This window comes from Giraffa tippelskirchi, chromosome 10 (assembly GCF_054371585.1).
Source record: "Giraffa tippelskirchi isolate mGirTip1 chromosome 10, T2T-mGirTip1v1.2.pri, whole genome shotgun sequence".
NCBI classification, from domain to species: Eukaryota; Metazoa; Chordata; class Mammalia; order Artiodactyla; family Giraffidae; genus Giraffa; species Giraffa tippelskirchi.
In genome coordinates this window covers 4573239-4643304 of record NC_137284.1, presented here as the reverse complement: position 1 = coordinate 4643304, position 70066 = coordinate 4573239, and the positions used below count along the sequence as shown (strand labels likewise).

General features: G+C 53.7%; 2 protein-coding genes across 3 annotated transcripts; both read right to left on the bottom strand.

Moving 5' to 3' along the window:
- Positions 1–24238: 24238 nt before the first annotated feature.
- Positions 24239–25177, bottom strand: MRGPRD (MAS related GPR family member D). The gene has a single exon (XM_081535389.1). The coding sequence runs from the start codon at positions 25175–25177 to the stop codon at positions 24239–24241; it is 939 nt and encodes a 312-aa protein (XP_081391515.1).
- A 14461-nt stretch (positions 25178–39638) lies between these two features.
- On the bottom strand, positions 39639–49260 carry MRGPRF (MAS related GPR family member F). Of its 2 annotated transcripts, none has more exons than XM_081532897.1 (3): positions 49011–49260; positions 45850–45962; positions 39639–41467 (listed from the first exon to the last, which is right to left on the bottom strand). In XM_081532897.1, the coding sequence occupies exons 2-3, from the start codon at positions 45895–45897 to the stop codon at positions 40484–40486; spliced, it is 1032 nt and encodes a 343-aa protein (XP_081389023.1). In that variant the 5' UTR covers positions 45898–45962; positions 49011–49260; the 3' UTR covers positions 39639–40483. The 2 variants fall into 2 exon arrangements, with proteins under 2 accessions (XP_081389023.1, XP_081389024.1); XM_081532898.1 differs by lacking the exon at positions 49011–49260 and adding an exon at positions 48426–48606.
- Positions 49261–70066: the final 20806 nt, after the last annotated feature.

Genomic DNA, 70066 nt, shown 5'->3' with positions numbered 1-70066 from the left:
TTATATGCTCCCAGCTCTGGGGCAGGCCAGGGTCCGTTTCTGTTGCTGGACATGAGGGTGGCCAAGCTCGGGGCAAGGCTTGGGGCACTGGCCATCCATGCCCAGTGCAGGCCTGGCCTCCACCCTGCTGTGGGCAGGTCCCTCGGAGCCTCTGAGTGGCCAGCTCCCGGCCCTGCAGCAGTCAGCGTGGGTGGGCAGAGTGGCTGTGCGTCACTGGCCTCTGTGATATGCCCCCTGGGAGAGGTGGTGGGCACTGCTCCTCCCTGGGATCAGGGCTCCCTGGGCCTGGCACCTTGCACCCCATCATGGTGGGGGGATCAAGGCGGACACACAGCACATTTGGTGAGCTCCCTGACCCCTGACCTTCCCAGGTGCCAGAGTGCGCCCTGGGGTCAGCACGGCCCCTCTGCAGTTACTGCGGGGCTCGCCTCCCGCCACACCCCAGAGCTCGTGGCAGTGAGCACCGTGCTGGGCCCGGGGAGGGCGCGGTCTGTACAACCACCTGGCATGTGACTGATGGCCCGGGGCGCCCCCACCCCGACGTTTGTCCACACTCTGATGGGCCTGCGTGTCCCTCCACCCAGGGCTGCCTTTTACCCCTTTTGTCCACTGCTTCCTGGTCTGACCCCCCTCGCCCTCCACCTGGGCACACGGGGCTCAGAGACCCGGGGTGGCAAAGCTCAGCGTCCACGGGGCCCAGCTGGGACCTGGGGTGGACTCCGCAGCCTGGGACTGGAAGCATCACATGCCCTTGCTCTCCCGGCCTGTGGTGCCCCCCGGGGTCAAGGTCCTCACACCCACTCACAGGGCTCAGCTGCATCCTCGGAGCCCAGATGTGGGGGCAGGGTCCCCTGGGAACCCGGCTCACACGTCAAGGCTCTGGGTGCAGAAGCTGGGAATCAGTCCCTGGAGATGCTGCTTGAGGCTGAAGGGGCTGCTGCGGGAGGGGGGCGGCAGCCGTGGCCCCAGGCCCTGTGGCCTTAATCTCTCCTTATAAGGGACCCTGAGTCCGTCACCTGATTGTCCTCCTGCAGATGTGTGCGGAGGACAGGGAGGACAGCGTGGGGTCTGACCACTGAGTGCCTCGGAGGGATCAGGAACTGCGGGATGCCGCATTCCACCGGGACAGCCCTCCTGCCCCTGCGCTGCCTCAGGGCCTCCTCTTGCCCCTCTGGGCCCCCACCTTTGGCTCAGACACCGGCACATATACCCCTGACTGTCCAGTGCCCGCTCCCCCGTCGTGACCCTCCTCCAGCCCCCTGGAGACCCCTCCCTGTCTGCTGAGAAGGCCACGCAGGTCCTCTGGGCCATGGTCATCGGGTGGGGCAGGGATATCAGGGGACGAGAGGGCCGGCCAGCCTCAGCCCCCCAACAGAGATTCTCGGCCTGGACACCCACCCCTGGACGGTAGAGCTGGGCACCTAGCGGACAGGGGTCTCCCATAGTCGACTGTCCAACGAGAGGAGGTGTCCAGGCCATGAGAGTCCCTCCCATCCCCGGCACGCTCAGTGAGGACTGTCTGTGTTCGCCTCGACCTGGGGGGACCTGCTGGGGGCCGGACAGACGACACCCAGGCACCCAGGGCGGGGCTGTTCCCATGCGGGGCTCACGGCGCCGCCAGCCCTGGGGGCCGGAGGAACTCACCGGACCTGCAGACCGCTCTCCCATGAAAGAGGAGACTTAGGACCGTCCAGGCCTTGGGTCCCCCTTACTCCGGCCCCAGAAGAAGCGGCCTTGCTCAGGGTGCGCTTGCCATGCGGGGGTAAGGTCTGACCTCGGGCTTGAAGCAGTGGCCTCTCACCTGGCCTGCCCGTGCCTTCCACTCCTGGAGGGGAACCCGGCTTTCAGAGGCCTGGGCGGCTCCCTGGGGCCCGACCCTTTGGCTTCTCTGGCCGCAGGTCCGGCTGCAGGCTCGCAGAATCCAACGGGCTGGTCCCCGGGATCCACCCCAGGCTCTGCCTCCTCTGAGGAGGAGAGACGCCCAATCCGTCTACGGGAAGCAGGGCCCTTGGGGGACCAGCTGCATTAGGCCTCTCCCTGCAGGAGCCCGAGGCTGCGGGCTAATGGGCTGCCCAGGAGGCCCCACAGGAAGGCGGGGGCACGGAGGAGCACCGGTAGCTAGCCCCTCACCCCGCCCGGCCTCCGCAGGGAAAGTTCAGGCCACTGGGCTTTGGGAGGGTCTCTGGCTAGGAGCTCTGGGGTCCACTGAGAGGCCGGTGCCTCCGGGAGCCAGGAGACCACGAGGCTCGCCTGCAAGGTCAGGGCTGGCAGAACACCTGCATGGAAACTTCTGGATCTCTGAAGCTCCTCCCTACAGGAGGCAGAAAGACAGACGCTGGATAGGGAACCCCCAAGAAAGTTTAAGGCCCGGTTCAACCCTGGCTGTCACGTGACTCTGGGTGACTTCTGTCCCCTTGGCCTGTTCCTCTGTGTAACAGGAAGTTTCGACAGAGGCTTCAAGGGATGGTGTGGCAGCGATGCGGGGCGAGGGGAGGTGGCGGGTTTGCTGGGGGGAGGGGGACAAGAGGATTTCTTTGGGGCAGACCTCTGATGGGCAGCGACCCCAGCCCTGGCCGGGGGCCCTGCCTCTCACCGGGGATGCACAGAGGCCCGCCCTGCTCCAGAAGGGGGTCCTGTGTGTTAGGATGGGGGTGCCTGTCAGCATGGCACATGGGAGCCCCAGACGCAGGCCCCTCCAGGGTGAGGCAGGCAGTCAGGAGCCAGCTCCACTCCCAGCTCGACATGCACCCTAGGGTGTACCTTGGCGAGTTACTCACCCTCCGTGACGAAGTTCCCTCATGGTGGCAAGTGTCCACCTCATAGAACAGTTGGCTGCATGTTGCTGCAAATGCAGTGTCTTCCGAGCAGATGGACCACTTGCCACAGTTCCCGGTTGTTGTTCAGTTGCTCAGTTTGTCTGACTCTGCGACCCCATGGACTGCAGCATGCCAGGCTCCCCTGTCCTTCACTGTCTCCCAGAGTTTGCTCAAATTCAAGTCCGTTGAGTCAGTGATGCATCTAACCCTCTCATCCTTTGCTGCCCCCTTCTCATTTTGCCTTCAATCTCTCCCAGCATCAGGGTCTTTTCCAATGAGTCAGTTCTTCGAATCAGGTGGCCAAAGTATTGGAGCTTCAGCTTCAGCATCAGTCCTTCCAATGAATATTCAGGACTGATTTCTTTTAGGATTGACTGGTTTGATCGCCTTGCAGTCTAAGGGACTCTTAAGAGTCTTTTCCAACATTACAGTTCAAAAGCATCGATTCTTCAGCACTCAGCCTTCTTTATGGTCCAACTCTCACATCCATACATGACTACTGGAGAAAACACAGCTTTGATGATATGGACCTTTGTCAGCAAAGTGATGCCTCTGCATTTTAATACACTGTCTAGGTTTGTCATAGCTTTCCTTCCAAGGAGTAAGCAGCAGCCTTTGAAGGACAGATGAGCGTTCTGCAGAGAAGGGGTCGGCTGAGAACCCTCATCGGGCCCAGAGAGGGTGAATCCATCCATGATGGTGCCCATCCAGCCAGAACTTTCCAGAAGCCCCTTCCTCCCACTGCTCTGAAGTGAGAATTACCACTAAGGAGGAGGTAGGAGGAAGAGAGGCCTGAGGGGTGATGCCCACAGTCCACAAGGTCTATGACAGCAAACTTGCCAGCTCGTTTCTGAAACGGGACTTTGTTGTTTGTCCAGGGAAGTTGGGGCCTGGCCAAGTTTTCCTCCAAAGCTGGGGAAGAACTGACCCCTCTAAGTAAACGTTGAAGAGTCAGAGGAGAAGCAAGAAGGTGGTTTTTCTGATCACGCCCCATGGATTCCGCTTGTCACCAATCAGATGGTGCCAAGATACCCCTGGGGACACCCTTAACCTTGACAACTGCATGGACAGGAGAGGAATTTGACCCCATTTTACTTACAATAACGGTGTTGAAAAATCTTCCTCTTAGGAAGTGGGAGTCTTGAATGGAACCAAGTCTTCTCTAGATGATGACGTATTCCTTGGGAATTGCCTGGCAGTCTAGTGGTTAGGACTCTGAGCTTTCACTGCCAAAGACCCAGGTTTGATCCCAGGTGGGGGAACTAAGATCCCACAAGCCTCATATTGTGCAAAAAAACCCACAACACAATCCCTTCAATGTGAATCGATATTCGACACTGACCATATCACATACTGAATATCAATATGTTCAATGTTCACTCATTTATTCATCAACATGCATTTATGAGGTGCCAGCTGGGCTCCAGGGACCGTGCCGGGTGCTGGGAATCCAGCCTCGAAGAAGCTTCAGGCAATAGATGAGCAAAGAAACAAGAAGATGCCGAGTGCCATAGGTGGTACAGCAGAGTTCAGGGTGCTACTGCTCTAGAGTGTACTGCGGGAAGCCCTCCCCTGCACGGGGGTCTGCGCTAAAATCTTAATGGTGCGATCGAGCCAATTATACCGAGCTCGGGGTGGGGGAAGTGAGTTCCATGCCAGGAAAACGGCAGATGAAAAGCTCTGGATCAGAAGCGCTTTGGGTGTGTTTGAGCAGCAGGATGATGCCAGGCGGGAGGGGAAGAGAGAGGTGTGATAAAGGCCTGGGATGGGTCAGGCAGCTCTCAGCGGGGCACGACCCGGGTAGCTTTCTGGGTAAGGGGGCGGGGCCTCGCTCCAGTGACACCCCCACCCCCACCCCCTAGCTGCAGGGTGGGCTTCCCGGGCACCTGTTCACATGGGCTTGTTTTTGTAAAAAATTGAGCTCTCATCCACATACCATAAAATTCACCCCTAAAATCATGACAGTTCAGTAGTTTTTAGTCAATTCACATAGTTGTGCAACCACATCATCTGCTTTCAGAATATTTCATCACCCCCCCCAAAAAAAACCCCTTACCCAATAACAACACCCCTGCCCCCCCGAGTCTGCTTTGTCTTAGGGGAGGTGCCTGTACTGGACCTTTCATACACACAGGATCATACGATATGTGGCCTTCTGTGTCTGCCCTTGTGCACTGAAAATGCTGTCTCCAAGGGCCGTCCACCTTGTAGCCTGTGTCAGAATGTCGTTCCCTTTTTCGGCGGGGGGGCTGTGCTGGGTCTTCACTGCTAGGTGGGCTTTGCTCTAGTTGCGGTGAGGAGGGACTCCTCTCTAGTTGTAGTGCTGGGGCTTCTCACTGCAGTGGCTTCTCTTGTTGTGGAGCGCGAGTTCCAGGGCCTTGGGCTCGACAGTTGTGGCCCCTGAGTTCTCGAGCGCAGGTTCAATAGTTGCGGCGCTCTGGCTTAGTTCTCTGTGGCATGAGGGATCTTCAGAGATCAGGGATCAAACCCATGTCTCCTGCATTGGCAGGTGCATTCTTTACCACTGAGCCACTAGGGAAGCCCCAGAGCGGCATTCCTTCTTCATGGCTGAGTAATATTCCACAGTGTGGATGGACCACAGTTTATCCATAATCTACTGATGGACATTGGTTACAATGAATATGTGTTATGGATTTATGAATTACACACATGTAGTGTGGCTCTTGGAGAAGGAAATGGCACCCCACTCCAGTATTCTTGCCTGGAGAATCCTGTGGATGGAGGAGCCCGGTGGGCTGCTGTTCATGGGGTCGCACAGAGTCGGACATGACTGAAGCGACTTAGCATGCATGCATGCATTGGAGAAGGAAATGGCAAATGAGTTTTTGTGTGGACATGTGTTTTCAGTTCTCTCTGGCGGGAGGTGAACCTTGAGCTGAACTTGACTAGTCCTCCTTCCCCTACTTTATCTCCCCTCTGCTGACCTTGGAATCCACTGAGAACCTTTGCTTGCCTCACTCTGAGGAGTGGGAAGGGCAGTTCCCTTATGAATAAGGGAATGGGGCCTGCTTCCCCCACTGGGACACCTCCCGGGCCGTGGGCTTCCTAACCCAGGGCTATTCAGTCTGCCTGCCACATCCCCCCAGGGCACCGTGATGGGGAGTGGGCAGACTGAGAGGCCAAGGGGAGTGGGCTGGGGGACAATGCCTGGCTTTACCCTGAAGCTCTCCCTGGAGACTCAAGTTCTCAATGCACAGGAGCCATCCTCCCTGCGAGCATCCAGAGGAGATGGCTGTGCCCCCCTCAGAAGGCACCCAGATGGGCTGTGGGTGCTGCCCAGCTCCTAGGTGGCTCTTGGGCTGGGGATGGCATCGCCCCTCGGCCACATGCTCCCATCTCTGCCTGTCCTCCCACGCTTCAGGCCTTGGATGCTCACTCTCATCCCTCCAGGCCACTCCCTGGACCGCCAAGGATTATTACGTTTCTTTTCTCACCTTATATTTTCATGGTGGAATTTTAAAGCCATGTGCTGTAGAGAGATGAGTGTAGCAAACCCTCAAGCTCCTGTCTCCCAGGTTCAACAGTTGTCACCGTTCTGCTGGTCTTGTTTAATCAGTCACAGCACCCCCCTTTTTGTCTTGTCTTCTGGAATGTTTTAAAGTAAATCCCAGGTATTGTATCATTTCATTCCTAAATACGAAGATGCTTTTACGCACCTCTCAGTGCAGGGTCACAGCCGACAGAACGAATGCCAATTCCTTCCCAGCATCCGACCCCCGATCTCTCTGCCTGGTCCCGCGGCCCTCGGGGATGGAGCTGGGACCCCAGCAAGGCCCACCCCTCCCCTTCGCCTGCCGGCTGCTCTTCTCCGAGTGGTTTCCACAGCCTCTGGGCACCGTTGCCTGGATCCATGGTTTCATTAGGAGCTGCAGATGGATGGTGTCTTAATCGGGTCACACTGAAGCTCCACTTCCCAGTAAACAAGAACTCCCTGCATCGCCTAAAATGTGGTCCTTGCACGCTGTTAGCAGAAAGTGAAGAGGAGCTAAAGAGCCTCTTGATGAGGGTGAAAGAGGAGACTGAAAAAGCTGGGTTGAAGCTCACCCTTCAGAACACTAAGATCATGGCATCCAGTCCCCTCACTTTCTGACAAATAGATGGGGAGAAAGTGGAAACAGTGACAGATTTTCTTTTCTTGGAAAGAAAATCCCTGTAGATGGAGACTGTAGCCATGAAATTTAAAAGATGCTTCCTCCTTGGAAGGAAAGCTATGACAAACCTAGTCCATCCTAAAGGAAATCAACTCTGAATATTCATTGGAAGGACTGAAGCTGAAGCTGAAGCTGAAGCTCCAATACTGTGGCCACCTGATGCGAAGAGCTGACTCATTGGAAAAGACCCTGATGTTGGGAAAGATTGAGGGCAGGACGAGAAGAGGGCGGCAGAGGATAAGACGGTTAGATGGCATGACCGACTCAATGGACACGAATCTGAGCAAACTCTGGTGGAAGACAGAGGAACCTGGTGTGCTGCAGTTCAAGAGTTGGACACAAGTTTAGCAACTGAACAACAACAACAGAAAAGCTGGTATAAATGCTCACTCTTTCCATTTCCTCATTAGTTTTCAGATAAATGAGTTGTCATACCAACCTCCAGATGTGACCAGGGAAGCATATGGCTGGGTTTTCATAAGAGACTCAGGAATTCACCCGTTTCTGATGTTCTTCATCTGATCCTTGGACTGGCCAGTGGGAACCTCCCCAGACATTCCTAACATCTCATGTATGGCATAAACTTTTTGGGCTGAATTATGGGGACCTACATTTTTTTAATCCAAAAGATCCCCGCCTTGTGAATTAAAAGCTTGGGTATCACATTTGCTTCAAGAGCTGACTTCAAAACAGAATTGTTGTCCTTGCTTTGGACCCCTCCCATGAGGACAGAGCTCCAGGCTGGGGCCCAAGGGGGACTGAGATGAGCAGGGGAGACGTTTCGAACCGTCGGGTGTCACGGGGGCTTGGCCATCTTCTTGGGCCTCATGGTGCCCCGTGACAGGTGATGAGCTGTCTGTGGGCCCCGGTGTCGGACCCGCCTGGAGCTGAGGTCCTGAGGCTGGTCCTGATGTTGGTCATCACAGGTGAGGGTGGGCCTGCGTGGAGCTGCAGAAGGACAGGATGGGCCAGCCTGGAAGGAGGGAGGAGCCCCACTGGGTGGGTGCCTGGAGCCCCCATGAACTGCCGTGTCACCTGGCTCTGAACTGAGAGAGGGCAGAGAATTACCTCAGGGATGTGGGCACCCAGCTTTGTTTCTTACCCCCATGGGAAGCCCACGAAGCCCCTCCCACCTAGTTTCCTCATCTGTAACACCGGCAGTACGACTTCTTACTCTGAGGGCCGAGGATTCGGCTGCTAACCAAGCTCAAGGTTGGAGCCCAGTCAGCCACAGCCCACGCGGCGTTGGCCGGCAGGGACAACGATCACCCGTTGGTGATATAGAAGAATCGGTAACTAGAGTCTTTGCAGATGTAACCAAGTGGAGATGAGATCATCAGGGTGGGCCCTAATCCAACATGCCTGGCGTCTCATCCTCACTCATGCCAGGGGACCAGAGTGACGGTGGCCTGGGTGGGACTCAGGCTGGGGAACTTAGCGTGCCAGAAGAAGGCTTCCGAAGGCTTTGGCCATCATCCTTGGGAGGCTCCCATGCCCAGATGTGGTCGTGGGAGAGGAGGTGGTCAGCGTGGGGTCACCTTGGTTCCATCCAGCCGGGCTGCTCGGCAGAGGGAGGCTGGAGGCAAGAGAGGGGTCTCGGACACAGCATCGTCCACTCAGGAAGGTCTTGGGGACACAGAGTCTGTGTTCCTTGGCCCCAGGCCTGTTGGGAAGGGAGAAGGGCCAGCCTTGGAGTTCAAAGTCTGAGTCTGGGCCGAGCCAGCCACGATGGGCTGCTGCGATAACCATCGCCAGGCCCAGGCAGCTTCAGGCTCCCCCAGGGTCCTGCTCCGTGTCACCACCGCCTCAGGGAGGCCCACTGGGTAGAAGGGGTTCTATGTCCCTTGTTTGTACTAGTGAAGTTTCCGTGTGTATGCTCAGTCAACTCTCTGCGATCCCACGGACTGTAGCCCGCCAGGCACCTCTGTCCATGGGATTCTCCAGGCAAGAATACTGGGGATCTTCCCGACCCAGGAATCGAACCCATGTCTCTTGTGTCTCCTGCATTGGCAGGTGGGTTCTTTACCACTAGAGCCACCTGGGAAAACTGTTAATTGCTCAGTTGTGTCTGACTCTTTTCGACTCCATGGACTGTATTCTGTCAGGTTCCTCTGTCCATGGGATTCTCCAGGCAAGAATACTGGAGTGGTCTGCCATTTCCTCCTCCAAGGAATCTTCCCGACCCGGGAATGGAAACCACGCCTCCCGCAGCTCCTACATCGCAGGTGAATTCTTTTACCGCTGAGCTACTGTAGCAAGGTCTAAAAGGAGAACAAAAATTGCCCCAAATCAGCCTTTATTTTCATTTTTCACAAATCAGTTTTTTATTCCACCTGCTTTTTTTCTATTAAAGTGGATGAAGGAAAAATGTACTTTTTTTACTTTGCATTTTTCCCTTTGAATAGAAGCTTATTGTATCCTCAGGATGGAAATGAACAGGTGGGGGAGAGATTCAGGCTGGCATATCCCACACATGGGTGCTCTGGATGGGACAGCTGGTCCTCGGGGATGTGGTGAGTGGCAGGTTGTCCCCATGCGCAGAAGAGATGCCGACAGAGGTCAGGGGAATGGGCTGGGCTCACCCAGGGAGAACGTGGCTGGTCCAGCCTTGGACCTGGGACTGTGGTGCCCCCTCCAAGTCCTCTTGCCTGCTGCTGGCTGCAGCATCCTGTCCTTTGGGGGAGGGGGCCCAACCCACCCATGAGCTGGAACCTGGGGCTCAGCTGCTGCCCTTGGCCTGGGACCCCCGGGCAGGGCCAGCCTAGGGGTGGTCTCCTGATGCTCCTGGAAGTCCCATTGTTGGGATCAGAATCCATGTCCTCCAAGAGGCAGGAAGAAGACCTCGAAGGTCCAATGTGCACAGCTGAGAGGCAGAGGGAGGCGAGCTGTCCTGGGCCACAGCCTCACCAGCTCCTGTCCAGGGAGGGCAGGATTTACGAGCAGGGGTCCCTGTGTCCAGGACAGCTGACCACTGAGCCCTCAAGAACATCCTAAGCTGAAGCCTGGGGCTTCTGGCTGGGCTGGCAGAGGCCATGGGCTCCTGATTGTGGATATTTCCAGTTCTCGAAATCCCTTCTAAGCTGGGTCCCAGAGTGCAGAGACCAGAACCTGGAGTTAGAGCCCTGGGACCCTGCACCAGTTCTGCCAGCGGTCTAACCTTGGCTGGCGACCTTTCCTCATCTTCCCCTGGGTCTGACCATCACTCCCTTGGTTCCATCACCTCCCATGAGAATCGGCATTTGAGGTCGTACTGTAAAGGGCACTGGGAGGCGAGACAGCGTCTGCTTAAGGTGCCTGGTCCTTCTCCTGCCTTAAATGCCGGCCAGTCCTTAGGGATGGAGCTGGAGGAGGCAGAATCATGGCCCCGAAGAGGTCCACGTCTGTTGTGGTATGAATTATGTCCTCCCAAAGAAGGCCTGGTGGAATCCTAACCCCAAGACCTCAGATTGTAACCTTATTTGGACTAGAGTCTTTGCAGATGTAACCAAGTGAAGATGAGATCATCAGAGTGGGCCCTCATCCAACACGACTGTGTCTCTATAAGAAGGGGAAGTTTGGACACACGTACACGGGAGGAAGACGACGTGGAGGCAGAGGATTCACCTGATAGGCCTGCACCCACAGAATACCAAAGTCTGCAGGGACCACTGCAGGCCGAGAGGACACGGTCCCAGCACCCGCAGAGTGAGCACGGCCTTGCCAACGCCTGATCTCGGGCTTCCGGCATCCAGAGCTGTGAGATGGTTCATGTCTCCTTTTTTTAAGCACCCCAGTTTGTGGTGCTTTGTTATGGCAGCCCGAGGAAATGAATACAGAGTCCTGATTCCCAGACCCGGGGATGTTACCTTACACGGTGAAAGGGACACTGCGGGTGTGTGGAGTCCTGTCCCCAGGCCACAGGCACGAGGCCTGACACCAAGGCCACAGAGGCAGAGCCTAGAGCCAAGGTCACCTCTGAAGTCGACGGAGCCCCTCTGTAACCATTGCCAAAAGCCCTCTGCCCCGATCATCCCTTGCAGCCATCCTGACCCCAAATTAGGCAAAAATGCCCACTCCAGTAGTCACCTTACAGCGCCCTAGAAAGTGAACGTTGAAAGTCTTAGTCACTCCATCATGTCCAGCTCTTTTGTGACCCCATGGAGTGTAGCCCACCAGGCTCCTCTGTCCATGGGATTTCCCAAGCAAGAATGGTGGAGTCAGTTGCCATTTCCTTCTCCAGGGGATCCTTCTGACTCAGGGATCAAACCTGGGTCTCCTGCATTGCAGGCAGATTCTTTACTGTCTAAGCCACCACTCTGATCCTTATAGCACTCTAACCAATCACTTAATGCCAACCTTTCAGCAAGAACTTTCTTTCTCTTGAGGCTATAAAAATTGGCTGCTAACCCATGAAAATTGTTGACTTTTCGTGGTCTGTCAGGAGGTCAGCGGGCTGCATTGTAAGTTCCTTCATTATCTCTGCTCCCTGCTCTTAGTAAACTTACTCCCTTCTGAAATACTCAGTGTCTAGGAATTACTTTCCAACCCAAGCTCTGTCACAACAGGTGTGATTAAATTAAGGGTTGTGAGAGACTTCCTTAGTGGTCCAGTGGCTAAGACTCTGAGTTCCCAATGCAGGGGGCCCGGGTTCAATTCCTGGCCAGGGAACTAGATCCAGCTAGCTGCAACTAGAGATCCTTCATGCCGAGACTAAGATCTGGTGCAACCAAATAAATAAATATTGAAAAAAATTAAGAGTCATGAGATGGAGATAGCAGGATGGGCCTCAAACGTGACCAGGGCTTCCCTGGTGGCTCAGATGGTAAAGAATCTGCCTGCAATGCAGTCAACCTGGATTCAATCTCTGGGTCAGGAAGATTCCCTTGGAGAAGGGAATGGCAACCCACGTCAGTGTTTTTGCCTGGAAAATCCCATGGACAGAGGAGCCTGGTGGGCTGCAGTCCACAGGGTCGCAAAGAGTTGGACACGATTGAGCAACTAACGCTTTCGCTTTCGAATGTAACCACGAGGGTCTTAAAAGAAGGAAGCCAGAGGGTCAGAGTCGGGGGACACATGATGCCAGAAGCAGAGGATGCTGGGATAGTGCAGGGCCACAAGCCACGCATCTAAAAGCTGGAATATGCAAGGCAGTGGATACCCCCCTGGGGCCTCCAGAGGGAACACAGATGTTGACTTAAGCCCTGAAGACCCCTTTCAGACATCTGACGTCCAGAATCATAAGATGATAAACGTGAGTTGTTTTAAGCCACGAAGTTTGTGGTTATTTGTTACAACAGCCACAGGAAACCGGAGTGTTCAATATCCTGGTGTCGCTGGCTGGTGGGTGACTGAGCATTCTGTGTGAGTTCTCCTGGTCGTGGTCCCTGGCTGGAGAAGTGGCAAGCCTGGGAGGGTGGAAGCACGCTGACACCAGATGGTGGTAAAGGTAAGGGTGCTGGGCATCGATGAGGAGCGCAGACAAGGAAGGGCTGGGACTTCTGAGGATGCGGTACCACTGATGGTACCTAAGGGGTACTTGGAGACTAAGGGGCTCCCATTAATCCCAGTCACTGTAGGGAAATCAGTTAATTTTTCCTGCTCAGGACTAATTCCTTCTTCCTCTGAGAAGACCACCTAGGTTTTCCCTTGCCTCTGTGTTTCAGGTGGGTTCATAAGTTGACATGTGTCCTCGGCCAGCCACAGCCCATGTACCTCCTGCCCAAGCCTGTGGTTTCAAGAGTGGGCATTGAATCAAGCTAGCCCAGGTCCACCATTTTCCTAGGGCATTGGGAAACTGTTTGGTCCTCAGGAGAAAGTAGATGGAGACTAAAAGTGCTGGTGGTGGGCTCACCCCCACACCTGGAGTCGGCCTAAAAAGAAGTCCATAAAAGAAGTCAAAGGTGAAGGACCGGGAGAAACAGACTGCCGATCATGCCTAGATCCAGCCACGCCTGAAGCAAGCTTGCTCTGCACATTTTGATTGGGAGTGCCCGCGAGCCTCTGGAAGGAGTGGGTTTGATCTAGTTTACATGGGTCCTACCACTGGGAACGGAAAGATTCCTAGGTGATGCAGAAACCACTCCCCAGCATCGGAATGCTCCATATGGCCAGCCTGACATATGGGGATGGTGGAGTCTGTGTGGACCATGGGCAAGGAGCATCTCCTAATGCCCAGTGGACAGCAGCAATCTTTGATACCAGGTGGCAAGGGGTTGTGAAAACTTTTTTTGTCTCACTCTATTTGTGTGTTTTGCTCACATTGTACATGGACTGGGGATGAAGCCTGTGTGGGTGGCTGTAACAACAGGAAATCATTGTCTCCCAGTCTTGGAGACCAGAAGCCTGAGATCAGGGTGCCAGTGGGGCTGGATCCCTCCTGAAGCCCCTCTCCTGGGCGTGTAGACGGTCATCTCCTCCTTGTGTCCTCACAGGGTCGTCCCTCTGTGTGTGTCTGTGTCCTGACCTCCTCTTCTTATAAGGACACCAATCCTATGGAGTTAGAGCCCCACTCCTAATGCGGTCGCTTCACCTTAATTTCCTCTTCAGTTCACTTCAGTCACTCAGTCGTGTCCGACTCTTTGCGACCCCATGAATCGCTGCACACCAGGCCTCCCTGTCCATCATCAACTCCCAGAGTCTACCCAAACTCATGTCCATTGAGTCGGTGATGCATGCCATCCAACCATCTCATCCTCTGTCATCCCCTTCTCCTCCTGCCCCCAATCCTTCCCAGCATTAGGGTCTTTTCCAATGAGTCAGTTCTTTGCATGAGGTGGCCAAAGTATTGGAGTTTCAGCTTCAACATCAGTCCTTCCCCAAATACAGTCCTGTTCGGGTCAGGACTTTGACACACGGATTGTGTGGGGCACACAGTTCAGCTCATCACAGAGCCTTGGAAGAATGGGTAGAAAAGGTCCGGATTTCTGAGGCTCCTGGGGCTCTGGAGTAAAGTGTCGTTCGAGTAAAACCAGGATCCTCGAAGCTGAATTATCTGAAAACGGGAATCATATAGCTGTGCAGAGAGGTCCTTTCTGCCAGGGGTTAGCATCAGGGCGACCGAGAGTCACGTGACCAGGGCCCGTAGGGAGCACTGACTCCTGTTCTAGGTCTGAGTGTGTTTGTGAGTGTGTGTGAGTGTGTGTGTGTGTGAGAGTGTGTGAATGTGTGTCTGTGAGTGTGTGTCTGTGTGGGTGTGAGTGTGTCTGTCTGAGTGTGTGTCTGTGTGTGTCTGAGTGTGTGCCTGAGTGTGTGAGTGTGTGTGTGTGCGCATGCACACACACACTCAGTCTCTCAGTCTTGTCCAATTCTTTGCAACCCCATGGACTGTAGCCCCCAGGTTCCTCTGTCCATGGGATTTCCCAGGCAAGAACCCTGGAGTGGGTTGCCTTTCTTTTCTCCAGGAGATCTCCCCGACCCAGGGATCAAACCCATGTCTCCCGCATCTCCTGCACTGGCAGGCGGAATCTTTACTACTGTGCCACCCGGAAAGCCCATTTCAGGCGCAGGTTCCAGCACAGGCCGGGGTCCTGCCAGTTGACTGGGGCAATCCCACCGGAGAAGCTGGATACTGTCTGGACCGTAAGAGTCATCTGTCCCATCAGCTTTAACCTGGGGGACGGGTCAGGTGGCCAGGTGAACCCTGTTGGGGAAACAGCTGTCAACGTCCCAAAGGAGCTTACCAATTCACAAATGCAGAATAGGTGCGTCTGGTTATTCAGCAACCACCACATCACCCAGACGGCTGGGAGGTGGCCCCGTGGCGTGGATTTCCAGCTCCATGTTCCCGGGGCGAATGCTCCAGCTGCTGCGCGTCATCTTACTGTGAGTGGACAGACGCACTTGTGTCTTAGTTCCAGTGAACTTACAGGATGGCCCCGATTTTCATGACTCTTTCTCCGTCCCTCCTGCGGTTGCCTGGGCAGCACATCCACGGTGGTTTGGACGGTTTATTGCATTCTTCGGCGCTCCCAGGAAGGTCAGGCTCAGTTCAGTCTCCCGCTGTGTCCCACCCCAGAATGTCCCACCGTGGGGCGGAATGTTGCACGGACGTGGCTAGGAAGCTGAGGGCTGGGGGTTGGAGGGAATCACTGCCTGTGGTGTCATCGGAAGGACCACAGTTTGGCTTTGATTGATTGGAACCATGGAGATGCTGGAAAGCACGTGCTGCAAGGGGCAACCATGCTTTTCAGGGAGTTGGCGGCCGGCCCAACCCCAAGCCAAGCCAACCAGCATCTGTGAGCTCTTGCTCCAAAAGACAAGCCCCGGGGGGTTTCAGGGGGAATTCCAACCTCACATCTGGCTCCCTGTGAGTGTAATATCCTTCAGATTCAGAGAGTCAGCGGATTCCATCTCCTTGGCAACATGATTAGTTTGGGGAAAGGTACATGAAAGACTAGAATCCAATTTATCCAACAGGAGTCCAGCCAGGAATTTTATGTGAAACACTGAAGAAAAGGCGTGCTCTCCCGGGGGTGATGAGCAGATGGGATGGAAATCTGAGAGGCTGGGGCCCATTGTGCCAGCATCAGGGAGACCCCACCCCAGGGTTAAGTTCACAGCAGGTATCAGAGCCAATTAGAGAAACAAGTTCTCAGCGACACCTGGATCCACCCACACCTGAAGTCATAACATTTTGGGGGAGATTTTAGTTATAAGAGCCAACAAATTCCTTTTCTCTTTTATCCAGCTTAACCTCAGTTTCATTCACTCGCTGCCTAAAGCATCTTCACTTATGCAGTTACCCGAATGACAATGATACACATTTGTTCAGATTGTTCGGTTAGGATGGTCATCATCAACCCTGTCTGACTTAAGGGGAAAAGAGAAAATAGAAAGACACTGATTAGAAGCAGGTTAGGGAGCCAAGGAATTGACTGGTGCCCAGAGATGGGGCTGGAAAGATACAGGAACCACTCCAGGGTCAGGAGTGGCTGAGCTGGGGACACCTCTCTGACTTGTATGCGGAATCTAGAAAAACTGAACTCATAGAAGCAGAGAGTAGGGGACTTCCCTGGTGGTCCAGTGGTTAAGACTCTGAGCTTCCAGGGCAGGGGGAGTGGGTTCGATCCCTGGTTGGGGGACTAAGATCCCACACGCCGTGGCCAAAAAAATAAATAAAAATTAAAAAAAGAAAGAAGAGTTAATGATATCTTGCATGAGAGTAGATATCACGTATTGCCACCACGCACACCATGCAATTAGGACGTGAGGGTGTAAGTTCATTGCAATAATCATTCCACAGCATGTGCCTGTGTTAAATAAATCACCACATTGTACACCTTAAATAAAAAATCACATTGTGCAACCTGAAGGAAAAATCAGCCCGGGAGGCCACTCCTACACAGGAGTCCTGATTCACTAGGAAGGGGACTGGGTGAAGGACCACCCCACAGAGAAAGCGCATCGGCACACACCCTTCTCCTGAGTCACCCTTTCCCTTCACGCCCAGCATCTTGGGATGTCTGGGCCCTGCCTTCTCCCTGGGTGTCTCACGTCCTTCTGGGTCCTCTCTGGGGCCGTGGCGGGGGTAGGGTGGAACTCCCACACCAGCTTTCCTCCTGCTTTCTGCGGTCTTCAGGTCCCTCCTTCTACATTAACCCGAGGACTCTGACATCCCAGCCCCCCGCCTGGGTGAGTTTCAGACTCAAATTAACGGTCCTCAGACTCCCGGGATGTGGTCCCGCCTCATGCGGTTTCTGTAAAGACACACTTATCGATCCGTTCCACTTGGGCTTAAGTAACTTTGCACCCTGGACCCTTATGCATGCCCCAAACCCATTCCCACAAAAGTCACCCAGACATTTTCTCATTTGGGGTATGGAATTTCTGCTTTTCTCTCCACCGGCCCTGGCTCAGGTGGGACCTGGTTCAAGGTAAGGAGGACTAGGGGGGTGAGGCAGGAGAGGGTTGAAAGGAGTTTCCTTAGCAGAGCTCCCTGGGGTCAGCAGCGGCTCCTCAAGGAAGGGTGGGGTGGCCTCAGACAGAAGGAGGGGGGACCTTCCAGCAAGAGAAGCTGTGGGTGGTTCTGGGGAGCTTGGCTCTTCAGGGTTGGGATATGCCCTGTGTCTTCTGGAACCTTCTCAGTATCTCTTTTTCCACAGCCAGATGTGTAGCCTCTTCGAAGCAACGCCTGGCTCACGGTAAATGATCGTAAACGTTTGTCGAACGGATAACAGACCTGTGAATTTGTGACTTCAACAGATGTTTTAATTCAGCAAATTACAGGAGCACATTGTGAATTCTGTTTGGTTTGTTTGTTTTCCAAATCTGTCTCAGCCTCCAAGCTACTAAAAAATTTTTTTTTATTTTTTAGCATTGGCATGGAAAGGACCTGAGTTTCAGTCCAGATTTCAAAACAAGGAATTAGGGATTTGAGTTGACTCAAGGTATCCAGTGCTGTTAGAAGCAGCCTCCCAGCACCCGTAGCTCCCAGAACCCTAGCGGCAGTCCTAGGGCCCCGCCCACTCTTCAAGAGTCTCCTCCCACTTCGTGGGGCCCCTCCCACTCTTCTCACGGAGCTCCTCCTACTCTTCTCACGGAGCTCCTCCTACTCTTCTCACGGAGCTCCTCCTACTCTCTGTGCTTATTCATGGCAATAGCTCTGTGGTCACCGCTCAGGCCATCCTATAGTTCTGTGGTCACCGCTCAGGCCATCCTACCTGGACCAGGGGTCCTGCTGACCATCCCAGAAACTAAATGGGAATTCCTCTGCCTTCTATCCAGGGGCAAATTTTGTGGGGCCCAGAGTTTATCGATAAAAAGGGGCACTCTTTAAGAAAAAACTACAAAGTTATAGCAGCAAAATTAGATTCAAGGAGCATTTGTTTAGGAGAAAAGAAATCACAGCAAATCACCGATTTTTAAAAGCTGACAAGTACCACACATAATACCAAACAGAGGAAAACATCTGCAATGTTTTTTTCCTATCTTTTTTGGCTGCACACTCTTTGATAGCCTTTTCATACGTCAACAGTTTTGATTATTTTCCATAGAGAGAGCGGAAAGATAATTCAATCTTTTTTTTTTTAGCATGGTTGATCAACATTTGTTTTGTAATATTAATAGTTTGAAAATGTTTCTTGGGGCTTCCCTGGTGACCCAGTGGTTAAGAATCCACTTTCAAATTCAGGGGATGTGGGTTTGATCCCTGGCCAGGGAGTTAAGATCCCACATGCCACAGGGGATACTGGGCCTGCATGCCTAAACTATGACCTGATGCACCCAAATAAATAAATATTTTTAAAATGTTTCTTAGCCTCGCAATTCATTATTGGTAATGTCCTATACACTTTCAGAATTGTTACCAAATCTGGGAAAATCGCTATCAAGTTTTTTTCCATACACGAGTGATAAGATTTCAAGGACATTTCAAGTTTTCCTGTATGGTGATTGGTCTGAAAGTCTTTGAATTGTTGATACTTGTGAACTATTTTGTTTGTCAGTGTCCTTGCTGTGATGGTGACTTATGAGTTCAGGGGGTCTTCAATGATGCCAAATCAGCATGCAAGTTAACTATTTCCCAATGCGTTCTTTTTTAAAAATTATTTTATTTTATTGGAGTATAGATGCTTGGCTTTCCTGGTAGCTCAGAAGGTAAAGAATCTGCCCTCAGTGCAGGAGACTTGGGTTCAATCCCTGGGTTGGGAAGATCCCCTGGGAAAGGGAGTGGCAACCCACTCCAATATTCTTGCCGGGAAAGTTCCATAGACAGAGGAGCCTGGTGGGCTACGGTCCATGGTGTTGCAAAGAGTCAGACACGACTGAGTGACTTTCACTTTCACTTCGTTGTTGCTTGGCAATGTTGTGAGTTTCTGCTGTACAGCAACGTGAATCAGCTGTATGTATACACACATCCCCTCTTTTTTTGGATTTCCTCCCCATTTAGGTCACCAGAGAGCATGGAGCAGAGTTCCGTGTGCTAGACAGCAGGTTCCCATTAGTTATCTGTTCTATACATAGTAGTGCATATTTACGTCAATCCCAGTCTCCCAGTTCATCCCACCCACACCTTCCCTCCCTAGGGTCCATGTGTTTGTTGGTCCACATCTGTGTTTCTATTTCTGCTCCCAATGTGTTTTCAAGACACAATCCTCTTCATCAACCAGGTTGATCAACCAGCTATTCATTTCTTCTATTCTAAAATGATTTCTTCCTCTTAGTGAATTACTTTTAGTTATAATTCAGCTATCAATTTCAAACTAACTTCTATCCGCTTCATTGTTTATCTTTATCCTTTGTTCCATAGTTCATTACTTTTGGGGCTTCCCTGGTGGCTCACAGTAAAGAATCTGCCTGCAACGCAGGAGACCTGTGTTTGATCCCTGGGCTGGGAAGATCCCCTGGAGAAGGGAATGACTACCCACTCCGGTATTCTTGCCTGGAGAATTCCATGGACAGAGGAGCCTGGGGGCTACACCCCTTGGGATGGTAAAGATTCAGACACAACTGAGCAACTAACACTTTCACTACTTTTCATTACTTTTAATATGAACTTAAAGAAGGTCACTTTCATATCTATTTAAACCATGAGTTTATAATTTTTCACTTTTTTTTTTTTTGCATGGGAGTGCAAATGTTCTAAATTTGAACAATCTATTTTTTTTTGGTCATTTACAATTTGTATTTTTCTTTTCTTCCTTGTCCAGTCTACAAAAATACATTTTGGAGTCTTGAAAATGTCACCATCCCGTGATGTCAGGCTTGAACAGCTTTGTGATGGGAGCTCATCTCGGTATGGTGGCCCTTTAAGAGGAAAAGCCAGGCTGGCTCTGTGTTGAAATATTCCATTTATAGGATGAACTCAGAAAGAACACCTATAACTGCTGGAAACACTGCAGAAGTCAGCAGCCGCGTGGGCAAGCTTTTCAACTCTGATGGGATCTAGGAGGCTTGATAGCTGTTTGCCACATTTCAGCATCCCTGAGAACAGATTCTTCCACTTAAAATGCTATGGATCTGATAATTGAAAGAGTCTCCCGTTGCCTGCCTCCTGGCTGTGCATTTTTCCTCCATCACCCAGACCGTTCGTGTCCTGACCCTGGTAAACCCATTAATCAGACTCGGGAACCATTGTTACATAGAAGTGACCGTGAACTAGGTAAATGTGCTTGCTTGCATGCTGAGTTGCTTCAGTCGTGTCCAACTCTTTGCGACCCCATGGACTGTTGCTCGCCATGCTTTTCTGTCCGTGGGGTTTCTCCAGGCAAGAATACTGGAATGGGTAGTGATTCCCTTCTCTAGGGGATCTTCCCGACCCAAGTATTGAACCCGGTTCTCCTGCATTGCAGGCAGATTCTTTACCATCTGAGCCACCTGTTTCCCTAAATGTCGATCAATGGCCACTCCAATGCCACTGCCATGAAGGGGAGAGAGACAAGGAAAGGTGGCAGCAGGGGCAACCAGACATGGTTAAAATACACCACCCTGTAAATTCCATGAACGTATGACCTCCTGGACACAGGGCGGGGCGCCTCCAGGGACTTAATGTGGGGCCCACGCATGGGGGAGCTTTGGGGCTCAGGCTTTATCAGCCTCACCCCCTCAGGCAGGTCTCGGTTCTCAGGGTCCTGCGTTACCCACCAGAGGATCTGCTGTCTCTCTGACAGAAGTTGTCGGGTAAGTTAGTGTTCCTTGGTGCAGGCAACAAAAACCTCTTGTGGCCAGGCAATAGAGGAAATTAACTGGAAGGAGATCAGAGAGCTCGCGCAATCAACACCCAGACTGGAGAACCAGCTTGAAAACAGGGCAGGCAGGGGTCAAGATCTAAGTTAAATGTCAGGTTGCTGCTGTGGAAATGGATGACTTGCAGATGCCTCTCCTGCCCCCGCTGCGATGCCGCGCCCTGGGACCGAGGGACCTGGCCAGCGTAGGTGCTGGAACCAGCCCTGAGAGGCTCTGGGATGGTGAGGACCTAAGAGGAGTAGACTCAGGGAACTCCTGCAGTCTCTGGAGCAGAGATCTCCTTGATTAACCAAGGTGTCCTGCCAGGAGGGACAGTAGGAAATTGCAGCGTCCTAGGAACCAGACTGGAGGCTGGGTGCACCCCTTCCTGATCGTCCAAAATATCCAGTGCATGAAAATAGTGACCACTTACTGAGTCCTCGCTGTGGGCCACATACAGCTGACAGTGGCACAGTCATCTCAATGAACCCTCATGAACCCGTGAGACAGGCACTAGTATTGTCTTCACTTCAAGGACGCCAACAGGGAGAATTAGAGTGACTTCATGATTTGACCAGGCTTCCCTGGTGGCTCAGACGGTGAAGAATCCGACTGCAGTACGGGAGACCTGGGTTCGATCCCTGGGTTGGGAAGATCCCCTGGAGGGGGAAATGGCAACCCACTTCAGTATTCTTGCCTTGGAGAATCCCCATGGACAGAGGAGCCTGGTGGGCTACAGTCCATGGGGTCGCAAAGAGTCGGACACAACTAAGCACATGATTCAACCAGCGTGCACAGCCTGTGTGTGATGGGGGCCGATTCATTCCCCCCCTGCCCATGTGACCCTGAGTTCTTGTTCTTGGACATTCTGTAACATTTTCTATAGGGAAAATAGAAACAGAACTTGGTTTTTCCTCACGATCAGATTTATTTTACAAGATCAACAGCTGGGATGCATACAACTTCACACAGACAGTTTGGCGGTGTGCAGACAGTTTGGCGGTGTGTAGATAGTTTGGCAGTGTGTACTTTCACTCCATAATTGTATCTATAAAGACAGGATATCTCAGAAATCCCCTTTTAGCATATCTCCTCCAGAGATAAATGTATAGCATATTTTACAATGATATGTGCTGCAATTTCAAGCAGATTTCTTGATGAGGGTTGTTCTGACCAGGCGTTCATGAGAACAGTACCTCCCCATAGACTAGCTTCTGGTTATGTGTATTTCAAACCTATTTCTTCGCCACCAGCCACTACCCACTCACTTCCGGTGACGTTCAGATGTCCTTACAACTCTGGGCCTGCATTTTTCTCCATGATACCAGTCAAGCTGGCACAGGGGGTAGTGGCAATACCCCTGAAAGGCATTCCTTTGCTGAGACAGCTTGCATTGACCCAACTATACGTAGAAGTGGGGACTGTGAACCTCATAAATTCCCATGAAGCCCACACTGCAGGTGCCACCAGCCCAACCTTCCCTTAGGCAGGTCCCCTGATACCTGTGGCCATGCCAGCATCACGTGGCCTGAAGTGGCAAGTGATGGAGGAAGAGTTGGCGTAGAGAGCGCCTGTGGACTTAACTGGTGTAGAATATAGTAAATTTTATCGAAATATACTGGTGTGAACAATTTCTAGGGCTCCTCTTCTTCCACATTCAGCTGAGGGGCCCTGTGGTGGCCACTTACCCCGAGAGGTGAGGTCCCCTTCATCACCAGCCATCTGCTTTCGATGGGCTACTTGGTCCCTGTCCATGTCAGAGGGAGGCGTGCATGGAGCTTGTGCTTTGGGTCAAAAGTTAAGTGTTGAATCATAGCCTTCCTTCCTTTCTTTTCTTTCTTTCTTTCTTTTTTTTTTTGGCTTCATGGTATGCGGGATCTTAGTTCCCTGACCAGGGACTGACCCAATGTCCCCTGAAGTGAAGTGTGGAGTCTTAACCACTGGACTGCCAGGGAAGTCCCAAATCATAGCCTTTCTATTCACTGGCTGTGTGACTCTGGATAAAACAGTGACCTCTTTGAGCCCCACTGCTATGCAGCACTACTCAGGCGTTGGTTATTCTTATGAGCCAAGTGAGAAAGCTTACTAAGTGCTTACGGCATGCAAGGCCAGTACTGGTGCTGGGCACTCCATAAGATGGCTGGAATGACTGCTAAAGAGCTTCCCACCCCTCATGCTCCCCTGGGACACACAGACCTGGGGATCTGAGCTGAGATGGGAAAGCAGGTGACCCAGGAATCAGAGGACACGGGGAGCATACCTGCCTCCAGGGCTGTCCATCCCTGGCTCCTTCAGTGAACTCCAGGGGGAGGCCAGGATGGGGATGCCCAGGGAAGGCTGGGACGGGGTGGGGGGCCTGGGGAGGCTAGGATGATGGGCCCCAGGCCCGTGCACACTGGTGTCTTAGTTCCTGGGACTCCCAGCTGTACCGACTGGGAGGTTTGCTGCCACACTCTGCTTTTTATAGATGATCAACGAGCCTTTCTCTTCCTTTCTGAGGATCTGACCATCGTGCCAGCTGGCTCAAAGCCTCCATCTTTCAGGAGGAGCTTGGGAACAGCTTCGTAAGGAGACCAAGAGAAAGAACGAGGTGTTCTTCCACTCCTGATACACAGAATAGGCAGGGCCGGGGTCCTGGGAGCTGGCCTTTCCACTTCCTGTCCAGTAATCCTGGATACTGGACAGTAGCAGAGGGTGCGATGTGTGCAAAGTAAGAGAGGCATCCACTCTGGTTCTGGACCCAGGAGATGGTGGAAAGAAAGAAGGAAGTGGGGAGAAGGGCACTGCCCCCTCCCAGGTTTTCCCTCTTGGTGCTTTAGCCCCAGAAAGGGGGAAGTGTTTGGGGCAAGTTGAGGGGTGCAATCAGAGTACAGACTTTCCTTCTATTGGGCACATGGGGCTCTGGGAGGCAGCTGGAGACAGCTGGGGCACAGTCCCCTCAACAACTGTCCCCTCAACTTCTGTGATGCCAGGCAGGGGCTCTCCAGCTCCAGTGGGGCCTCATGGAGGAAAGTGATCAGACCTGCCGAGGGGCCAAGGTGACTGGAATACAAAGGCCAGCGGTCAGGTGCTGGCCACATGGAGGACAGAGCCACTTCATGATCGGTGGTCAGCAGTGGTGACTCAGTTGATGGGCTGCAGCCTGCAGGAATGGAGGGGGTCAGCTGGACACCCGGCGGGAAGTGGACCAGGGGCATCACCCTGGGGCCAGCTGCACAGCCTAAGGACCAGCGAGGGGTCGCGAAGTCACACAAATTACATCTTACTTCCTGTACTAAGATGCCTTCTGGGAGGCAGGAGGCTGGGAGAACAGACCTTCTCACCCAATGGGATGCACACTACCTTCCTGTAGATGCTATTTAGATAAATAGCATCAGACAGACCAGGGCTGAGAGCTCCCACCTTCCTTCTGATCAGAAGATCCTCCCTGAACAACAACAACAAAATTACTTCATCTTTCCAACTGAGTCACATGCTGAGGTTTTGAACATGACAGTCAGTGGGGAGCCTTGGAGGGTGGGAAAGAGACCCCCACAGGATAAGACGCAAAAAACCTTCTGGGCTCCCAACCGCCAGCCAGCCAAGCAGGCGGGTCTCCAGGGTGCGGAGCTCTCAGGCCCCCAGGTCAGTGTTGGTGGTGGAGGAGGGCATCTCCGTCCCCTCCAGCTCCGGCTCCTCCTTCAGCGCCCTGCGCAGCACGGCCCCCAGGGGCTCCCGCAGACCCCGGCTCTTCCGCCTGCCCACCAGGAAGTAGATGACCGGGTTAGCGCTGCTGCTCACGGCCGAGGAGAGGCGGGCAAATAGGCAGAAGAGAGTCTTCGTCCTCTGGGGCAGGTCCAGCCAGTGGATGAGGAACCAGTGGATGCCGAGGGGCAGGGCGAAGATGAGGAACACCAAGACGCAGACGAGGATGGTCACGTACAGCCGCGTGGGCCGCCGGTGGGTCCCTGTGGAGCTCCTCTGAACCCGCACACAGAGGATGAGGCTGGACCCGGCCATCAGGGGCGTGAAGACCCCCATGAGGAGGATGCTGATGACCAAGTCTAACGTGAAGCACTGCTGCTCGTCCGAGACCCAGAAATCACTGCAGAAGAACGCGCCCAGCGTGTTCAACAGGAGGGACAGGGCCCAGAGCAGGGCACACACCGTGGCCGACAGGTGCTGGGGCCGGCGACATTTGTACCAGAGGGGGAAGAGGACAGACAGGCAGCGCTGCGTGCTGATGGTGGTCAGCAGGCTCAGGCTGGCCATGTAGGTGAAGTACTTCCCCCTGCTCACCGCCTTGAGGGCCACGAGGCCTGTGTCGCCCAGCTGGAAGCAATTTAGGATGACCTTGGAGGCCATGAAGAGGAGGAAGAGGAGGTCCGCCACGCCCAGGTGGAGGACGTAGACACTAAAGGGGCTCCTCTGCCCCTGGGAGCCCAGCAACCAGACCACCAGGCCATTGCCCACAATGCCACCCAGGCAGGTGAACAGGACCATCCCACTCAGCACCCAGTGGGCCGTGGGCAGCTCCATCGCCTCAGGGCTGCTCCTGATGATGTCTACCATGGCCGGGGCCCTGAACAGAGTTTGTTTCATCCTATGGAAGGGAGATGGACCCCTGTGAGATTTTGCATTGCTTGCAGCCCCCTACCCCAATTTTCTTTTTGCAATAGACAACAATTGCTCCCTTGGCTCCCGCCCTGCCTGGATCTGCTGGCTAGTCCACCATTGCAGACTCAGAGTTATTAGAGATGCCTTTTGTCAAGCTAAAAGGGTCTCTTCTATCTTGAGTTTAGGTTATTTTTCATCATGAAGAGATACATTGCCCTTTACCAAAGGCTTTTCTACATCTATTGATAGTGTCGTGTTTTTCACACATAATCTTAAAATTCTGTGAATTAAAGTTTTTTAAACTGGACCTCAGGTACAAAGAATAATTTAATTACATGCTGACTTAATGGCACACTAGGATCATCCAGCCATTGAAAAACAAATACAATCATTTATTTATTTCTGTTTCCCCCTTCATTCCACCCTCCCCTCCCCTCCCCCAACTCACATCTGTTCTAACCTGTTTAATCTACATCTTTGGACATCTGACTATCTTTCGGAACAGGTGGCTTCCCAAAAGTATTTTTAATTTGCACAAATGCTGTGATTTAGAAACCGTGCTGTTTTGGGGTTTTTTTTTTTTACTCAGCAGTATGGTTTTAGGATATCCCTGTTTACCAATGGGGCTGTTTTTGAGCTCTCTGTTCTGTATCATTTGTTTGCCTGCTTCTACAACATTAACACACTGTTATTGTTTTTAAAGTATACACGGCTAGTGAGTCTCTCCGCTCTTCACCCGAAACTACCACAACAATGTTAATCAGTTATACCCCAATACAAAATAAAAAGTCTAAAGTTTGGGGAAAAAAAATACTGCTTTTGATAGAGAAAAACAACAACAACAACAAAAACTAAGAAATACTTGGCTTCGTGTGATCCCCGAGAGTTTTCACCTGACAGCTGCCGGTTTCATGGTGCTCCATCCTACCATCCCCAGTCAAGTTTTTAGCTAAGGATGCAAGGGGACCTTCTGCAGATTTTTGGAGTTCTTTCTCCAAGCAGCTGGTTTTCTTCTCTCTGGTACTCCATCTCACAAATTCCAGACACTTCTATCTCCCCAAAGTCTGACTTCTGTATCTTTAACTCAGGGAGACCACCATTCTCTGCCTGGTTTTCCCTGCTTCCCGTACCACTTTCCAGAGAGTAGCTTCAGGCAGAAAACTGGGATGATACTAATTTTTTATTAATCAGACAAATGACCTCATTTAGTTCATCATACCTATCACTTGGTTGAATATTTTGATTGTCTATGCAACTCTCCTCATACCTCTAATTTCTTTTTCATGTCTTATAGCATAGCCCAGACACCTAGTATTATGTTTAACAAAGACTGGAATCAGGCACACTTAACTTCTTCCGAATCTGAAAGAGAATGTGTCTAAAGTTTCTCCATTAGATATAATGTTTGCTCTAAGTTTTTGGTGCTATCTTTTTTCAAGGTGAGAAAGTTCTCTAGTTTTTAAAAAGTTTTTTTTTTTTTTTTTAAATAAATGAGTGATGGAATTTATCACAATTTTTTCCTGTGATTTGTACTTAATAATTTTCTCTTTTTTCTCCCTTAGTCTATTTATGTGGTGAATATGTATTGATACATTTTCTGGTGTTCACTCGTCCTTATATTTCTAGGATAAACCATTTCTACTTTGCTATGTTTAAAAAAATTTTTTTTTCCACTCTTGGTGCTCTGGTTTTATTTAGAAAATTTTCACCCATGTTCATAAGTAAAATTGGCCCATAATTTTCCCTTCTGGTACTATCCTTGTCTGTTTTTTATTTCAAAGCTGTAAGATTATACAGGCTTCATAAGATGACTTGGAGAAAGAGCTCTTTTTCTCTACCCTCTAGAACAATTTGTATCATGTAAGTATTATCCTTTGAAGATTTGGCAGAAGGTAAAACCATCTGGCCTGGTGATTTTTATATGAGTGTTAGTGGATACACATGGCTTTAGAAAAAAAACTACAACTACAATTTATTAAACATTTTAGGTTTATTTAGGTTTTTAAGCTCTTCTTGAGTTAGGATAAGTTATTTTTCTAGAAGATTGTTCATAGTTTCTGGTTCCACATTTATTGGTATAATACTTTGCACAGTAATGTTTTAGTATTTTTAAAAACCTTGATTCTAGTCATCATTTAAAATTAGTGACTTGTTCTTTTTTTCTTTTCTTTATCAATTTGCCAGAGGTCTGTTTTTGGGAACTATTTAAAAACAAATCAACTCTGTCATTTCTTTTTTCTTTGGATTTACCTTGTGATTTTTTTCAGCTTCTTGTGTTGAATTCTTCGGTTATTAATTTTTAAATATTATTCTTTTTCTAACAGATATTTAGGGTTAAAAACATTCTAGTAAGTATGTCCTTAGATTTTCACGACTTATGTAGTGTTTTCATTGTTGCTAATGTCTAAATATTTTGCAATTTAAAACATTTAAAATTGAAGTTTCCATGAATTATTTAGAAACACATTTTACAACGCATACTATCTTTTGATATTGATTTCTAATATCATGGTCAGATAATGTGGTCAGTTATTTGATATTTGTTGACTCATTTGGTAGCATGGCCGTTTTGTTTACTCATTTGGTTTAGTACTTTATATGCTTATTTGATAAAGCATTCAAAATTGCATTGTTTAAACGATCTGTATCCCAATTAATTTATCTTCTACAAATATTAACCAATTATGATTGTAGTTTTGTCATTTCTCTCTTTCCTTTACCTATTTTGAAATGTTAAGTGTATGTAAATCCAAGATTATTATATTATCCTGGTGAATTGTACCTTTTATGTAATGACCCTTTGCATCCTTATCACTTTTTTAGTCTTAAAGTCTATTTGATCTGATATCATTTTTTAATGAACGTTTCCTAATCTCCCTGTTCATCCCACATGTGCTTTTCAATTACAGATTTTCTTCTACAGGGATACTGTGATTTCTCACGGGAGACCCCCTAGGTTGCCAAACTTTTGCTGCCCAGATGTTTGGCGTTGGCTTCTGTTGGGCTTGCAAAGGATTTCTCTGGTCCAAGATCTGTTTTTTGTTGGATTTCTTGGCTTGGAGATTTGGTGTAAATTCAGATTCTACGCCTGTAAATGGTAAAAATTTGGGGCTTGGTTACTCAGATTGGTGCCCAGCTCCACTCACTGCCTGCTTCCTGCTAAACCTTAGGCAGCAAGAAGATGCTCACTGCCTCTGGGTAAACTTTGCTTTTGTTAAGCAGCAGGGTCCTCCCAAGTTCTGGCCTCATGGAGGTCCCCTGATCCAGTTCTTTCTTCCATGTATGCAGCTGCAAGGCTAACCCTCAGCCCCTCTCCCCTGCCTTGCCCCAGCCACACATAACGTCTGCCCCTAGAGCCTCTACCCATCAGATGTGCCCTGGGCATCAGCTCTAGCTGCAACTTTCCTGGACACCTGGAGATTTCCCTTCCCGTCCTTCATCTTTCAGCTCTGTATTCTGTTTGGGCGAGAAGGAGGGGGTTATGTTTTCTCCCATGCTTCTTTGTATCCAGGGTGAGTGGATGGTACCACATCACCCAGACACCAGCCTCCACAGATTCCCCTTGGCTATAGTCAGAAGTCTCTCCTTTAGGTTCAACACAAGTTTAAAGAACATTTATCAAATTTATACTGTGTGCTACACATATACAATAGCACACAAAACCTATACCTACACACAAAACCTATACCTACATATAGCACACACAGTTAATATAGATACGATATATGTGTGTGTGTGCTTACTCGCTCAGCCATGTCCGACTCTTGCGACCCCATAGACTGCATGTAACCGGCCAGGCTTCTCTGTCCATGGGATTCTCCAGGCAAGAATACTGGAGTGGGTTGCCATTTCCTTCTCCAGGGGGTCTTCCAGACCCAGGAATGGAACCCAGGTCTCTTGCATTGCAAGAAGGTTCTTTACTGACAGAGCTACAAAGGAAGCTCTATATATGATATATGATATATATATATATATAAACACAGTACATATACATATATAATAGCACATATGATAGTGTGAAGTGTTAGTTGCTCAGCTGTGTCCAACTCTTTGTGACCCCATGGACTGTAGACCCACCAGGCTCCTCTGTCCATGGAATTCTTCAGGCAAGAATACTGGAGTGGGTAGCCATTCCCTTCTCCAGGGGATCTTCCTGATCCAGAGATCCAGGATGCAGGTCTTCTGCGTTGTAGGCAGATTCTTTACCATCTGAGCCTCCAGGGAAGCCCAATAGCACACATATAGACATATATATATATATACATATACACATAGGCTGCAAGAAGATCCAACCAGTCCATCCTAAAGGAGATCAGTCCTGGGTGTTCATTGGAAGGACTGATGTTGAAGCTGAAACTCCAATACTTTGGCCACCTCATGTGAAGAGTTGACTCATTGGAAAAGACCTTGATGCTGGGAAGGATTGGGGACAGAAGGAGAAGGGGATGACAGAGGATGAGATGGTTGGATGGCATCACCAACTTGATGGACATGGGTTTGGGTAGACTCCGGGAGTTGGTGATGGACAGGGAGGCCTGGTGTGCTGCGATTCATGGGGCCGCAAAGAGTCGGACACAACTGAGTGACTGAACTGAACTGAACTGATACACATAGCAAACACATGTAATAGCGTATATACATACAGACAGAGTAAAGATACGTAGATAGACATATACACAAACAGCATACGTGCACACACACACAATATGCACATAGGTGTATCTAAGTGTACACAAACACACAAGCAGAGCCCATCTACAGCAATGACTGATGGACAGAGCCCATCCTCACAGAACTCACAGTTGATTGGCACAGGGGAAAATACACAATCAGACAATTGCCCCCAGCCGCCGGGCGTGGTGGTGGAACAGCGGTGGGGGTGACTAACAAGATGAGGACTCGGAGCGTGGGAGGTTCTGAGGTCCAAGGGGCAGCTGGGAGAGGCCAGGGGAAGGGGGCTCAGATCCCACTACCCCGGCCCCTCCCCAGCCAGCGGGACCCCTCCTCCTTGCCGCCAATGTAGGGTGCTGCCGCTGGGTCGCTGCCCGCAGGGCTCCGTGGACTCACATTCATTCAAGCTGCGCTACGTGAGCTGGGTTGGGCTGCTCTCCCAGCACCACATCCTCCCCCCTGCTGAGCGGGGAGGGAGAGGGTGGATATGCACACAGGGGGCAGACCCCCATCCCACTTCCCCTGCCTGATCCAGGTCAGGGGCAGACCCCCATCCCACTTCCCCTGCCTGATCCAGGTCAGGGACCCTCAGAGCACCTGCTCCTTCCTAACTGTCAGGTATCCACTCTGCAAACGCTGACGGAGAGCAGATGGGGCAGAGCTGCTGGGGGTGCAGGGACAAGAGGACAGACATGTGCTGTCCTCCTGGGATGAGGTTCTGAGGGCAAGTGACGGGTCAGCAAGGAGAATGCAGCTTCCAGTGGGCTGGCTGTCCCAGAGTCGGTGACAGCGGTGACCCAGGAGCATAGAACTCACAGCTAACAGCAGGAGGAAGGGCTAGAATGGGCAGGGGTGGGAGGGGCTGCTGGCCCCAGGAAACCCCTCCCCAGGGGCAGCACTCAGCACCAGAGACCCTCAGGTGCACGGAGGAGCTGGCTGTGGGCCCAGGGAGTACGAGTGACCTTTTGAGGGAGTTTGTCCTATTGGGTGAGTGGGTGGGGAAAAGGCGGAGAAACAAGACCCAGAGGCAGAGGTTGTACTTATTTTTAAAAAAAGATATTACTGCTTGGTTGTAGGTGGATGGGAGTGATTCAGCAGGCAGGGGGCAGCGGCAGGGGGGCGTTGATGGTTAGGAAAGCTGCAGGAGGGTTCCTGGGGGAGGTGCGAGGCCATGGGACCGGGCACTGCCCAGGGGCTGGCCCGACCCGGCTGGGAACTGGGGCGTCAGCCCAGAGAGAAGCAGAGAGTCTGGCCACGGGTGGGACACAAGATGGGAAGAAGCCTTTGCTCTTTTTCAGTGACAATGGTGGTGGCGGTTTAGTCACTAAGTTGTTTTCTACTCTTTAGTGACCCCGTGGACTGTAGCCCGCCAGGCTCCCCTGTCCATGGGATTTCCCAGCCAAGAATACTGGAGTGGGTTGCCACTTCCATCTCCAGGGGATCTTCTGAATCCAGGGATCCAACCCAGGTCTCCTGCACCGCCCCTGTCTCAGCTACCTTTGCCGACTGAGCCACCTGGGAAGCCCCTTAGTGAAACTAGAGGGGAGGTCAAATACTGAGACTGAGGGAAGGAAGACGGGTTTGAAGGAGGAGAGGCCCTTATTCCGACTGTCCCTCAAATTCGTCTGTTGAAACCCTATCCCCACCGTGACTGTGTTTGGAGCTGGGCGTTTAAGGAGGTAATTAAGGTTAAAGGAGACCATAAGGGCGGGGCCTCAATCCAGGAAGTTTGGTGTCCTTTTTAATGAAAGATCGACTTTGTTTTTTGGCTGCACACTTGGCATGCGGGATCTTAGAGCCCCGACCAGGAACTGAATCTGCTCCCCGGCATTGGGAGCTCAGAGTCTTAACCACTTAACCAGGGAAGTCCCATGACTCATGTCCTTTTAAGAAGAGATGCCGGAGTTCTCTCTCTCTCCCTCCCTCGCCCCCTCCCCTCCTCTTTCTCGCTCTTTCTCTCCCTCACTGCCCCCAACCCCATGCCATGTAGGACACAGCAGCAGCATGCCTATCCGCAAGTCAGGAAGAGAGCTCTCACCAAGCGCCCAACTGGCTGGCGTCTTGATCTCAGACTTCCAGCCTCCAGAACTGTTAGAAAATAAGGATGTTTCTTCATGCCTTCTGCTTGAGGTGCTTGGTTACGGCAGATGAGCAGACTCATGCCCCAGTGAAAGGAAATACTGAACTGTGACTACTTCCTAATAAAAGCAAATAGCACGCACACAGCTCGCAAATGGACAGAGCGGGGTTAATGCGTGGCTTCTCCGCAGTGAGGCCCCCAGTACAACGGGGGGAGGTTTGTGTCTTGGTTACCCCTGAGTCAGATCCCGGCACGTAGTGTGAGCTCAGTAAATGTGGAGTGACCCCTAGACTCAGTGCTATGCTGTGTGCGCCCTAGACACCCTCATCCTCCGTGCCTCCACACTGGTTCAGCTGGTGTATCTGCCCTCCTCCCCCAGGTTGGCCTTGGTCTGACTTGATCCCTCTCCACAGCCTTCCGGCCCCCAACGCAATGCCTGCAGGAATAAATGCTCGCTCACGGCTTGTTGATGGATGATGGGTTAAAATACAGAACTGGGACTACCCAGGTGGGCCAGTGGTTAAGACTGTGAGCTTCCACTGCAAGGGGCCTGGGTTCTATCCCTGACCAGCAAACTATGACCCTGCATGGCTTGCAGCAAGACCAAAAATTAGATTAAATAAAACACAAAATCTACTGAGTTAGCCGTGGTCTTCCTGTCCTTGAAATCTTTGTTTGAATTTTTGTCTCTTCCCTGAAAGACTTACGGAAATGTGTTCTTTTCCATAACTGTAATGATATTGTCTATTTCTCACTGCACTTTAAACATTTTTTTTTTAAATTACATAGGTTAGATACCAAAGCAGTCTTACTTTTAAAGATTCAAATGGTAAAGAAAAAATAAGGCGTTGCCCCATCCTTACCCCGGGTAATACCGTTTGCCGTGTGATTGTATCCTTGAAGGTTTCTTTCCAGTGCCTAATACACTACCCGGCTGTTTCATAAGCTGATTCTTCAAATATCAATTGTATGCCTTCTCTTTAAGTTGGGTTTCCCCAGCACCTGCTGGTCTCACCTTTGTCCTGATTTTGCCATTACTGTTGTCGGGGCACCCCGGAGGGTGATAAGAACCCGTCACCTGTTTAAATATTTTGAAGGGAAGCTTCATTTTATTTAGAAGATAAGGGCCCAGAGGGGCAGCTTGTCCTTCTGCTTCCACCCAGAGAGGAGGAACCAGGGGCCTCTCACCTGCTCCCGGGCGTGGTGCTCAGTCCTCCAGGGAAGGTGGTGGCCCCCTCCTCGCTCCGGTGCTTGGGGTCTCAGCAGCACCCCTTGGGCCCAGCCCTCAGGGCTCTCCTGTCCCCGTCCTGGCTCAGCGTTGATGCTCTGAACTGTCCTCCGCTGCCCCCCACCCTGGCCTCAGAGGCGCCTGGCCCCTGGGGCCCCAGGAGAACCTTTTCCTGGCTCCCTCCGAGGAGCAAGGAGCGGGAAGGGGAGCTTGAGGCATAAATGCTGGAAGAGCACCCGCCCCACCCAGTGGGTAGCCTGCAAAAGAGCTGTCTGGGGGCTAATGGGTCTGGCTGGGCGTGGCCTCCCCAGCTCTCTGCCTGGGGGGAATGGAGCAGGAGACTGGGGGACCCCGCCACCGCGAAGAGCTATGGGGGGGTCACCCCTCTCCTCCACCATCCTGGCCATGCTCCCCTTCCTGAAGGCTGTTTGGGACAGTCACAGCGACCTCAGGGCATCAGCCTGTCCCTTTGGGGGGGGTTAGGATGGGGCTGTGGAAGGAAGAGGGCCCTTGTCGGCTGAGAGCGTGGAGAGAGCCCATTACATCCGCGTGGAGATGCTCTGGTTGATGGGCTCGCCCAGCGCTCTCCGTGTGGAGGGTAGGGTGGGGGAGAAGGTGCACGGGGCCTGGCCTCCAGGACCTTGTTTTCAAGTCTGAGTTCTACCGCCTGTCAGCTGGAGATGTGTGTGGTTTTAGGGGACCTCTCTGGGCATCCTGGGGGTTGACCGTGAGGGAGCCCCATGTTCTGTCCTGGGAGGCAGGTCAGCTCTGCCCCCCAGGGCTCTGAGATCTCACGGAGGCCATTCAGCTGAGGCCAGAGGGCTGGCTGAGCCTCCAGGTGCCCGAGGGTTAGAATATTGTGGACCTGGGTTTGGATTCAAGGAGCATGACTCAACTCAGAAGAATCTGCTTTTGGTTTCCAGCTCATGGAACTGACTGAAAGCAAAGAAACCAAACACCCTGAAGGTGTTCAGAGGGCAGCCTTGCCCAAACCAGGCAGCACCGGCTTGTCCTGTGGGGCCATCTGGAAGTGTTCTCTGGAGGTGTCTCATCTGAAGTCTCAGCTGGGGAATGACCGACTTCCAAACTGCCACAAGTGTTGATGGAACTGAGTTCCTTGCAGACCACTGGACTGTTGCTGACCGTTAGCCAGAAGCTGCCCACAGCTCCTTGCCATCAAGGTCTCCCCAGTACGGCAGCTCCCAACAGGGCAGCTTGCGTCCTCAAAGCTAGCAAGGGGGAGAGTCTGCTGGCAAAGTGGGAATCACCAGCTCATGCCCTCTACTCCATTCTGTTGGTCAGAAGTGAGTTACCTGGTCCAGCCCACACTCAGGGGATGGGATCACACAAGCATGTGGATACCAGAGGTGGGTGTGCAGGTGGTGGCACGTGGCCTGCCTTTGGTACCTTACCTGCTGGCATCTCCTTTCCATGCTTTTTGTTCGAGCTCACCTCTTCCCCAGGCTTCCCTTGTGGCTCAGCTGGTAAAGAATTTGCCCGCAATGTGGGAGACCTGGGTTTGATCTCTGGGTTGGGAAGATCCCCTGGAGAAGGGAAAGGCCACCCACTCCAGTGTTCTAGCCTGGAGAATTCCATGGACTGTACAGTCCGTGGGGTCGCAAAGAGTCGGACAAGACTGAGCGACGTTCATTCACCTCTTCCCCACTCTCAGTCTGTTGGGTTTCAGCAAGGTGGGCACCGCCTTACTCCCCAGGGCCTCCCGCTCAAGGGGAGGGCAGGCGACTGGGGCCTGCCCAGGGAGCATGAGGGTCGGGACTTCATCAGAATTGCCGGTGAAGGGAGGCTCTCTTTCTGCTGAGATTGCTGAATTTGTCAAATGTCAACTGGGAACTGGGTAGTTACCTGCCGTTTAGTTGCTTCATTGAGGACAAAGACCACAGAGACCAAAGCAAAGGTGAGAAGCAGAGGGAAAGGGGAGTAACCTCAGGGATACCATTTGAGGCCCGGATCCAGCTATGTCTGAATTGAAAAGCCCTTGTGGACCTTTGCTGGTGTGTGAGTCAGGGAGTCCTTTTAAACACAAGCATGTGCCCCACCTGTACCCCCACCCCTCCCCCCTCCCCCCAGCCGACAAACCTGGGGGGTTCCTATCGCACGCGGGCTCAGCTGCCAAGTCGTGTCCGACTCTCTGTGACCCCAGGGACTGTAGCCCGGCAGGCTCCTCCGTCCATGGGATTTCCCAGGCAAGAAGGCTGGAGCAGGTTCCTATATTCTTCTCCAGGGGATCTTTCCAATCCAGAGATCGAACCCGCATCTCCTGTATCTCCTCCATCGGCAGGTGGATTCTTTACCACTGAGCTACCTGGGAAGCCGGGGTTCCTGTTACTTGTCACCGAAAGTTCTGGCTGATAAAATTCTGCTTATGAAACTAATTGTAATCTAGCATCTACAGTTGCATAAGGCAGAGATGAGGGGTTGCCTCAGGGTTGGAGCAGAGGCTGAGGATGATGGGCTGGGTGACCTAGGAAAATTTGAGGGGCTGGTGATGGAAATGTTCTTTTAGGGGGTGGAAACATTCTGTATTTTGATTTGGTGATGATGTGAACATACACACATGTGTCAAAGATTTTTGAACTCTACATTAAATGGATGCAACTTATTGTGTTAATGCATCCATTAGACTGCCATTAAATAATCACAAAGATTTAAAAAAAAAATCTGCCTGAGTAGGGAAGCCTTCTCCTGAGGTGCCAGGAAACTTGGTGCTGGCATTCTGACTCAATGAAGCAGAGTTTTCCATGAGTTTTAATTTTATGAACTGTGTCCTGTTGTTTTCTCCAAACCCCTACTGGCTACTCTCCAGCCCCAACTAGCTGAGAATGTGATATTTTTGTACTCATGTTCTCGATTGTCTTGGTTCTGGAAGATTCTGCAATCAGTTTGCAGAGCTCCCTGACCTTGTAGCCAACCCACTGAAGGATAGGCTTCCTTCGGCCAGGGCTTCTCCCCAAGCATTGAGAGGCTGGGCCATGAATGGACCCATCCCTCCATCTTGCCTTCTAAAGGGAGCTCTTGGTTCTCAGGACAGAGGAATCCTCTTGGCTGATGCTTTTGAACCAAGCTTTGCAGAAAAGCTCTTGGGCTTCAGAAAATTCTGGCATAAAATACAAACCCCAATTTATCTCAAAACCACACTGGCAGGAGATACGGGAAAGTTGGGCGGATGCTAGCGAGGCATTCCATTTCCTCTTCTTAGGATGGAAGATGAGACAGAGGAGATGTCAGCTTCCAGGCCGTTCACTGCACTGTCTGCTGAACACGCATGCCTTCGCATCCCCCACTTCATTCCAGACATCCGAAGCCTGAGACCGAGCTGTCCCCGCCTTTGGTTACTAGCGACTGTGGAATCCAACAAGGCTGGTCCAGGGTGTCCTTGGGTTGTGATGGTCTGGCTATGTCTTGCCATCACCCCTGAACCTCAACTCCCAGTGCTTGGCCGATGGAAAATACAGAGGTTCAGAGGTCTGAGCTTCCAGGGAAACAAGAAAACCACTGTGCCGGACGGTGACTGGGGCTCCAGACAGGGTTGTCCACCTGGCAGGACTGACCTTCAACGGGCAACCCCATTTCTGAGCCCCAGAGTCTACAATGGCTGTGAATAGTCTGTACTGCAGAGTCCTATCCTGAAGATTAAAGGCGATTGATTCATGGAGCTCTCAGTCCAGGGCCAGCTGCACGCAGTAGGTCCTCAATAAATGACGGGATAGGATGAGGGGTGGGAAGGAGCCTCAAGAGCGAGGGGATGTATGGGTACTTACAGTTGATTCACACTGATGTACAGCAGAAACCAATACATCACTGTGAAGCGGTTATCCTCCAATTAAAACTATAAAGAAATAAACAGTAGTCATCACCCCGACCAGCAGGGCTGGGATTGGCTGTTCCCATGAACGTCCCTCCTTCAGTGGCCGCTCCCCTCCCCTCTGAAGTCTGACAGTAATACGGGCAAACCAAGGCATCCCCCACCGAGGTCCCACGGTTCGTGGGAGGCGGCCCCCTTCTCCTGTGTGTAGAGACAGCAGTGACCGGAAGTACGGAAAGGTGGAGAGGTCTGTCCTGCCCGAGACCACCCCTCCTCCTCCCTCCACCCCACCTATCCTACGGAGTGGGGGGCTTTGGGGGCGCAGAGAGACAAGGGTTCTTTCTTTGTCCAGCCACCTAGAAGCTGCCTAGTGGGTATGGAGACTGCACTCCCCAATTCTATGACTCTGTTGACAGCAGTTGTCAGGGGAGACTGGTCAGACCTCTTGCCCCAGGCAGTTTCAGGATAGAAATCTGTGATGCTTAGTGGACCCTTGGCTTCCTGTCTTTATGGGATACCCAGAAAGAAGGAGGCTTGGGAGGGGACTGCTGGGGGCTGGGTGGACTGTTTCAGGGGGTGAAGATAACTGAGGCATATCACCCCACTGCTGCAGTGGACTCTGGAGGCCCTTTTAATAATTAAACACCAAAGGAGGGAGGAGGAGCGTGGTCCAGGGCTGAGGCTTCTGCTAGCGGGCGTCTGTGTCTTCACCCACCATTAGCACAGACCCATTAGCACAGAAGTGAGGTGGTCGGGGTGTGGGCAGGTTATGCACGAAAGCTTCCTGGGGTGGGGTGGCAGGGGGCTGGGACGGCAGGCGGGCAGAGAGGCCTGGCTCCTTGGCAAGACTGTGGGGAGAAGGGGCCAGGGACTGGGAGAGGCCTCAATCCTGGAATTTGCACCCCACCCCCTTTTCGGCTTGGCACCTGGTAAGGGCACATGTGTGTTCAAATGTACAGCTGCAGCCCTGCCTTGACCTCCAGGCTCTCCTGTGGGTGAAGGTCGCCCATCCACCCACCAGGCCTGGGTTCTGAGCTGAGGCAGCTGGCAGGGAGGCCCCGGTCGAGCTCCTGGGAGGGTTGGGGACAGCTTACTATGGGGGACTCAGGGCTGGAGGCCTGGGGTGGGGACTCCTGAGAAGAGGTGAACTCCAGGGATGCACTGTGCCCTGAGGAGCCAGCCCTGGTCGGCCTCCTTGGGCACCTGCAGGCCTGGAGGCCTTCCTGCCGTGCAGAGGCCTGAGCTTTCCAAGTGACAGGTCCAAGTCCCGGCCCCGATCCCCTCACACGTGTTTTCAGGACCCCACCTGGTTTCCCCGGGTCCTCAGGAATGTTAGCGGTGCTGGCCTCCAACTCTGCTCTCCAGGGATTCCGTCTGGTGTGTGGAGGATGCGCTGGGGAGGGTGCACCCCAGGGGCTGGGACAGGGAATGTGAGCACCGGCCTCATCACCAGAGCTCCTGGAACCTTGGCCTCTGGGCCACACAGAGCAGGGGCCTTGCTGGAGAAGCTGGGAGAACAGGGAGCTCGGGAGTGGAGGCCTAGGGTGGCCAGGCTACCGGGAGCTGCTCCTCAGGGCCATGGGGGTCAGCTGGCCTGAGGGGGCCGGTCCTCAGGGCCACACACTTGGGGGTCAGTCGGCTTGAGGGTCCAGTCCTCGGGGCCACGCGCTTGGGGGTCAGTTGGCTTGAAGGGGCCAGTCATCAGGGCCATGCGCTTGGGGGTCAGCCAGCCTGAGGGGGTGCTGCGGCCTGGGCTCAGGGATGGCGAGAGTGAGCAGAGGGCGTCCAGGGTCTGTGGACAGAATGCCAGCTGCCGGACTGAACTGCTCCCTTGAAGGGCACCCTGCCTGCTCCCCGTCTCCGGGCTCTCCACAGAAGAGGGGTGCTCTGCTCCAAGGGTCTCTGATGCCTCTGCCCTAGATCTCTCCCCAGGACCTGTGCGGTGAGCGGTTTCCCCAGATCGTCCCACAAAGGGGCGGGGGTCCCAGGTTGGATCCAAAATGGTTGTCTCCCACGGGCTGACAGGGGCGAGGGGGTGATCAGGGAGCCGGCCGGCCCAGCCCGAGTGGAGGCCGTCTCCTGGGAGGGGCTCCAGGCTCTGGCTGGGAAGTCGGGAAGTGCCAGGCACAGGGACGCCAGCCCGGCCCCAGAGACCTCAGGACAGAGATTTCTGGAAGGTGGGAGGGGCATACAGCAGAAGATGCAGCGGCCTCCGGGGTGCGGGGTCGGGGGCTCTGCGTGGACACACTGTGTTCTTCCCGGGCCGGGCGGTATCAGCCAGCACAGAGCCTGGAACTCAGGAGGTGTGATGGAACCTAAGTTTCCAGAGGGAACAGGGGGGCCGTGTGTGGGTGGAAAGGGCACTGGGGTTAGCTAACAGAAGGTAGAGTGGGGACCACACTCCCCCCAGCAGAGGAGTGGACACCATCCCCGGAGAGGGAGCAACTGGGGGTGTAGACAGGCCCGCCAGGAGCCGGGGCATGAGACCTGGGGTACGGAGCAGGCTGCGCGGGGAGGGGAGCGCCGAAGGGCAGCCCACCTGGGCCTCGGATGCCCATGGGGTCCTCAGTGTGGGCACAAGCCCATAGACAGGACAGAGGGCAGGAAGTCTTCCTCAGTGCAAGATAGAAAACGTTTATTGATACACATTTACTGTCTTTCATAAAACCTCCGTTGACCAAGCTGGGCCACCGTGCTTGCAGGTGGGCTGGGGTGGCCAGGGAGAGCCAGCGCTCACTTTCAGACGGCCCACCGGAGCCCTGCGGACCCGGCAGGCGGCGGCTCGGACGCACCAGCCGGCACGGAGTCAGAAAAGACAGTGAGTCACCCAAGCCGGCTGCGGCTCCTTTCTGCGTCCAGCCACTCGCCGGGACAGAAGCCCCGCGGTTTGGGCTGCCCAAGGGCTCCCCAGAGGCAGGAACGTCATCTGCAGAAAGACTGGACCCCAAGGTGGTTAAGGGGCAGCTTTTCCCTGCAGCGCCCTTTCATGGCTGTCTGCTCACAAGGTCACCTTAAGAGGACGGAACCGAGCCAGGAGGTGTCCTCACGGCAGGAGGAAGCTGCGGGCCCGACGGGCGATGGTGCTGGCCGAGTCCTTCTCCGGGAGGGCTGACTCACGGGCAGGAGGTGGACAGGGCTGGGTGATGCCCTCCTCTCCCTTCCTGACCACCCTGGGGCCAGGAGCCCCACACCTGGCCCACAGCCTGGGGGCGACTTCTGTACTGCAGCTCAGGGAAGGAGCAGGGTGGCTTGGGGGGAGCCTGGCAGGGTCACGGGGGGCTGTCTGTCTAGCTGCCCCCCTCCCCAGGGGAGCCTGTGCCCTGGGAGAAGGCGGCTTGCAGGCGGGAGCAGCTTTCTCTCCCTGTGCTTGGACCCCAGGGCTGCTGCCAGCTCATGTCCCTCTGTCAAGGGTCTTTGGAGGTTATGTGGGCCCCACCTCGCCTGCAGGCACCCGGCCTCTCAGGAGGCGTTCCCTGAGGGACACTGCATCTCCAGGGTGACTGTGTTGGGCGTGCCGCCTCCCACCTCCCCCGGCTCGGCCCCGTCCCGCAGGGCCCGCTGGAAGACCACCCTGAGAGGCTCCCACAGGCGCTGCGACTTGTCCCTGCCGGCCAGGAAGTAGACCACGGGCTTGGCGCAGCTGTTGATGCAGAGGCACAGGTCGGTGACGTACTCGGGGAAGGGCGCTGGGATCTGGAAGACCCAGAAGAGGAACCAGTCGATGCCCAGGTAGATGGAGGACACGAGGAACACCGAGACCACGGCCAGGATGACGTGGTTGAGCTTGGCTGAGCGCTGGCGCCGCCGGGCCCGGCACTCCACGTGCAGGATGAGCGCCAGGCAGGGCAGCACCATGAGCGGGCAGAAGACCAGGAAAAGCAGGATGCCCAGGAAGGCGTCCATGTGCCTGCAGCCTGCCCCGGACGCCTGGCGGCCCAGGAACACGCAGAAGTAGTTGTGGACGCAGGTGACCAGCAGTGACAGGGCCCAGAGCAGGGAGCACACCACGGCTGACAGGCGCTTGGGCCGACGGCGCCAGTACCAGGTGGGAAAGATGACTGACAGGCAGCGCTCTGAGCTGATGGCTGGCAGGAGGCTCACACTGGTGAGGACCATGCAGAGCCCCAGGATCCGGGACACGGCGCGGACGTAGTCAGCAAAGGGGCCCAGGAAGCCCCCCGTGTTCAGAACGGAGAACACGGCCTTACTAAAGAGATAGCCGACGTCCGCGCTGGCCAAGTGCAGGAAGTAGATGGAGAAGGGGCTCCTCTTGATGGAGAAACCGAAAAACCAGAGGACCAGCCCGTTGCCCACCAGGCCGCACAGACAGAGGAGCAGGAAGATGTAGTTCATGACGGCCGGCGGCGGCAGCATGGTGATCTGCTCGATGGTTAGGAAGCCACGGCTGTAGAGCTCGGGGGCCTCGCTCACGCCGGGACACATCTGTGCAGGTGTGGAGGGGGAGATGCAGTGATGCTGGCTGGTCTCCACCCCCAAACCCGCACCGGCATCCAGGTATGCTAGGCTCCACCCCCAGGGCTTCCTGCTGGCTCAGGATCTGCTTTCAATGCAGGAGACCCAGGTTTGAGCCCTGGGTGGGGAAGGTTTCCTAGAGAAGGAAATGGCAACCCACTCCAGTATTCTTGCTTGGGAAATCCCATGGACAGACGAGCCTGGCGGGCTATAGTTCATGGGGTAGCAAAGAGTCAGACACGAGTGAGCAACTAAGCATGCATGCATGCAGGCTCCACCCCCAAACCTGCACCTGCATGTAGGTATGCTAGGCTCCACCCCCAAACCGGCACCTGCCACCAGGTGTGCTAGGCTCCACCCCAAAACCCTGCTTCCAGGTCTGTCGGTCCTGATGACAGACTTGGCTTTGGAGCAACTAATTGGCTCCAACTGGAGCAGAAGACACTCCTGATCTCATAGAGTGCTACCACTCTGTGCCCCAGGGTCTGGGGCTGGCAGCCTACCGGAGTGATAGTGAAAACAGTGAAAATAAGCAGTTCCTCATCAAGGGACCTGACATCCCACTGCCCAGAAAACGTCCATATTGTGCAAGAAAACTGAGGAGCCTTTCTACACTGAAGGAAACTAAAGAGGCATGACCAATCATGGCAGGGCTGTAAGCCTGGATTGTATCGTGGGTCTAGCCATCGCTATGGAGGCCATTACGGGAATGACTGGGGAAGTGTGAATATGAACCATCTCCAGATAATGGTATTGGACCCATATTGCACTTTCTGAACAGTAATGCACTGAAAATGCAGTACAGAAAATGCACTGTAGCTGCATGGGAGGGTTCTTGATCTTAAGAAGATACAGGCTGTTTGGGGGCAAAGAGCATTGGAGTCTAAAATTTATTTTCTTTTTAAAAACTTTTAAAATATTTATTTGGCTGTGCTGAGTCTTAGTTGTGGCGCATAGGATCTCCACTCTTCCTTGTGGCATACGGCGTCTTTAACTGTGACATATGATCTCTTAATTGCAGCATGTAGGATCTAGTTCCCTGACCAGGGATCGAACCTGGGCTCCCTGCACTGAGAGACTCCAAAGTCTTAGCCACTGGATCACCAGGGAAGTCCCTGTAATTTACTTTCAAATAGTTTTAGGAAGGAAAGTATCTTCAATGCACTTATAAAGCAGAAAGAGACTCCCAGACTTCGAGAATGAACTAATGGTTGCTGGGAGAGAAGGGATAGTTAGGGAGTTTGGCATGGACATGTACACACTGCTATATTTAAAATGTATAACCAACAATATAGCGCATGGAACTCTGCTCAATGTTACGTGGCAGCCTGGATGAGAGGGGAGTTTGGGGGAGAACAGATACTTGTATGTGTATATGCATATGTATGTGTATATGTACAGCTGAATCCTTTCTGCTGTTCACCTGAAACTATCACAACATTAGTTTGTGGCTATACCCCAATACAAAATAAAAGGTTTTAAAAAAGATACTAGATAGAAAGTACCAGTGACAACAGGCTAACAGAGTCGATAAAGGTTTATGCAAATTTACAAAACTTGCACTTTTTCATACTAAAACATGAAAGCATTTATTTAAAAGAGCAAAATCACTTGCAAGTTACCAAAACAAAAGTGAACCTTGACCCACAGTAGGATCCGAGAGACCTGGGGAATCAGGGCGGTCCCCTGCTGGGTCTGGGTGACCCTTTGGTTTTCTGGATCATGAGGGAACTGGGTCTGGCCAGGGGGTCCCTAGAGGGGGAGATGCTGGAGGCAGTGGCTATTTATAGAGCTGTGGGGGAGCGCTTCGGTGGTTTGACACTTGGTCTGGCTGTGTGAGTCCATCTGGCTAAATGTCAGTCTTGGCTGCAGGGTCTGGGCTGGCGTAGAAATGCATGAAGGTGGGCCAGGTGCAAGAAACCGGTGAGTGGCGGGAGGTGGGGACGGTGGCAAACTGGAGGGCACCTGTCCTGAGCAAGTGGGCAGCCGCCCTGCTCCAGCCGGGAGGCTCCAGTGGGGGCTGGCGGGCTGCACGATGGATCATCTTTCCCTCACTCCCCAGAGAAGTCAGAACTCGAGACTGTAAACTGTGTGTGTGAGCTCAGTCACTCAGTCATGTCCGACTCTTTGTGACCCCATGGACTCCAGCCTCCCAGGCTCCTCTGTCCACGGCATTCTCCAGGCAAGAATGCTGGAGTGGGTTGCCATTTCCTTCTCCAGGGGATCTTCCTGACCCCAGGGATCCAACCCGTATCTGTTGTGTCTCCTGCACTGGCAGGTGGATTCTTTAGCACTGAGCCATCTAGGAAGCCCTAATGTAAACTACCCCTATCTTTAAACATCCACATCTAAAAACAACACTGTGTGGGCCAAGCACAGCACGTCTTTAGAAGCTGGATTCTATTCTCAGGCTATCGATTTTGACCTTTCGTCCCAAGCGGCCGAGTCTGCCCAGAACACCGTCACTCCCCTTGCCATACCCCGGCAGACATCACTAATCCATCCCAGCGCTCTTTCCCACAGAGCCTGAACCTTGCCTCCCTCTAAACGCCTGCTGGGTATCACTGCTCATGACTCTCCCTCCAAAACAAAGCAAAACAAACAAACAAAAAAACCAGAAGGTTGTCAGATCAAGCCCACTCTGCTGCTTTCCGGATGGCCCCCCAGCTCTGGCAGAAAGCTGGGTCCTGAAAGATGGCTTTCTGGGCCTGACACCCCATAACAAAGGGAGAGCACTTTTGGGCTGGCTCTGGTCAAGGGGCATCTGTAATCAGGGACTGGAGGGTGCTGGTAAACTCTGGGCTGACCCCGTGAGCTCAGGGCATGGGGGTCCTAGCCACTATCCAGCATTCTCTAAATACATTTACTGATGTATGTGCACATCTGTCTGTCTGTCGGCTCTCAAACCCCTCGTGCTGTGCGTTTGCTCAGTCATGTCTGACTCTTTGCGACCCCATGGACTGCAGCCCACCATGTCTCCTCTGTCTATGAGATTTTCCAGGCAAGAATACTAGAGTGGGTTGCCATTTCCTCCTCCAAGGGATCTTCCCGACCCAGGGATCAAACCTGCAGCTCTTGTATTGGCCGGCAGATTCTTTACCATTGCACCACACGCGAAGCCCTCAAATGCCTTAGCTTGCTCTAATCTCAGCCTTTCCTGTTGGTAGTTCTGACCACTACAGGCCACAGAGTGGCCTCCTAAGAACCTCCTCTTAGCTGGGGAGGAGAGGCGTAATCTACAAGACCAGTAATCTACGAGCAATCTATAAGAGCAGTGACTAAAGGAGTCCCTGAAGAACCAGCTCTGCGCCCAAGGGAACCAGGCAGCAGTGGCTGCAGCTGACAGACCAGATCACTCAGAGCCTCTCTCAGGCTGGAAAATATCTGCAATCCTCTCCCCAGAGTCAGAGCGGGAGGGCCAGTGAGTCACTGGGCGTGAGCTGCCATCACAGCCACGTACCACCTTGTAAAATGCCTGCCTGGAGCCTGGTCCCCTCCCTGGGCTCTGCCTCTTCTCTGGGGGTTTCTGGAGACTCCCGAGCTGGTCCCATCTCTGCTTCCCGTGGCGGCCATCCCACAGCGGTCACCATCAGAGGCAGGAACGGGCTGAAGGCGTGGTGGGGAGGTGCCTGGGGCTAGGGCTCAGGTCCCGGGCAGGAGTCCGGGCTCTGCCGCGCCTCGGGACTCACCCCAGTTGAGTCACTACACTGGTGTGAGCCTTGGTTTCCTCAAACGTTGTACCCGCTAAACTCAAGAGGTCCTTCCAACTTGAGAGTGTTTTGCCCAGGATTCAGAAAGGAACTCCAGAGTTTCCAAGGGGCTCAGAGAAGTAGGAACTGGAGGGGCAAGGGCAGAAGGGGTGGGTCAGCCTGATGGATTGTCAAAGTCTCAGCCACGGCTGGTGCCTGCAGGTGGGAGGTAAGCCGTGGTGGCCAGACCCTGGGTGACAATGGCAGGGTGGGCCAGAGTCCTAGGGAGCATGTGACATCTGGGCCCCTTTGGAGCCAGCCTTACAGGGCCTCCTGGCAGGGCCTAGCCGTGGGAAATAGCTGACCGCCCCATCTCCACAGGGAAGAGAGAAGGAGACCTCTGGAGGTTGGTGACATAGGGCAGGATTTGAGGGTGTCCAGTATGAAGGCACTGGGGATCTGAGGAGCCCGGTAAGCAGTGCCAGGCCACACAGCCAGAGGGGCCCTGCTGCCTGCCTGTCTGTCCCAAGCTAGAGGATGGGTTCTGGGTGGCAGAGTGTGTGTGAGCAGGACATACCGGGGCAGTGTGCCCCTCCCATCACACCCATCCCGCAGACCCCGGTGGAGGAGCCCCCTCTGTACGGAGCTGATGGAGGCACTTGCCTTGTTCCAGTTGGTGGGGTGGGCCTCCCAGGAGCAGTTTCCAGCCATCTCCAGGCCTGGACAGTCCACGTTCCTCAGGGCTCTGCTCACAGCTCACCGGCCTGCACAACCCACTGGGCATGGCAGAAAGGGTCGCATCAGGGGGGCGGTGTCCTCCATGCCTGGGCAGACCCCTCCCCAGGCCCGTAGGGCTGTCCCCTTGGAGGGCAGTTTCATGAGCCATCTCCTGATTCCCTAGAGGCACAGCCTTGTGGGAGGCATGGAGCTTCCTGCTGAGTCCAGAGTGGGTGGCATCCGTGTGCACCGAACCCCTCCTTCCTCGGGGGGAAGGGGTCCCATTCACCCCCCTGCTGATACCCTAGTGACACCTCCTGGGGAAGAAGTCCTTCTCCTTCCCAGCTCTGTCTGACATTTCTGGAGCCAGACGGCCTCTGGGGATACCTTTGTTCACCTGAACACATTTCTTGGGCACCACCCTTGTGTCCAGCCAGGGGTGGGACAGGGGTTCTGGGCAGTTAGTCCAAGAAGGGAGCGTGGGAGACAAAAGATCATTTCTGGCAGGAAGACTTCCTGGAGGAGGAGGCTTTCCCCTGGGCCTTGTGTTTGTCACACTCTAAGGTGTCTGGTCTTTCCCGTACATGTGCCTGGAAGGCAGGACAGCATCAGCATCGCTGTCATCACCCACCGTCAACCCCGGGTCAGTGCGAGCCTGCTCGCGGACACCTGTCCTCCTGTCTGGTCCTGGGTACCAGCGAGGAGGCAGGTGTAGTCACTCCCCTGTGATGAGGGCAGGGAGGTGAGGTCAGCTCCCTGGGGCGAGGGGGTTGAGGGGGGACACTATGGCTTTGCAGATTTGTGTCTGCAGAGCCTAGACGGGTTGAAGAGGCAGGGAGGCTGGAGGGGCAGCCCTGAAGTCGCTATGGTGGCCCTAGCTCCAGGTTGGAGGAAGAGCAGCTGGACTTGGCCAGGACTTCAGGTTGGGGTGAGGGGGCGGCTGGGAGAATCGAGGGGTGGCCTGAGACTTGTCCATCCTGGCCGGGCAGAGCTCATCGGTGGGCTTGCCACGAGTTCACTCGAATTGACCGCGGTCCCCAACTTGAGCCCAGCCCCAACTTGGCAAGCACCCATCCCTTCCACCGTGCAGGCGGGAAACTGAGGCTGTGAGTTGAGGAGGGGCCTTGAGGGGGGCCCAGCCGGGCGTCGGGGCGCTGGGCCCCTCCTCCTCCTCCTGACTCCCCCGGAATTCCAACCCTGCAGCCGCTGCCAGTCGAAGCCGCCACGCGCCCCTCCACCCCGGGCCGGGAGGGCGGGCCCGGAGGGGCACCGGTCATTGGCTGCGCGGAGAGGCGGTTCTCGCGAGCCGCCCGCCCTCTTTAACCAACAGCCTCCCGGAGCCCCGGGCGCGGCATCGCCTGGAGGGGCCACCGGCGGGGCCGGCGCGGACGGCGGGGGTTGCGGCCGATGGCTGCGCGCGGGGTGGGAGCCCTTCTGCGTGAGCCAGCTCGTGAGGCCTGAGCAGTGTGGGTCTGCAGATAGCGAAGGAGCGGGGCAGGGGAGGGGTCACAGGCGTGCGTATAACTGTGTGCCCCATCCCCGCCCCCGTGGCGGTCCTGACTCTCGCTGGACCCCTGTCCCCGTTGCCACGGACAGATCTCAAGCTCCTTCACACGCTCGGACTTGTTGAAACTCTCCGGGTGCCTGCAGCCCTCAAACTGCCGGCCTCAGCCCGTCTTCCCGCCGAGTACGTGCCCTTCCATCCTCTTCCTCCTCCACCTTCCCTACTTTTCTGCTCCTTCCAGACCCACACCACCCAGACGCCGGAGCCCCAGACTCTATGTCCTGACTTGGAGGGCCTCCCCTGCTCTCCTCCGGCCAGGCTAGACACCCCCCCCCCCCCAGGACACAGATGCCCCCAGGATTGCTGGCTGGGACCTGCCCGCGTGGGGCTGGGCACGGAGTGTTGACTCGAGGGGTGGCTGTCGCTGTGTGTGTCTGAGCCCTCGCCGCCCTGCCGTGGGCCATCGGAAAAGCTATTGCACTCGTACGGAGGGACCTGAGAGCCGAGGTGAACCCCACGTGGGCCGTAGAAGGACATGTGTGTGACATGTGTGAGGGATGCGTGTGAGTGCGTGTGCTCCTCATGCTGGGATCTGGCCTATGACAGGACTAGCTTGGGCTAAAGCAGACAAAAGAAAATCTTCCAGTTCAGCTCACTGCGGACCCTCCCCTCAAAGCGGGAGCCCAGGGATGGGCCTCCAGCCACCCCTCAAAGCGGGAGCCCAGGGATGGGCCTCCAGCCACCTGTCTGCCTCCGGGGCCTCAGGAAGCCCCTCATCTCTCACTTCCACCCACCATGCCCGGGGCGCTGAGCCCGGCCCTGCCGACCAGGCAGGGCTTTACTCCAGGAGGCCTGGCTTGGTGGGAGCCAGCAGCCTCCAGTTCTGCCGTCTGTCTTCCCAGCCCCTTATCTCCTTGTCTGGGGGCTGCCACCTGGCTGGGTCCAGAGACAGCCGGCTGTGGGGTGGGCTTGCGGCTGTCCCCCCCCCCCCCGACACGGGGGAGACCTTTTGGAATACCTCAGGAACAGACAGCTTCGCCCAATGTCAACACCCCACCAGGCACCGCCCGCCTGGGAGAAGGTGGGATGCAGCCGCCCAGCCTCCGTGGCTGAATAGTCTCCTTCTCAGTGGCTTATCCCTCACCGTCCACCCCAGGGCCGACTCCGAGCTGCCGGAAGCACAGTCTGCTTGCGTGACAGCAGTGGGATGCTGCCTGCTGGGTGTTCCCCTTTCTGCCCTTCCAGAAAACTCGCTTGGATGGCTGGCGACTGGCGAGAGTAGGGGAGGGGGGAGGGGGAGCCCCCCCTCCCCGGCCGGAGGACAGAGCAGGAGCTGGAAGCAGCCGGTGGACGGCTTGAGGGTCAGGTTGCCAGGGCCTGCTGCACAAGACGGGGACTCTCAAGTGGTCCCGTGTCCTCGGAACTCCTGGGGCCTCGGGTGCTGACAGCACTGCTCTGGGGGTCTCCTGCTTGGGGCCATGTGATTTCCAGTGGCTGCCAGCCTCGAAGGTGCCCACCTCTCTCCCTTTCCCTGCCCAGGCCTTCACCCTGAAGCCCCGGCTCCCGAGATGCCCTCCCCTGGGCCCCGGGCGTGTGGCGCTACCTGCAGCTTCGGGTCTGATCCTTGGAGGCCTCCCCTTGGCAGAGGGCTCCTCCCGCGATGCCCACCTCTGGTCCTGGACCACCGGGGCGGGCAGGCCGGCACACGGCACTGCCCGGAGGCTCAGGAAACGGGAGCTCGGCTTGCAAGAGAGCCTCGCCTGCCTAACTGCCTGCCTGCCTGCCTGCTGGAGGAGACGGCTTTGGAAGTGTAACCCGCCCCAAACCCAATTCCAGGCCCGGCAGGAGGGGGCGGGGACGGGGAAGAGGGGGAGGGGCTGAGCCGGGATGAGGCTTTGGGAAGGAATGCCCCGCTCCGGACCCCCCCATCCCCAACCCTCCCGAGCCCCACTGGGAACTCAGCTCGCAGCCTGGTGACGTCACGTTGGCCCGAGCACTGCGGCCCGAGTCCAGCTGTGAATCTGCAGCTCCGAGGGGCTGCCCGCTGGAGGCGGAGAGGGAGCACCAGGCTCTCCGCTTGCCCGGTGGCTTCCCCTGGCCCCTCCCTGGGCATCTCTGCGCGTGCAGGCCTGCGGGTGGGGGTGGGAGGCGGAGTGAGTCCCCACCTGTACCCAGGGACTGATAACGGAGCAGCCAAGGAGGCAGCTGGGCGAGGGCTCCAGGGTGGGGTGGCGCATGGACTCCGGAGAGGCCGACCGGGTGGCTGCACAGCAGTGCCACCCAGGTGGTACCCCGCACCCCCCTCCACCCCGGAATCTGCCCAGGGCCCCCCTGCAGGCTTCTGGAGCCAGGAATTCCCTTTCCCCTGCCCTAATAGAAATCAGATGGTGCAAGTGGAAAATCACAGCTCTCGCTTGGGGCCCGAACCAAGCGGGGAAATTGGCGGGGCTGCGGCGCCTGGTGTGTGCGCCGCTAGGCGGGAGGATGAGTCAGCCTCCCCCCACCCAGGCGAGCCCCTCGCGGGGTCCTGGGGCACCGAGCCAAAGCCTGGGGGTGGGGGGCGGCGGCGCAGGGGCCAGAGGGGTGGCCTTGAGGACGGGGAGGGTGAGGAGCGGCCTTCCCAGGCAGCCACCAGGGAAGGCTCCGCTGCCCTGGACCAACTTTCTCATGGCCCCGGGGAGCCCGGGGGAATTCTGAGCACAGCTTCTGCGGAACACACGGTACCCAGGCTGGGGGCTGTCTCGGCGGGCCTCGGAAAGAGAACCCAGACATGGAGCTCTCCTGCACCTGCCCAGAGGAGCACGATGTCCCTGCCCGCTGCGAACCTCCGAGGGGGTGCGGACTGTTCCCTACTGGGTCCAGCGGGGGGCGGGGGGCGGGGGGGACCTTTACTTTTAGGGAGAGGTTGGGGGGAGGAGTTGAGGATGCTGCAGTTCACAGCCAGGCCTGAGGAAGAGGGGGAGGAGAGGCTGGGGACCCTCCCCTCCTCTCCCAGGCCGGCCAGCTGGGGCCCAGCTGGGCCGCTTGTTTACACGCGGAGGCCAGGGGGTGGAGGTGGGGGGCCAATCCAGGCAAGTTCCAAGTGTAATAGCGTTTGGACTCTTAAAAGGAATTGTGTGAAGTGGGCAGCGGCTCTGAAGTCCACCGCCTTATTTGGTATGGAAATCTGTTTCTCTCAAAACTAAGGAGAGGTGCTTGTAAACGGGAAGGCCATCCTTGGCCTGGATGTGCTGCATCCCACTGCCGCCCAGCGTCCTCCAGCCTGGAGGACGGGCTCCCCAGGGACCTGGAGGGAACCCCGGCCCCGCGTGGGGCTCCCCTGGCTGCCTCCAGTCTTGGGTGACCCTGGGATTCCCGGGAAAAATAATGACTCTTGGAGTTGCAGTGAGGAGGGAATCAGGTTGCCGGTGACCCCAGAAACGTGTCATTCATCCTCCTCCCCCTTCAGCGAGGCCCCTCCCCCTTCAGCAAAGCTTAGGGTGACTTGGAGGTGACTGGCCCAGTGCTGGGCATGTGGAGACTGAGACACGGTCCCGACACTTCCAACCCTCCCCTTCTGTCCTCACGCTCCTAACAAGCCACCACCCTACCACCCAGTGTTCTCTGCCCCTTCCAGAAGAACAGGACTTAATTTTACTGGTCGTTTGCCGTGGGCCTCAGGTTTCACACCTGCCCTAGCCCCCTACAAGGGTGCAGGCAGGACCTCCTCTGCTGGGCCCTCCTGTGGTCCCTCCCTGCCAGATGCTCCCTGGATGGGGGGTGTAAGCCCCTCCGGGACCACAGGGAAGGTGCAGAGACCCCAGGCAGGCCCGCACACCCATCAGAGCACCTGCCGGGCACCAGACCCTGTGCTGTGAGCTGATGAGCTGGTGGGAGCTGCCCTTGAGCTGGGAGGCAGACCAGAATCAGAGGACCCAGACTCGTGTAAAACCACAACCGGACAGAAGGCACTGGGGCTGGGCATGCCAGCGAAATCAGGATGGCTTCTCGGAGGAGGTGATGATGGAGCCCATGGGGAAAGTTGGGAAGGAGTGACTCAGGTGAGAAGGGGAGGAAGGCATCTCCGGCAGAGGCCCTGGGGCAGGATGCGAGCTGCCTAAGTGAATGGGGGCTGGGTGAGGCCAGGGAGAGGAAGGGAGGGCAGAGGCGTGGATGAGGCCCCTAGGCTGGGCAGCTCTGAATGGCCCTTCCTGGCCCAGGATCTCGCCCTCCGTGTCCTGTTCTCACCTTTCTGCTGCCCTTTGCCCCATCTGCTCAGGGGACAAAGGCAGTGTCGATGATGACAGTTACAGCTGGTCCTCTGAGCCAGGTGGAATGACTTCATCCTCACAGCACCGCCCTTTTGACATGTTCAGGCAATACACGTTTACTGAGCACCTACTATGTGCCCAGACTGTTCTAAAACCTGGGAACCCACTGAGGAAGGAAACAGATAAAGATCCCTGTGTGCAAGGTGCCCCGATTCCAGAAATGAGGAAACTCAGACCCAGGGAGCATCTCTGTGTAGCTACTGGACCCCTCCCCCACCCAATGGCAGGACCCGAGCTGGGGCGCTGGGAGCCCTCTGTATCTACAGCTCCAGCACTGGGCACGGAGGTGTCCAGATGGGAGGGGAGCTCCAGAGGCCCACGTTCTGGTCCTGCCCTGCCTCTGATGAACCAAGAGAAACTGAGCCTCTTTCCCAGTTGTACCGTGGAGGAAGGCAGTAGGGTTTGAGACGCCCTGTCCCCACCTTCCACTCCAGCTCTGATAGGCTGGTGCTTCTCTTTTCTCAACAGGTCTTTTGAGATACACTTCACACACCAAACAATGTTGTTGTTGTTGTTCAGCCGCTCAGTCGTGTCTGCCTCTTTGCGACCCCGTGGAAGGCAGCATGCCAGGCTCCTCTGTCCTCCACTATCTCCCAGGGTTTGCTCAAATTCATGTTCGTTGAGGCGGTGATGCCATCTAACCATCTCATCCTCTGCTGCCCTCTTCTCCTTTTGCCTTCAATCTTTCCCAGCATCAGGGTCTTTTCCAGTGAGTCAGCTCTTGGCATAAGATGGCCCAAGTATTGGAGCTTCGGCTTCAGCATCAGTCCTTCCAATGAACATTCAGGGTTGATTTCCTTTAGGATTGACTGGTTTGATCTCCTTGCAGGCCAAGGGACTTTCAAGAGTCTTCTCCAACACCATAGTTTGAAAGCGTAATTCTTTGTCAGTCGGCTGTCTTTATGGTCCACCTCTTACATCCATACATGACTGCTGGAAAAATCAAAGCTTTGACTATATGGACCTTTGATGACCAAGTGATCTCTCTGCTTTTTAATATGCTGTCTAGGTTTGTCATAACTTTCCTTCCAGGGAGCAAGCGTCTTTTAATTTGATGGCTGCGGTCACCAGACAATTCACCTCTTTAAAGTCTATGATTCAGTGGTTTCACTGGATTCACAGAGTCGTGAACTGTGACCGCAGTCTAATTACAGAACATTGTTGTCAATGTTCAGAAGAACAGAAGAACCTCATACTCGTTAGCGGTCTCCCCAGCCGCCCACACCCCAGGCCCTGGTCACTGCGCATCGAATCTCTGTAAATTTACCTGCTCTGGATATTTTGTGGAAATAGAATCACACAGGTGTTTTGTGTCTCGATTCTATCACGTGGTATAAAGTCTCAAGGTTTTTACATGTTGTGGATTCACATATCAGTGCTGCGTTCCCCTTGGTGGTGACAGGCTGGTTCTTTAGGGTTCAGCCCCCCCCCCCACTTCTCTTGGCTAAGCTCCTCTAGGAGATGAGGCAAATGTGTGCATGGTCTGGGTCTCCCAGGTAAGTTCCTGAGGCCCTTTGATTTCAACCCTCGAGACTGAAAAAGTCTCTCCAAGATCCAGCTGGTTTTCCTGATGGGGAAGAGAGAGGAGGACACTTCCTCTCTCCTCTCTCCCCTTCTCCAGCTGGAGCATCTGTGATGGAATGTGCGCGTGGGGAATCTCTGTAGAAACCTGCATTCTCCTGTGTCCTACATGTGGAAGACTAATCATTTGTTCATTCATGCATTCATCATCCTACTTGTTCATCCATCCATCATCCATCAACCACCCATCCATCACTCGTTCATCCATCACCCGTCCACCCATCCATCATCCATTTATCCATACATGCACCTCCCATCCATCCATCCATCCATACATGCATACATCATCTATTCATCCATTATCCATCCATCCATTCTTACTTTCATTCAACACATATTTACTGAACACCAACAATGTTGGTGTTGGGGAAACAACTGTGGAGAAATCAGACATGAAGGGAGAGGAGAACAGGTGATAAACAGAAACATGTGAACTTAAGAATTCCAACCAGAATCAGTGCAGGTAGGAACAGGTGTGGTGATAGAAGATGATGTGGTAGGAGAAGAGAAGGTGTGATATAGTCTGGATAATGCCCCCCTAAAGATGCTGACATATGTCCTAATCCCCAGCTCCCGAGACTAGAGGAACTTACATGGCAAAAGAGACTTTGCAGATATGATGAAGCTAAGGATACTGAGATGGGGAGCTTACCCAGGGTTATCTGGGTGGGCCCAGTATAATCTCAAGGGTCCTCATAGGAGGGAGGCAAGAGGGTCAGCGTGAGATGTGATGATAGGAGACAGTCAGGAGATCAGGCAGGAGATGTGATCAGCAAAGAACGAGGTTGGAGGGATGTGAAAAAGGGGCCTTGGGGAAAGGATGCATTATCCTTTAGAAGCTGAAAAAGGCAGGGAAATGGATTGTCCCCTAGGGTCTCTAGCTCTGCCCACACTTTGATTTTAGGCTTCTGATCTCTAGAGCTACAAGAGAACAAGTGTGTGGAGACTTTCCTGGTGCTTCCACTACAGTGGACATGGGTTCAATCCCACAGGCCCCGTGGCAGCCAAAAAAAGAAAGAGAGAGAGAATAAGTGTGTGTTGTCTTAAGGCACCCAGTTTGTGGTTACAGCCACCCACTGGTTACAACAGCTATAGCAAGCTAGGGCAGAATGCTAGAAAGGCCTTTTCATCAGGGCCAGGCTGGAAGCTCTTTCTGCTCGAGCCAAGGCCGGAGGAAGGGAAGGAGAGGAACTAGTTACTCACTGGAGTTCACAGGAACAGTCCAGGATAAAGATCAGCAGGTGCAAAGGCCCTGAGGCTGGAAAGAATTTGCTGTGGTGGAAGAACGGAAAGGGAGGGGGGAGGGCAGGAGGGGGAGGGCTGTATGATGAGGCTGGGGAGGTGGGTGGGGCCTCCAGACCCCCCCGCAAGCCCAGCGCAGGACCCCCTCCTGGGACCTGAGATGGTTTGTCCCGGGAATGGGGCCTCGTCTGTTTCCCGTCCTCCTGGTTGGAGGCTCTCTGCCCAGGTCCTCACTGTGCTGCTGCCCAGATGTTTCTGACCCGTGTCCGCCTCTCTCCCTCTGCGCGGGGAAGGGCAGGCCCACGGTGTGTCCCACTCGGACTCCTTGCCGGGACCACAGCCTCCGCCCTGTCCCAGTGTGCGTTCTGCTCACTTATCAGACTCCTTAAAGTGGGTTAGCCCGTGGGGACCCTCAGCATCGTCACGTTTGTCTGCCTCAAACTCCTTGGCCAGTCTCGACACCAGCTCTGGTCCCCCTCTGCTCATCTATACCCCTGTTCCCTTCCCTCCACACCTGTATCCTGGGAAACAAACCCCAGTCATCACATCATTTGATCTGTGGCCCTTTCAGCACGGGATTGAAAAATAAGGAGACCTTTAAAAGACCCCGTTTTTATTTTAAAAGTCTACCATGATCATTTCTAAAAGTCATGAAGAATAATTCCTTAAAATCAACAAATACCCAGTGTCCATGTTTATTGATTCATTGACAGGATGGTGTGTGTGAATCAGAATCCAGCTAGGTGCACGGCTGGATCTGCTTCTTTTTCCTATTTTAAGTTACAGGTTCCCTTGCTGTGCGACTTCCCTGTTGGTGCAGTGGTAAAGAATCCACCTGCCAATGCAGGAAATGTGAGTTCGAACCTTGGATCGGGAAGATTCCCTAGAGAAGGAAATGGCAACCCACTCCAGTATGCTTGCCTGGGAAATTCCATGGACCGAGGAGCCTGGTGGGCTGCAGTCCATGGGGTCGCAAAGAGTCAGACATGACTGAGCGACTGAGCAACAGCAGTCCCCTGCAGCATTTCTCTCTGTTTCTCTGTCTCTGAGTTAGATCAGGAAACAGACACATCACATCATCAGGGAAACGAGGGGTTTCATACAGGAAAGTGGGTGGGGCTGGGCCATGGACATCTCGAAGGCTGGGACCAGAGGATGCGAGAAGCAGTCACTGCCTGTCTGGACCTGGGACACTCACCCACCGGTGTGGGTGCGGACGCTGGGGCAGTGCTTGGTCCAGCGTCACTTAGGGAGGATGCAGTGGGGTGGGCAGACTGCCCAGCACAGCCCACCCCACCCCTTTAACTATGCTTAACTTCCTGGGGGAGCCGCAAGTAGTTTGTGTGAGAGGTGGTCCCAGGAAGCACTGCCCAGAGATGGGGAGGTGAGACAGGAAGGAAAAGACTCTTGAGAAGTCGCTTCTGCCTGGCTTTGAGCGATCTGGTCCTCAGCTCACCAGCCCCTAGCCTCCATTTGTGGGTCACCATGACAATAGCAAGACGTTTGCAGGGGTCCCAGAGAGGGTGACTGGAGGGGGAGGGGACAGGCTGGCAGTCAGGGTGGGGGGCTGCTGGTGTAAACCCACTTTTGACTTTGGGGAGCCAGGAGGGAGGCTCTCAGTGACGTTGCACTAAGTCCAGGGGTCACTTTCTGCATTTCCGCTGGGCCTGCTATTGGTGCATGTGGACACACAAGACAAAAATATGCCTTGATCCCCATGTGGAATTAGTCACGGTTTTCCATGGGCTTAGTGCAGAATTGGGGAGTTGTTCTCCAGTCTGAGAGCCCTGTTGTCTCTTCTTTGTAGGAGTCCATGTTTCTGAAACTTTCTGGCAGAAGTAGCTGTTTTCCAGATAACGCTCAGAATTGTTTAGCTCCTTGTACAGCTGTTCGAGCTGGAATTTCCCCCCCGAGGCCGGAGCCAGCTGAACAGATTATAGTGATTGGTATGTGTGTGTATTTCAAGTCACTAAAAATTAAAAAAAATAAAATTTCAGTATCTTTTTAAATAAATGATGGTAAAATGCATCTCACAGAAAACTTGCCATTTTTAATTGTTTTTTTAAATAAATTTTTTTAAAGTTTTGGCTGTTCTGGGTCTTTGTTGCTTTGAGTGGGCTTTCTCTGGTTGTGGTGCAGGCTTCTCATTGCAGTGGCTTCTCTTGTCGCTGCGAGCAGGGGCTTCTCTCGTCGCTGCGAGCAGGGGCTTTAGGCACGCGGGCTTCAGTAGTTACAGCACGTGGGCTTGGTAGCTGTGGCGCATGCGCTTAGCTGCTCTGCAGCACCTGGAATCCTCCTGGACCTGGGATCGAACCCGTTCTTGTCCTCTGCATTGGCAGGTAGATTCTTAACCACTGGACCACCAGGGAAGTCCCCGTTTTAACCATTTTAAAGCGTACAGTTCTGTGCCATTAAGTACATTCACGGTGCTGGGCAACCATCTCCTCCATCATCTCCAAAACTCTTTATCTAGTAAAACTGGAACTCTGTTCCCATTAAACACGAACTCCCCGTCCCCTTCCCCAGCCCCTGCCCCCACCATCTTATTTTTGTCTCCATGAATGTGAGACTCTAGGGACCTCATATGAGTGGAGTTGTGCAGCATTTGTCCTTTCGTGAGTGGCTTACTTCACTTAGCATTACGTGCTTAAGGTTCATCCATGTGGCAGCTTGTGTCAGAACTTCCTTCCTCTTTAAGGCAGAACAACATTCCATTGTATGGATGGACCACGCTTTGTTTATACATTCATCTGGGGATGGATACTTGGATTGCTTCCATGTTTGGGTTGCAAATACCTGTTCGAGGGCTTGCTCTCCATTCTCTTGGGGAAATACCCAGAATCAGAATTGCTGGATCACGTGATCATTCTATTTCTAATTTTTGGGGGGGACCGTTTTGCTTCCCGTTTTACATTCCCACCAACACTGCACAAAGCTTTCAATTATTCCACATCCTCACCAACATCAGTTATTTTCTATACTTTTTTTCACAGTAGCCATTCTAATGGGTGTGAGGGGATCCCTTAATTTAACTTTTGAATAAAGAAAATAATAATATCTTTTTATCTAACAGAACCCCATTGTCCCCTGTACAATCAAAGACACACTAATTCTCCTTCCAAAATAGGAGACACAAAGTTCCACCTCTAGGCAGTATTTTCCAGCTGAGCTGCAATCCCCCTCTATATCTTGTGACTTAAGATACTAGATATTGGTTGAACCACTGTATTTTTTTAAATTAGAAAAAATTACTTAATTATTCAGTTGTTCTGGGTCTTACTTGCTGTACACAGGATCTTCAGTTTTGGCATATGGGATTTAGTTCCCCAACCAGGGACTGAACCTGGGCCCCCTGCATTGCGAGCCCAGCGTCTTAGCCACTGGACCACCAGGGAAATCCCTTGAGCTGCTATTAATCCACTTTATGGTCATTGACTATCAGCTGGATCTGGGGAGAAAACACAGACAGCATTAGTCCTATAATTCCAACTAGTCACATACACCTTCTTTTTCCTCTATTCATTCTATACCCATTCCTTTTGCCCTATCTCAGCTCATCCTGGTTCTTTGCCTGGTGGGGTGCCCAACATTTCATTTCTGAAGGGTCTATGCCCTTCATGGGTCATTTAGGTTTCCCCTAGGTTTGTTCTGCAGGACATGAGCATTCTCAGGGATGCTCCAGATAATCTTCCGGACTCCAGGCGTAGGTTCTCTGTGGCATTCCCCCTTGGATCCAGGACCAGTCACACCTGCTGGTACAGTAACCCCCTACTTCATCTCTTCTTTAGGTGCATAAACAGTATTCTGGAAACAGCAATGCATCATCACTCAGCCAGTAAAGGGCCATCCCTTTGTTCACTGATGCTTAGGATAATGGGGAACGTGATGAGACAGAGGAGCCAGCAGGCTTAGTCTTGATGATGCCCTTCATTTGTGGAGAAGTGAGTTTCTTGATGAGAAGCAGTGTGTGTTGTGGGCCTATAATAATGGCCAAGGAGCTTCCAGATGTCCCTGGATGGAGGTTTCCTCAGAAACCTTGCAGGCAGGGAAGGCAAATTCCTGTTCAGAGCAAGTGATTATTCCAGGAAAATCGAATCGCTGCCCCTTCCATGATGGAAGTGGTCCAATCAAATCAACCTGCCAGCAGTTGGCTGGCAGTCCCCTGGGGAATGATGTCCTCTCATGGAGTATCTGGGTGCACAGCAATGGTGGGGGGGGGGTTTGCTGGTCAGCTTCAGTGCAGAGAAGCTTGGGTTGCTGGGCCCAGGCAAAGCAAGGTGGCTGGGGACACAGGCTGGCTGATGCCGTCAGACAGACCATCTTGTCCCTCTGATGACAGACAGCCTCCTCCATGAAGGTGGCCTCTGGTCAGTGCTTACATGGGACACAGCCACCTATCCGGCCGCCTTGCGCCCACTCCAAGAGGTTCTTCCTCAGGCCCCTTCTCCTGACCTCCTGTGACCAATTGTCTAATCTTGTTCCTTTGGAGTCCCTGACCATCCATTAAGCCCTGCTGACAAGTCAGTGTGGGCACACATCTCTGACCTCTTCTTACAAATAAAAGGAACAGCCAGGTGCATGTCTGATGTTCTGTCCCCACTCCCTTCAGGACCACCTCCCTGGAGCTGCAGAGTTTCCGCTGTCTACTCGCAGGTGATTCCAGCATATCATTCAAGCCTGAAGTCTTTCTTCCTGGTGCTCTTTTCATTTTTATAAGGGAATTGGGGAAGATCAAAACCTGATAGCATCACTGTTCCATCTTCCACAAACTGTCTTCGAGTCCACTTGAAATAGTAATAGTAGTGAAGAATGGATGTTTTCAATCTGTGATGCTGAAGACCCTTGACTTTGGACAGCAAGGAGATCAAACCAGTCGATGCTAAAGGAAATCAACCCTGACTCTTCACTGAAAGGACTGATGCTGAAGCTGAAGCTCCAGTCCTTTGGCCACCTGTTGCGAAGAGGTGACTCATTGGAAAAGACTCTGATGCTGGGAAAGATGGAAGGCAAAAGGAGAAGGGAGAGGCAGAGGATGAGATGGTTAGATGGCATCACTGACTCAATTGACATGAATTTGAGCAAACTCCAGGAGATGGCGAAGGACAGAGGAGCCTGGCATGCTGCAGTCCATGGGGTTGCAAAGAATCAGACATGACTTAGTGAGTAAAAAACAACAGTAGCAGAAACATCTGTTCTGAGAATCCCTGGCTTGATGGCAGCTTGAGGTGGGCTCTTCAGCAGAAACGAGCAGTGCCACTGGGCAGAGCATGAGACTCACAGGGATCTGGGTCTTTCCAGGCCCCCACTGTCAGACTGCCAGGCCCAGGGGAGAGAGCTGTGGGCAGGGCCACCATCACAGCCTTCGATGCACTTGACTGAGAGGGCAAGCGGGGCTGGATTCCAGCTCACGCCTGAGTCCTGGGCCCCGTCCTGGTGCTGCAGCCCGGCACCCCTTCTGTGCCGGTGGGCTCACTGACCACAGCGAGGGCAAGACTGCCTGTCTCGAAGGCCTCTCTCTGTGGTGGGATTCCCTACCAGGGGGTCTGCAAAGGGGCCTCTCCCCGAGATGGCCAGAGCCATCCCAGGTGAATGCTTGCCCTCCTGGCTCTGAACTGCCCCCAGTCCTTCCCAGCAGAAATTCGGGGTTCCCTTACCTCTGTGGTCGCCTGTGCCACCTGCAGCCTCATGTGGGGATGGGCCTTGGGGTTTGGAGGCAGGTGGAAAAGCAGAGCCAGGAGAGTCAAAAGGATCTAGCCAGTTATGGAGTCGCTGGCCCATCCTAGGTCAGCCCAGCTGGAGGGGCCTCTTGGCAGAGAGACCCCAGGGTGATGACTCTCCAGGAGGATCCCCCCCAACTTTCCAACCTCCGCCCCAGATAGTTGGGGCGGTTCCCAGTTGCTCAGTTCTCCGGTTGATACACGCCTTTTCCAACCTCTGTGCTCATGAGTTCCCCCTACCTGCTGGTCCCTGGAGGACTTCCACTATCTTCAGGGCCCCTTTTAAATGTCACCTCCTCCAGGAAGCCCTCCCCTGAAGCCCTGCCAGGACATGGCACACAACCTGGAGCCGCTCGTTGCGGGGTGAATGGGTCCAGTGCTGCTCCCTCAGCCAGCTCTGAAGGGCAGAGAAGTTTCCTTCCCAGCTCTGGCTGCTGGGACGTTGCCGGCTCTCCGAGGAGCTCACATGTTCCTGAGTCGTGTGGGGACTTCCCCTCCACCCACAGAACAGACTTTGGCCGTGCCCTGCCAGGTCCGCTGACCTGGCTTAGATCCCTGGCAGGACCCACCCTCCTCAGCCTGGATGCCTCCCGGCCCCTCCCTGTCCGGGGACCGGTTCCCTGGTCCTGGTGGCCTCTGTCCCTTGGGTCCACGCCCCAAGAGGAGCCTGGGCAGCTGGCCTGGCAGCAAGTTCAAAGTCCGGGCTGCTTCCAGGTGGCTGCGGGGTAAGCTCCATCCCTGCCCTGCCGTCTCCCGCTCACCTTCCCTGCGGCCAGAGGCCGCCTCCTGCTCAGCCCCTGTTCTTTCGTTCTTTTCTCTCGCTCTCTTTTAGTATTTCCTCGTTTATTTGGCTGCCTCGGCTCTCAGTTGCCGCATGCGGGATCTCCCGCTGACCCTACTCCAGTGGGTGGACTCTCCAGTTACGATGTGGGCTTCGTTGCCCCTCAGCACGTGGGATCTCAGTTTCCCGACCAGGGGTCGAACCCGAGTCCCCTGCATTGCGAGGCGGACTCTTAACCCCTGGACCACTAGCCCCTTTTCTGTGCTGTGGCCTTTCCTTTCTCCGTTCACCCTCTGAGGGCAAAGGGGCCTTTCAGATACTGGAGGGGTAGTTTTGCCTAAACCTTTGACACTCTGCTTGCCCTTTGGTAACTTGCTGATGTGTGAAGCGTGTTTCGGTTCATACAAGTTTCCAAGGGCAACTTCTCCCAAGAGGATCAAGCCTACTGGGTCTCCCTGGGCCTTGCGGCAGTAGTTGGTGCTCTTGGAGAGCGTGTTGGCAAAGGTTTAGGCAAAATTATCCTTGACCTTTGACTAGTATTACTATGGACGGTGTGGAGGTGTCTCTCGGGACAGGGATTCCATCTGGAGTGAACGGTGCCTGTCTACTGTGTATCACGTGCATTGTCTACAGTATTGCTCGGGCCCATCTGAAGTATCTGCGGAAGCTGAAGTTCAGCTTTAAGATGGTGGGAGCTGTGAGGTGTGCAGCCTGGGGACTGGTGTGAACTCACCTGACGTGCTTTGCTGGGACTGAGCAGGTGGAAACCTTGGCTGAGTCGCTGAGGCATAGTAGCTTCACTCAGTCTCCTTAGAAAGGATTTTAGGTGAATGCTTGGTCGCATGTTCAGTGATTTTCCCAACTTTTCAAATCCCTTGCCAGCCATAACCCTGGCAGGTACAACTGACAATAGAGGTAAAGTTGGGGAGGGTCTTATTGTGTCTGCTGCTACTGCTGCTAAGTCGCTTCAGTCGTGTCCGACTCTGTGCGACCCCATAGACGGCAGCCCACCAGGCTCTGCCGTCCCTGGGATTCTCCAGGCAAGAATACTGGGGTGGGTTGCCGTTTCCTTCTCCAGTGCATAGACTGGTCCAATGAAAGAGTCTTGCAAGCCACGTTAGAACGTCTGCCTTACTGGCTCCCCCCGGGAAGGAAAAAATGATCTACCCTCGTTTCTAAGAGTTCACCTTTAGTTTTGGAAAAATGTTAAACATTTATTTTGAAGTCAAAACGAAAACTAATTTCATACTAAAAAAAAAAGATACTGCAGGATACAAATAGAGCCAGGTGACCCCACCCACAGCCCCTTTTAAGGCGTGGGGTTGAGACATATTTGTACTGCGTCACCTCCAGTCCCAAGGGATTCCCACGGGGCATCTGGTCTCCTGAGGGGGGGAGGTGTCTGCCTCCTCCCCCTCTAATCCACTACTTCCAACCACCACGCTTGAAAACGATAAATCCCATCACGTTTGTCTCCCAAGCTTCAGACCCTCCAGATGCACCCTGTTGCTCTCAGAAGAAGCTACCCCTTAGCTTGGATGCCAAACCCTGTGGGGTCTGCTGCTGCCCCCTGACTCTACCTCAGCCCCTCCCCTCCAGCATACTGTCCTCAGCCCGCTGTTGCTCCCCCTAAATGCCATGCCCTCTTCTGCCGTGACCCATGGCCAACTCCTCTTCATTCTTCAGACCCCAGCTAAAATGTCACCTCTTCCTAGAGGCCCTCCCAGACTGTCTCATGTAAAGATGGCCTCTCTGTGTGGGTTTTTTTAGAACCAAGATTTTTGTTTGTTTGTTTTGCTTTATTATGTTTTAATTAATTGATTTATTGAGTTGAGCCAGGCCTTAGTTTAGGTATGTGGGATCTTCAGTCTTCGTGGTGGCATGCAGGATCTTTTAGCTGTGACAGGCAAACTCAGTTGTGGCCTGTGGGATCTAGTTCCCTGACCAGGCATCGAACCCCCTAAGAGCACAGAGTCTTAGTTACTGGACCACCAGGGAAGTACCTATAATTCAGATTTAATGAATTTTCTTACCATAAAAATCCCATGTACAGAGGAGCCTGGCCGACTACAATTCATGGGGTTGAAAAGAGTCAGACATGACTGACCACACACACACACACAATAAAACTCACCCCTTTAAAGTATACAATTCAGTGGTTTTTAGTATGTTCACAAGGTTATGCAACCACCATCACCCTCTAATTTCAGAACACTCTCATCACCCACAAAAGAAACCTCCTATCCATCAGCAGTCACTCCCCACCCTCGCTTGCCCCAGGCCCTGGCAATCACCAACCTGCCTGTCTCATCTCTGTGGGTTTACCTCTCCTGGACATCTCATATGAATGGAATCCTACAATACAAGGTCTTATGCATCTGATTCTTCCACTTAGCATAATTATTGTCAGGAGTCAGCACCTCGTTCTTTTTCATGGCTAAATAATATGCCCTTGTGGGGGCTTCCCAGGCGGGACAGTGGTGAAAAATCTGCTTGCTAATGCAGGAGATGAAGGAGACGTGGGTTTGATCCCTGGGTCAGGAAGATCCCCTTGAGGAAGAAATGGCAACCCACTCCAGTACTCTTGCCTGGAGAATCCCGTGGACAGACAAGCCTGGCGGGCTACAGTCCATGGGGTCAAAAAGAGTCAGATGCAACTGAGCGACTAAGAACACAAGATACTCTTGTACAGATTTGACACATTTTGCTTATCCATCCCTCACTCCCTTTGTGCACAAATCTAGCATGTGTTTTGTATTTCCCCACCATGTTCTTCTCGTTTTTCTTTCTTTTTCCAAGTATAGATTCATTTTAATTGTTTTATTTTTTTTTGCCACACCGTGTGGCAAGTGGGATCTTGGTTCCCCGACCAGGGATCGAACCTGTGTCCCCTGCAATGGAAGCATGGAGTCCTAACCACTGGACTGCCAAGGGAAGTCCCTCCTCTGGCTTTCGATCTCTGATGAGACACTGCCTCCAGGAGGGAGGGCCTGATTGCGTGCTGGAGGCTGTGCGTTCGTGTGTCGCCAGGGCTGGGCACACGGGGTGCTCAGTGAAGAGGGGTGCACTTGACAGTGTGAGCTCGCAGCCTTGTCTCTGTGGATGCTTTTGGTGCTGACTGTTAGCACTGCGGGCCCATTGATCCAGGCCAGGCTGACCACGCCCTCCGGACAGCCCTGGGCTTCTCTATGCCTGGAAACCTGCCTCCTAGGAGCGGCCCAGCCAATGACTGTTGCAAGGGAGTTGGAGGAGCACCTGGGCTTCCTCTCCCCTAGGGGGCGGAGCCACCCTGAGGTTTGCTCTGTGAGGTCCCCACCGGGACTGAGCCCCTTGCTACTGGCAGATGGGGCACCTTTTACGGCTTCCTTCCCTCCCCTGACCTGTCTTTGGGGATCATCGTTCAAGTTCAGTTCAGTTCAGTTCAGTTCAGTCACTTAGTTGTGTCTAACTCTTTGTGACCCCATGGACTGCAGCATGCCAGGGTTCCCTGTCCATCACCACCTCCTGGAGTTTACTCAAACTCATGTCCATTGAGTCGGTGATGTCATCTAACTATCTCATCCTCTGTCGTCCCCTTCTCCTGCTGCCTTCAATCTTTCCCAGCATCAGGGGCTTTTCCAATGAGTCAGTTCTTTGCATCAGGTGGCCAAAGTATTGGAGTTTCAGCTTCAGCATCAGTCCTTCCAATGAATATTCAGGACTGATTTCCTTTAGGATGGACTGGTTGGATCTCCTTGCAGTCCATAGGACTCTCAAGAGTCTTCTCTAGCACCATAGTTCAAAAGCATCGTTATCCCAACCCACCGCCCAAACCCTGTCTTGGGCTCCCAGCCCGTGGGGACCTGGGTATGCTCGCCTGCACTGGAAAGGCCTTGGATTCCTCCCAGCCTGACACGGCCTCCCCTCTCCCAGGCTCTCATTCGGGCTCCCCACGGGCCTTCTCTCCAGCAGGAACCCCAACCGCGGAGGCTTCTGGGCTCTGCCCTCCCACCCCTGCCCTGCCGGCCCTCATCACCCACAACCCTTCCCTTGGCTGCCACCCCAAGCCTCTTGGTTCCCAACGCTACCAACGACCTGGGTCTCCTCAGATTCCTGCTGTTTGTGTCATGCGTGGGAGAACTCGAAATAGCCAGTGCAGCCTATGCCCAGCCTGGGAAGTAGATGGTTTTCCCAGGGGCTGGTCCCCAGGGCACACATGATGTCTTGCTCACCAATGCCCCAGCTTTTGGCACCATGCTCAGCTGACATACTCTCTTCCCAGGCTTGGGCGGGCTTGATATCCACTGAGTCCTTCACTCACTGTGTGACTGTAGACAAAGCACATGGCCTCTCTGAGCCTCAGTTTCCCCAAGTGCAAAGGTAGGATCATTGCTTTGCTAATCTTGGTGGTCATTTCAGGAATGAAGTATGACAAAGGCCTTGAGAATTCTTTGTGATCTTAAAACACTGAGTTACGTTTCTCCCAGAGATGGTGGAGGAGGGAGGCAGGGGAGGAGCAGGAACTGGGTCTGAGGCCCTGTTGTGTGTCCCTTGTCTCTGCAAATGGGAGTGGCCACTCTCATTGTTTCTGTTTTATGGAAACAGAGACTGAGGCTTGGCAACGGGGTTGGGCTACCTGAGCTCAGAACGGTGGTTGTGGACAAGGATATGAATTCAGAGCTGAATGATTGTCCCTTTGAGGACGGGTGATTTAAATGTTTTTCTACTTGCTTGTTTGTTTTTGGTGTTGCCTTACTTGCATGTGGGATCTTAGTTTCCTGAACAGGGATTGAACCCGTGTCCCCTGCTTTGGAAGTGCTGAGTCTTAACCACTGCATCACCAGGGAAGCCCTTTCTGTGTGCTTTTAGAAATCATTTGAAACTGTTCTGAAGAGCAGCTTTTGTCTTATTCAATCAACAAGAATGATTTCTGGCATGCAGAAGGCGCTCAATAGATGCGTGGATGAATGAGTGACTGAATGAATTAAACCATAAAGCTACACTGGCTTTATGGGCACATAAACCATCGACAGAGGAGCCTGGAGGGCTACAGTCCAAGGCGTCGTAAAAAGTGGGACACAATTGAGTGGCTGAGCACACATACATACGCATGCACAAACCATGGGGTCTGCTTTCCGCTCCTGCAGTTGACAGGGGAGACCCAGCCCCATGGTGAGCATTGGCCTGGTGCATCCAGGAAGGAAATGGATGTGGCCAAGCAGTGTCAGGAGCAGGCCCAGGGCGCTGGTCATGGCCCGAGGCTGGGAGGGTGTCTGGGCCCCTCTCGGGTCTCCTCCATGTCCTGGTGGCCTCCCCAGGGCAGCTGCATTTGTTGTTGTTGTTCAGTCACTCAGTCGTGTCCGATTCTTTGTGACCCGATGGACTGTAGCACACCAGGCTTCCCTGTCCTTCACTATCTCCCGGAGTTTGCTCAAACTTATGTCCGTTGAGTCAGTGATGCCATCCAACCATCTCATCCTCTGTCGTCCCCTTCTCCTCCTGCCTTCAATCTTTCCCAGCATCAGGGTCTTTTCCAGTGAGTCAGCTCTTCGCATCAGGCGGCCAAAGTATTGGAGCTTCAGCTTCACTGGGGCACAGGTTCCATTATTTCTCTGTAAAACAATGTGGGAATGAGACACGGAACTTGTTGCCCAAAACCACATGGCTACAAGCATGCATTCGGAAGCCAAGGGGGCATTTCTGTCATTCAAACCAAGTTTGCTGTGACCTGCAGGAGAGAAAGTTCTCTGTTGACAGTGTGAGCCTCCAACAGTGGCCCTGATACGGCGTTAGGGATGCCTGGGCTGACCCAAAGTCGCTGTCCCCACCAAGAGGACGCCTTCTTCCACTACAGGTTCCCAGGGACGCAGACGACAAGAGCCACACTGCAGGGGCAGCTTTGGATGGCAGGGGGATTCCTCATTCATTCATGGCGAGTGTGGGGAAGGGGTGGCTGGAGACAGGACTGGCCCCTGATGACTCTCACGTCTGTTTTCTTGCCTGGGGGCGGGGCAGGAAATGGAGTTTACGACAAGGATGCTCTTTCTTGTCTGCTTTGCAAACCAGGGCTTCTGTGACTGCCTGTGGCTTCTTCTGGGCTGGCCTTGTTTGCAGGGGAGAAGCTGCTGCTTTGTGGCTTTGGAGGGTCACCTGAGCCCATGCCAAGACCCCCTTGGCCCTGCCTCAGGCCTCGTCTGCTGCGGCCTGTCCTCTTGGGCGGCCTGACTCTCTGGTCTGCATTCCATCTTCTTGGGTCCTGCACTCCTGGACTCATGTGGGCTGGATCTGGTGACTGGTTCTAACCAACGGAACACAGTAGGAGTGATGGGTGTTGCTCCCGAGATTAGGTTCTAGAAGACGGTGATTTCCATCGTGTGAGTCCTCTCTGACTTTTCTCACTTTCTTGTCCTGATGAAGCCGGCTGCCCTGTCATTGGCAGCCCTATGGAGAGGCCATCAGCCAGGGAACTGAGACCCTGGGTCCATCAGCCCATGAGGAACTGAACTCAAGCTATAGCCACTGAGCGAGCCAGGCCCCTGCAGATGTCTGCAGCCTCTGCCGCACCTTGATCACAGCCTGCAAGAGATGCAGGGAGGCAGCCAGCTAAGCTGCCTTCAGACTCCAGTCTTGGAAAAGCTGGGAGACAACAGACATGGTTTTAAAATGTGACATTTCGGGGTTATTTGTTACACAGCTGTAGATAGCCATTACACATATTTCATTGAATGTGTCTTAGGAGACACATAAGCAGGATGTGAAATTTGGACATTTATTGCTTGTCGTTGTTGTTTAGTCACTAAATCGTGCCCGACTCTTTGTGGCCCCATGGACTGAGAAGCTTGGTGGGATTTCCCAGGCAAGAATACTGGAGTGGGTTCCCATTTCCTTCTCCAAGGGAATCTTCTTGACCCAGGGATCAAACCTGTGTCTTCGGCATTGCAGGTAGATTCTTTACCTCTGAGCCACCAGGGAAGCCCATAAGCAACACATGAAATTGGGACATTTGTTGCTTGCAATGACTCTAAGCAGGGAAAAAGCAACCCCTTTAAATCAATCTGAAGAGACCTGTAAGATAAATAAGCATACAGATGGGTGTGGAATGGCAGGAACTGGGAGAAGGCCGAAGATGACCGAAGTTGGGTGAGCACTGATGCCACAGTGCCCCATGCCGTGGGATGGTCACGGATGCCACACCAGGCGTGTTCAATGTAAGGGGTAACTCCAGGCTGTGTCTGGGGGCAGCAAGGGCTGCCTCTTCCCTGGCTGAGTTCTGCTCCACTGAGCAGGTGGGGATGCATCCAGGTTATCACCGCCCCCTGGCTTCTCCCCACATCACAGCCTACAGGGACACAGCATCCCTATTGGGCAGGAGGGACTGACTCTGTGGCCTCTCGGTTCTGGCCCAGTGTCCAGTGTTTGAGGAGCCCAAGATCTGGGAACCCTGGCTCTAGGGCAGCTTCTCAATGTGGCAGAGTCACCTCCCTTTCGTGGGCTGGTTGCCAAAACCTTAGCTCTCTGAGCACCAAGGCCAAACAGAAATATGGAGACAGAGTCATGGAGGAGAAGGAAAGAGTGGCTTTATTACCTTGCCATGGAGAAGGAAATGGCAACCCACTCCAGTATTCTTGCCTGGAGAATCTCAGGGACGGGGAGCCTGGTGGGCAGCCGTCTATGGGGTCGCACAGAGTCGGACACGACTGAAGCGACTTAGCAGCAGCATGCAAAAGGGGAACACGGTAGGCTAGTGCCTCAAGAACTGTGCCCACCTCCCTGGTGAGTAGGGAGAGGTTATACAGTCAGGCAGGGGGATGTGATAAGGTGCTGACCAGATTAGGGTGGGTACAGGGTCTCAGGTAATCTTGATGAATCTCTTTGGTCCTTTAGTTTTGCCTCAGGTGGTTTCACTGGTCTTCTTTGATTAGTAACTGTTCTGCCCTTTGGAACTCAGGTAGTGGAGGCTGGAGTCTTGCCTATAAGAAATGGGGGACGAAAAGACCTGCATGCCCAGGAGACCCACATGACCCTGCTCAGTATCAGGCTGAGGATGAGGGCCAGCAGGTCTGCGGCAGGAAGAGGAAGGAGAGAAGAAAATGGGGGTAGGGGTGGGACGTCTAACAGCCGTGTGAGGCTGCTGTAAGTCTCTCCCCACTTTATAGATGCGGAGCCAGGCAGAGGGGAGTGTGATATGCCCTCAGATAGTCTAGCAGCAGAAGCAGCAGTCAGAATGTCAGCGTCCCAAGCACCTGTTTTGTTCACTGCTGTATCCTAGCACCCAGTCTGGTGTCTGCGGCACAGTAGGTGCTCAGTACACTTGCTGGGCAGGAGTGGCTGAGTGATGGCTCCTGGTCAACCTCACAGAGTGGCTGGACTTGGAGGAGGCAGCTCACCCAAGGACTGGACCTCAGCCAAGGTTACATTGCCTTTGACAGGTGGTGGTGGGGGAGCTGGGAGTGCCCAGGGACTCCTGAGGGCCAATGCAATCCCCTTCAAGCTTCACAGCTGTCTTGGTTTTGTTTTGATCTTATGTCACAGAAGAAGAAACTGAGGCACGCAGAAGGGCCATGACTTGCCTGAAATAATCACATCGAGACCAGGCTGGTGTCTCTCTGGTTTCACTCCCAGGCCAGCACTGCCCCTTTGGCCCTGCCCCCCTCAGCCAGTGCCCTGGGTCCCAGAAGGTCCACACACGGGACCACCAGCCTCCCCAGAGGACCCTCCCAGGTTTTACTTTCCCCACAGTCACCTCGAAGCATGAGGCTGACCGACTAACTGAAAGCTAGTAATGGACACGGCCCAGAGGCCATCTGTCTGCACCCCAGGGACAGTTTGGTTGTACCAAGGACATACACTGGCATCTGAGAAGCCTTGTTCCTGTCTCCTCTTTGGCTAGAGCTCCTTCTGTTAACCCTGTGTTCGGCATCCAAACCAGCTTTGCTTGCACCAAAAAGTCCACGTAAATGCTTACTCAGCACTGCATTCCACTCTGGCCTCGTGGGTTTGTATAAACATCAAAGGAATTCCTTAATTGCAATAAAATTGAGTCCTTGGG

Bases quoted from the DNA above. Each gene is read 5' to 3' on its own strand.
- MRGPRD (XM_081535389.1), bottom strand. From the start codon at position 25,177: ATGGTAGACATCATCAGGAGCAGCCCTGAGGCGATGGAGCTGCCCACG.
- MRGPRF (XM_081532897.1), bottom strand. From the start codon at position 45,897: ATGGCTGGAAACTGCTCCTGGGAGGCCCACCCCACCAACTGGAACAAG. The intron at 41,468-45,849 runs GCAAGTGCCTCC...ACACCTGCACAG, and splicing joins ACCCCACCAACTGGAACAAG to ATGTGTCCCGGCGTGAGCGA.